Source organism: Nyctereutes procyonoides, unplaced genomic scaffold, assembly GCF_905146905.1.
Source record: "Nyctereutes procyonoides isolate TBG_1078 unplaced genomic scaffold, NYPRO_anot_genome, whole genome shotgun sequence".
NCBI lineage: Eukaryota > Metazoa > Chordata > Mammalia > Carnivora > Canidae > Nyctereutes > Nyctereutes procyonoides.
The window spans coordinates 17,080,850-17,152,938 of NW_026575136.1; positions in this window are offsets into that span (position 1 = coordinate 17,080,850).

Here is a 72,089-nt window from a genome sequence, read left to right on the forward strand (position 1 = left end):
CAAATTAGCACTAGAAATTCCAGCCATTAAAATAAGACAGGAAAAGGAAATACAACATATAAAAATTTTAAGGATAAATAAAACTATCCATAAAGGCAGATGACATGTTCTGTATAGAAAATCCTACAAAAAGAACAGAAACAACTTCTAGAACCAATAAATGGGTTCAGTAAGGTTACAGGATATAAGATAAATGTATAAAAGTTAATGTCTATATAATAGCAATGAACATGTAGATACTAAAATTAAAAATACAAATCTATAATTATTTAAAAAGTTAGGTAAACCAAACAAAAAACATACTTAAAACTATAAATTGCTAATGAAAGAAATCAAAGAAGAGCTAAATAAATGGCAATACATACAATATCGATAAATTAGAAAACTCAACAAAGATTATAGTTCTTCCCAAATTGATGTACAAGTTTAACACAATTCCCTTTAAAATCCCAAGATTTGGTGGTCGGTATAGAAACACAATGTTTTAAAATTTAAATGGAAAGTTACAGTTGAAGAATGGCCGAAACAGTTTTGAAAAAGAAGAATAAAGAAGTAGTCTACTTCATTAATAATAGCTTAGTAATCAAGACTACTTGAAAAAGGGATAAAGAAGTAAATTAATTAAGTGGAATAGAGAACTCCGAACCAGACTCAGACAAATATGCCCGACTGATTTTTGACAAAGTTGAAGAAGCAACTCAGTGGAGGAGGGATCGCCTTTCTAACAAATGGTACTATGATTGCACCTCCATAAACAAGAAAAAAAAAAAGCCCTCAACATCATCTCTTAGAAAAACTGAACCCAAAATGTATCATTAAATTAAATAAGAAATGTAAAACTATAAAAGTATGTTTTCATTGAAAATCTTTAGGATCTAAGACAAAGCAGTGAGTCCTATGACTTATCACCAAAGAAACCACTCAAAGAAAAAAAAATTGGTATATTGGACCTTATCACATTGATAACTTGCTCTGTGAAACATTCTGTCAAAAGGATGAAAATAATCTATAGGTTGGAAAAAAGGTTTGCAAACCATTATCCAACAATGGATGGAGAACTCTCGAAACCTCAGCAGTAACCCAGTAATTCAACTAGAAAATAAGCAATAGACTTGAGTGACATTTCCCCAGAAAGTATGTGCACATGATAAATAAACACAAGAAAATATATCTAAGATGACCATCCATAAGGATAATGCAAATTAAAACCATAAGTAGATATTACTATCAGAATGACCCTAATAAAAAGTAGTGTTAACACAAAATGCTAATGAGGACCTAGAGAAATTGTCACTCATACATTACAAGGAGAGGAGCATATAAAATGGGTAGACACTTTGGAGAACAATTTGACAGTTTCTTAAACTAAACTTGTGATTACCATATGACTTGGCAATTGTGTTGCTGGATGCTTCTTCCAGAGAAATGAAAAATTTACAAAGAAATCTGATAAATTCATACTTAACTTTTTTTGTAATAGCTGGAAACTGGAAGCAACCCAGTTGTCCTCTGGGGGATAAACTGTGCTATACCCATACCGTGAACATACTACTCAGCAGCAAAAAGGAATGCACTGTTGATATGCACAACAACTTGGATGAATCTCTAGAGAATCATGCTTGATCAAAAAATCTGGAAAGAGGAACACCTGGGTGGCTCAGTGGTTGAGCGTCTGCCTTCGGCTCAGGGCGCGACCTCAGGTCCTGGGATGGAGTTGCATCGGGCTCCCTGCGGGGAGCTTTCTTCTTCATCTGTACCTCTCTCTCTCTCTCTTTCTCTCTCCATATCTCATGAATAAATAAATAAAATCTTTTTTTAAAAATCCCAGAAGATTATATATAAGTATGATTCCATTGATATCACTTTAATAAAATGAAAGTATCGACACAGAAGACAGATCAGTGGTTGCTGGGGATGAAAGATGCGGTCAAGGTGAGTCTATGTAGAAGGCAACAGGGAAGTGGATGTGACTATAAGAGGAAAAGATGAATAATCTTTCTTGTGATGGGAATGTTCTTCTCATTCTTGAATCTGTTAATATCACTATCGTGGTTGTGACGCTCTACTATAGATATGGAAGATGTTGATGAGAGCATCTGGATGAAAGGGACATGGAATCTCTTTATACTATTTTTTTCCAACTGCACAGAAATAGATGATTATCTTCAAATTAAACATTCAGAGTAATTATGCATATCTGGCTGTAGCCTTCTAGTTTGACCTGTAATTTTTACAAAGCTACTGCGTGATTCCACAAAGAGATTTATAAAACTGCAGAAGAGTCTTCACTGTGTCCTATTAGTCTCCAGGTATAGAATCTCTTAATGATTCCAGTTTCTAGTTATCTTAGGTAAGTTTTTGAAATTCATGTTTCTTCTGGTTCCTTAAGGTCAGTGCTATTTTTCTCACAAATAGTATGTGTTTGATGCATATGACAGTGCTTTCATGGGACCCCCAATATTAGAGAAAATCCAGCCAAATTCTCACAGGTTGGGCAGCCTTTCACCTTCATGCCACTGGAATGGGTCTCAGTGGGAAGTAATGAGGTTCATCTGAAACTACAATTTAATAGTAATAATACAAAGAAAGCCCAGAGGAATGGAACTTACAGTCCATTCATCATATCAGTAAACCACATTCACGTTTAGAAGGGACCTCCTGTTTTTGCCCATTAAGTGCCCATAAGAGGTTCTGGTGGCTTTTGATTTATTGCCTCGCATTTTCAGCCTTCCCTTTCTTTAAATATATAGCAAGGTTCAAATCCCAAATCAATATGCGTAGTACTAAATTTGAGACGAGTGGCAAAAATTAAAAACAAAAATAGTCATGAGACACAACTTTATGATATTTTACTGGATGACAGTCTTACTGGAAGGCCATTAATAACAAGGTACACGTTCTCCTCTTTTCTTTCTCTTCCACAGTTTAGCAGCAAAAGTTTCAGAGTAAGTCCCACGGATAACACCAAAAACAATTGGCACAGGGAGTCCCAATTATCCTTTCTTACCTGGGTACTTCAAAGTTGTTATTTCAGATTAATTATCGCACATTGATTGTTCACCTTTTCCTCCAGGAAGTCTTCCTTGACTGCTCGAGGATGGAAAAGATGCCTTCTTTTTCTCCTGGTACCCCAGCTTGCATATTTTAGAGCATCCTACCATATTGTGTGCAAATTATCTCCACTAGGCTATGCACAGCATATCCATTTGTACTTCTACTGTTTTACATGGTGTGCTCAGTAGACGTTGGTAGAATCAAGGCAATATAAAACATTTAAATCGGATATTTACCAGGAAAGTGGAAATAGATCCCACGTGTAAACAAGTTTATTAGATTTTTAGTGCAGGGAATCTAGTTTGAATTCATTATACAGCAGCCGATGTAGTTTACTGGATGTTTTCCCTATCTGAGCCTTTCTAAATGAGGGGAGTGACTGCAAGAATGTAAGTGCCATGAGGACAAGGAGTCTGTTGCTTCTTTTTACAGAATTGGACCCAAATGATACCCAAAATAGATTACTACAAATAGATCAAGTCAAAGAACACGCATATTGTTTTTTTTTGTTTTTTTTTTAGGTACACACCATTTAAGATTTTAAGAATTTGACCATCTACTGGATTTCATTTCTTTCATAAATGCTGGTGATGCTAGTTCAAAAAAAATAATGGGTGAGAATCATAATATTTTCATTCATATTCTGATGATATGCTTAGAGTTTAGTATGTGTCTTAGGGTCAGACACACCTGGATTTGTAACCAAACACCATGATTTTATGTTGGGTGACCTCAGGAAGTTTATTTAATATCACTAACTCTCATCACAAAAGTACTAATATGTAGTATCAATTTGTAGCAAGTTAGGGAAAAATTCAAAAAACATGTATAAATTAGAAGCTTGATACCTGACACAGTTGTTCAGTAAGTATGAGCTTGTAGTTTTAGAGGTATTAATCTTTCCTTACCAGTGAGATTAAACATCTGACTATGTCAAAAACGTTATCTTTGCTTTTGAGTACTATCTTTGCATTATCTTTATTCACCACCTATTGGAGGTAAATTTCTCTCTATTACCGAACTATAAAAGTTTACGGTACATAAAGACCAAGTCTTTGTGACACATATTTTCAGCATCTTTACCGATTTTGCCCTGTTATTTAATGTCACTGACAGTTTATTTTACTTTCATACCGCTAGAGGAAATAGTCTAGCTTTGCAAACATTTTTAGTTCTCTGCACTTTTCTGCTTCCTTTGCAGTTATGAACGGAGTCCCATAACTTTCTTTGACCAATAACAAGTGGCCAGTAGTGATCACGTGAGCAATAGTGTTTATGTCACATCTGGACAAATGAGTGAACGGCCAGGGCACAGTTTGCTCTTCCATGCTGATCCTGGCAGCGGACGTAGAGCTGGGGACCACGTCAGCCTCCACTCCAAGGGACTAAAAAGAGTGGAGCCCTCCCTCCCTACAAATCATGCAAACAAGATAAACTTTTACTATGGTGAACTCCTGAGATTGGGGGCTGCTTATCACTACAGAATGATTCAGCCCTGTCCTCACCAATGCAAGGATATTTTTGTTTGGTGATTTCCCCTCCTCCCCCAGTTTCATTGAGATATAATTGACATATGTCACTGTGTAGGTTTCAGGTGTACAGCATGATGGTTTGACTTGATATATTGTGAAATGATTGCCACAGTGAATTTAGTTGGCGTCTGTCATCTCATAGATACAATGAAAAGGGAAAAAGGAAGAAATGTCCTTGCAGTGAGAAATCTTAAGATTTATTCTCTTGGGATGCCCGGGTGGCTCAGTGGTTAAGCGTCTGCCTTCAGCTCAGCTCGAGATCCTGAAGTCCCACGTGGGGCTCCCTGCATGGAGCCTGCGTCTCACTCTGCCTGTGTCACTGCCTCTCTCTCTCTCTGTTTCTCAGGAATAAATAAATAAAATCTTAAAAATATATATTTATTCTCTTAAAAGCCTGGTATCATACAGCAATGTTAACTATAGCACCATGCGAAACATTACATCCTTGGCACTTGCTTATCTTGTAACTAGAAGTTTGTTGCTTTCGACCACTTTTCTCCAGTTCCTCCTCCCTCCACCTCCACCTCTGGTAATCACAAATCTGATCTTTTTTTTTTTTTTTCCTATGGCTTTGGTTTTCATTTTTTCTTTTTCTTTTAGATTCCACATGTAAATGAGATTCATACAGTATTTGATTTCTCACACGTCACTTAGCACGATGCCCTCAAGATCCACTCATGTTGTCGTAAATGGCAGGATTTCCTCATTTTATATGGCTGAAGAGCATTCTATTGTGGTTGTGTGTATCAGTATTGTGTACATAGTTGACATTTGAACGCCACAGGTTTGAAATATGCAAGTCTAGAAATACGTGGATTTTTATAGGACAGTACTGCCAATGTATTTTCTCTTACGATTTTCTTAACCTCTTCTTTAGCTTACTTTATTGTAAGAATACAGTATACGATACATGAAACATACAAAGTATGTTGATTGTATTCTTGATAAGGTTTCTGACCAATAGTAGGATGTTAGTAGTTTTGGGTGAGTAAAGTCATACACAGATTTGCAACCACGTGGAGGGTTGACACCCCTAATCTCTGTGTTGTTCAAGAGTCCACTGTTTATACCATAACTTTTTATTCATTCATCCATCATTGGACATTTAATTAAGTTGTTTGCAGGTCTTAGGTATTGTAAATGATGCTGCTAGGAACATGGGGGTGCAGGTATCTTTTCAAATTAGTATTTTGTTTTCCTTGTGTATATTCCCAGAAGTGGAATTGCTGGCTCATATAATTCTATTTTTAACTTTTGGAGGCTCATCCATATCGTTTTCCATAGAAGTTGTACTAATTTACAATCCTACCAATAGTATTCACAAAGGTTCCTTTTTCTACTTCTATAAAAAGGTGCCTTAGAATTTTGAAAGCGATTGCATTTGGACCTGTAGATGGCTTTTGGTAGTATTGACATTTTGACAGCACTCTTCTAATTCTTGAACATAAGATACCTTTCTATGTATTTATGTCTTCTTATTTTTTTTTTAATCAGTGTCTTGTAGTGTTCATAGTAGAGCTCGTTCATTTCCTTGGTTAGGTTTATTCCTAAGCTTTTAAAAATTTTATTTCAGGGACGTCTGGATGGCTTAGCAGTTAAACTCTGCTTTTGGCCCAGGGTGTGATGTTGGAGTTCAGGGATCGAGTCCCACATCAGGCTCCTTGAGGGGAGCCTGCTTCTCCATCTCCCTCTGCCTATGTCTTTGTCTCTCTCTCTGTGTCTGGCATGAATAAATAAATTAAATCTTTAAAAAGATAAAATAAAAAAATTATTCCAAAGTTTTTCGTTTGATGCTGTTATGAGATCATTTACTATATAGAAACATTACTGACCTTAGTATGTTAATTTTGTGTCCTACAGTTTTACTTTAATGAATTTGTCGATCTAACAAGATTTTGGTGGAATCTTTAAGATTTTCTGTATAAAATCATGTCATCCACAAACAACTTTACTTCCTCCTTTTATTTCTCTCAGATTATTCTGACAAGGACTTCCAGGACTATGTTGAATAGGAGTAATGGAGAGGGGCACCCATGTCTTATTCCTAATCTTAGAGAAAGAGCTTTCAACCTTTCAATGTTGAGTATGATGTTAGCTGTGGGCTTATCATATTTGACCATTATGTTGAGGTACATTCCTTCTGTACCTCATTTCCTAAGAATTTTCATCATGAACAGATGACGGATTTGTGAAATGTCTTTTCTGTGTCTATTGAGAAAATCATACAATTTTTTCTCTCATTCTAGTAGCATGATGTATTACATTAATTGATTTGCATATTTTGAAAGATCTTTCCATCCTAGGTATAAATCCCACTTGATCATGGTGAACGATCCTTTGAATGCACTGCTGAATTCAGTTTGCTTGTATTTTATGAGAATTTTGGATGTATATTCATCAGTGATATTGGTCTTTAGTTTTTTGGTAGCATCTTTTTCTGGCTTTGGTATTGAGTAATGGTGGCTTCATAAAAGGAATTTACATATGTCTGTTCCTCTTTGACTTTTTGGAGAAGGTTGAGAAGGATTCTTTAAATATTTGGTAAAATTCACCAGTGAATCCATCTCATCTAGGCTTTTCTTTGTTGGAGGATTTTTGATTACTGGCTTAATCTTCTTGCTATTAATTGTTCTATACAGATTCTTTTTCATTCAGTCTTGGTAGTTTGTAGTTGCTAATTTTTTTTCCATTTCATCTAGGTTGTCCAGCTTTACGATTCTTTAGATTTCTGTAGTATCAGTTGTAATGTCTCTTTTATATATATATTTTGATTTAGCTTCTATTTCTTTTTTCCTTGTTTAGTCGAGCTAATGGTTTGACAATTTTGTCTATCTTTTTAAAGAACCAAGTTTTATTTTGGTTTATCTTCACCTGCTTTCTATTTCATTTATTTCTGCTCTGATCTTTACTATTTACTTTCTTCTGTTAATCTTTAGGCTTAGTTTGTTCTTTTTCTAGTTTCTAAATGCATAAAGTAAATTATTTAGGATATTCTTTTTTTTTTAGATTTTATTTATTTATTTATTTATTTATTTATTTATTTATTTATTTATTCATGAGAAAGAGAGAGAGAGAGAGAGGCAGAAACACAGGCAGAGGGATAATCAGTCTCCCTGCAGGGAGCCCGATGTGGGACTGGATCCCATGACCTGAGCCCAAGCCAGACAGTCAACCACTGAGCCATCAGGTGCCCCAGATCTATCTTTTTTCTTAGTGTAGGCATTTATTGCTCTGAACTTCCCTCTCAGAACTGATTTTCCTGCACCCCATAAGTTTTGGTATGTTGTGTTTCCATTTTTGTTTGTCTCAAGGTACTTTCTAATTTCCCTTGTAAATGATTCTTTGATCCATTGATTGTGATAGGAGAATGTTGTTCAATTTCCATGTATTTATGAATGTAGCATGAATGAATGAATTTTGAATGAATGAATTTATGAATTTTACTCTTGTTACTGTTTGTTTCAATCCATTTAGATACTTGGTATGATTGCAGGCTTCTTGAATTGGCTAAGATATGTTTTGTGGAATGATGTATGGTCTATCCTAGAAAATGTTCCATGTGCACTTGGGAAGAATATTTCCTCTACTATTGTTGGATAGAATGTTCTATATACGTCTGTTAGGTTCATTTGGTCTATAGTGTTCAAATCCCGTTTCCTTATTTTTTTTTTAGATTTATTTATTCATGAGAGACACAGAAGGAGAGAGAGAGAGAGAGAGACAGACAGAGACACAGGCAGAGGGAGAAGCAGGCTCCATGCAGGGAGCCCAATGTGGAACTCGATCTCGATCCCAGGTCTCCAGGATCAGGCCCTGGGCTGAAGGCAGGTGCTCAACCACTGAGCCACCCAGGGATTCCCTGTTTCCTTATTGACATTCTGTGTAGATGGCTTGTCATTGTTGAGTGGCAGATATTAAAGTACCCAACTCTATGGTATTGTTGTTTATTTCTCCTTTCAGCTGTGTCAGGTTTGTTTTATGTATTTAGCTGTTCCAATGTTGCATGCATAAATTTTTATAATGGTTATATCTTTTTGATGTAGTGATGTAGTGTTGTTGTTATATAATGACTTTCTTTGTCTCTTTTTACTATTTTTGAAGTCTATTTTGTCTGATATAAGTATAGCTATTCCTGCGTGTGTGTGTGTGTGTGTGTGTGTGTGTGTGTGGGTGGGTGGGTGTGTGTGTGAAGGGTTACTTTTGCTTGAAATCTTTTTCCATCCTGTTACTCTGATGTTTTCTTTAAGGCTAAAGTGAGTCTTTTGTAGGTAGAGTATCTTTGCATCTTTTTTCTTTTTAAATCTATTCAAACTTTCTGTGTCTTTTGATTGGAGGATTTAATCCATTTACGTTTAAAATAATTATTGGTAAATAAAGACTTAGTATTTCTATTTTGTTCATTTTTTTATCCTGTTCATTTGTAGATCCATTATTTCTTTTTTCTTATCCCACTGTCTTTTTATATGTGTGTTTTGATGTCTTTTGGAATCAATGTGTTTGGATTTGTTTACCATGCTCTTTGTATAATTTCTTTTGTGTAATTCCTTTTTTGTGTGTATGTGTGGTTACCATGAAGTTTACATAAATTATTTTAAAATTAGGGACGCCTGGGTGGCTCAGCAGTTAGGCATGTGCCTTCAGCTCAGGGTGTGATCCTGGAGTCCCGGGATCAAGTTCTGCATCAGGCTCCCTGCATGGAGCCTGCTTCTCCTTCTGTCCACATCTCTGCCTCTCTCTCTCTCTCTCTCTCTCTCTCTCTGTATGTGTGTGTGTGTGTGTCTCATGAATAAATAAATAAAATCTTTTTAAAAAGTATTTTAAAATTAAAACATATTTTAGATTAATGACCTGATTTCTTTACACCCTAGTCTTTACACTTTTACTCCTCTTCCCGTCACATTTTGGGTTATTGATATTACAATTTACCTATTTTTTAACACTGTGTAACTAAGATTGTTGTAGTTTTTTTTTTTACTACATTTGTTTTTTGAATTTTAATTATAACCAGTTATAATTAAATTATTCACCACCATTACCATATTACAGGATCCAACTTTGACTATATATTTATCATTACCAGGGACTTTTCCATTACCTTCTTATGTTTTTTATGGTGTTAGTGTCCTTTTATTTTCTTTCAGAGAGCTCCCTTTAGCATTTTTTGTAAGATCTTATAGTAATAAATTCTGTAAACTTTTGTTTTTTATGGACTCTTTATTTCCATTTCCATTTCCCAGTTTCACCTGGGATAGTATTCTTGCTTGATAGGTTTTTTTGTTTTCTTCTTCTTCTTCTTCTTCTTCTTCTTCTTCTTCTTCTTCTTCTGCTTCTGCTTCTGCTTCTTCTTCTTTCTTTCAGTATTTGAGTATTTCATTTCCTTCTCTTCTGGACTAAAAACTTTGTGTTGAGAAGTTTGCCAATAATCTTATGGGAGTTCACCTGTGTATAGCTTTTCTCTTTTCTCTCATTGCTTCTAAAATTCATTTTGTCTTTGAATTTGCCAATTTAATTGAAATCTGTTTGGTGTAGCTTTACTTGTGTTTAATCTACTTAGGGTCTTTTGGGCCTCCTGGTCTTGGATGTCTATTTCTTTTGCCTGGTTTGGGAAATATTCAGTCATCATTTGCTTTAAATATACTTTCTGTCCCTTTCTCTTTCTCTTCTGGAATACCCATAATGTGAATATGATTTCTTGTGTCCCATAATTCTCATAGGTTTTCTTCATTTTATTTTTTCTTCTTGCCCCTCTCACTGGATAAGTTCAATTGTTCTGTCTTCCAGGTCACTGATTCTTTCTTCTGCATCATAGAGTATCCTTTTGAACCTCTCTATTGAATTATTCAGTTAACTTATATTTTTCAGCTCTAGGATTTCTGGCTTTTTTTTTTAATGGTTTCTATTGTTGTTGGTGGTGGAGGTGAAATTCTTGTTCATGTATTATTTTCCTAATTTTGTTTAGTTGTCTATCCATGTGTTCTTCCAGTTAACTGAATTTATTTAAGAGCATTATTCTGAATTCTTTGATGGATGATAGACCAATTTTTTGGATCTATTAGTTTTAGAACTTTCCTAATTTCTTTTAGTGGTGTTATATTTACTTGTTGTTTTTTTCCCCTGATCCTTAATTCCTCATGTTGATGTATGCACATTTAAGAAAGTGGTTACTTCTTCCAGACTTTGCAGGTTCACTTTGACAGAGACACTTTGTTAATAGCTCAATTTCTATTTCTGATTGTATTTGCTGGTAACATCCTTGAGCAAGTGGGACCTGCTATTGGAGTTTATTTTTGGGCAAGGCAATTGCTTGACTTCTGAGGTTGGGGATAGTGTGCCACTGGCTGAGAACAGCTGGATAGGACTGCTGGCTTGGTGCCCTGCTCCAGTGAGGTAGTAGGATAGATGTCAAAGTTTTGTGGATTCTGTGGTCAGGCTTACTAGACATTGGGATTGGGTACTACACTCAGCAGTAGGTGTGTCTTGAATTAGCTTCCCTGCCTTGAGGGGGTGACAGGATGGGACTAGGGCCTATATCGCTGATTGTTTGGGAAGTCAAATTAGCCAAATATGTGCAGTGACTATACTAGTGAAGCGAGGTCTTTTTTTTTTTTTTTCTCAAAAGATAGGGAAACCACTCCACTCAAGTACTGCTGTAAACAGGGCTATTCAGTAGGCTCCACAGCTTCCCAACAGCTCTGGTTAGATTTTCTGGTTGGGTGGGCTGAAGGCTGTATTCAGCAATAAGTGGGGCTACAGATTAGTTTAATTGCCCAAGCACAGCAGGAGAAGCAGCTTTAACAATTCTTTGTTTGGGATACTGACTCAAGCTGATGTGGGCTCCAACTTTCCTGACTGAACAGGGCCACTGGTTTTAATCATGAGGCAATCAGCTTTGCCTTCCCTGCCTTTAGACTAGAGAGATGCTGGGTTATGCAGATTTCAGGTGTTCTCACCAGTTCTTTCTGTCAGGTGGAACTGACAGTATGACTCAGGGTCCTATGTGGATAAGACTAGGAGAGCCCACTTCAGGCAATTCCAAAATTTTCCTAAACTGGCTTTCTGGTCAGGAGGGGTTGGGAACTACCATCTGCAGTGGTAGTTTCTGCCTGGGCATGGCCAGATGAAGCTCCAAGGCCCGCAGAACTCCTCATTTGAGGGCCCACCTTAGGCGGACCTGAACCCCACTGAATTCTTAGGTCCTACTGTGTTACAATCTGACTCTGTAGATGAGCAAAATTGTTGGTTGGGAATACTAGGTCTCTGTAGGGAGGAATTTGGTTCTCCAAGACCCTAGTAGTGCTGGTTTTTGGAAGCCCCTTCTCCCTTTCCCTATCTCAGGCTCTCAGTGGTGGAGTCCCAATAGGGAAAAAAACAGTCAGGGATCCCATAAAGCACCCATATAATGCTGGGAGGCTGGAGGTTACCCTAGGCTGTTGGTTCCCATGGGAGGAACTATAGTCTCAAGGGAAAGCTCTTGCTATGGTGTTGCTTCAGCCTGGGGGAGAGGTAGTGCAGTCAAGATGAAGCTATTACTTTTACCCTTTAATGTAGTCTATCTTGGTCTCTGTGGTACAGGAAGGTGGCTCACCCTCACTCCCAGCTCTTGGATTTTTTCAGGGACATTCTATCTATGAATAATTGTTACATGTTCTTATGGGTGGGAACAAAGTGAGGAAAGACCCATGTCACCCTCTTGGTGGTCTCATTCCTTTGGTTATTATTTTTAAATATTACATTTAGACATATTTTCCTTAAAAGTACCTGTCTTTGATATTATGCTGTAAAAGCCCAGGAAGACCATTCTATTGGGGTGCCCAAACATTGACTGAATGGCGTTACCTGTACATGACTGTTTTAAAGCAAAAGTATTGGCTGAATGTCAGGAATTCTGTGTAGTTGTAAATTATAGGAGTAAGGAGCATAGTTGACCTTTAAGTTTCCTTCCAGCTGTTTGGATAATAAGTATAGTGCATAGTTACTACTCTCAAGAGACTTGCAATATACCTGCTATTTGCAAAGACAAGATAGAATCTGGGATAAAAAATCTTCCATTTTTTCCCCAAATAATAAGTGATAAATATGCAGGTAAAATAATCCTTAATTTGTAGAATAGGTGCGGATTTCCATGACTATATATTAAAGTTCTGTGCATGTCAGTATCTCATCAGTGACTCAATTTGGCCCAAACCGTACAAAATAAAAAGTAATACCTTTTTATACAAATTGAACAGATTTCTTATTGAGAACGTATTTTGGCGGTGGTGGTGTTTGAGTTGTTATATAGCTGAATTAATAAGACAGGTATTAGAGATGTAGAGCCCTACTGGATCCATGCAAGAGGATGAATTCAAAGCACCATTAAATAAAGAGAAGAGTATTTCTCACCTGCTCTGACCATGGCAGCCCTTGAAGAAGTTGACACGGGGGTCTGGCAGGCACTGAGCTGCTACAGTATCTCACATCAACAGCTTTCTTTATTTTCTGTGCCATCAAAGGACTCCTTGAGGGCAGGTGCTCCCATTCAAATGGGCTCCCAGAAGGTATTTTCCACATCTAATTGCCATCCTCTCCCTTTATTCCTCATGGTTCTTGAGTTTTGGGAGAAGACTCAAAAAGTTTAAGGTTAACTAAAGATAATTTGAAGAATTGTGTAAACATTTTCTTCCAAATGATGTATTTAGGTTCTTGGAAGAGAACCATCAAAGGATGAGCTATTAAGAAGAGTACATAACATTAAAATTTGATTAGTAAGATTTCTGCTTTTGTCCGTCTCATGTATACTTTTTTAAATGATTTTTTTCCCTTCATCATCAAAACTTTCTTGTTTCCATTCATCTCAGTGCTTTCACCTTTGGCAACCAAGTGTAGGTTGTCTGTTGCACAGAGAAGACATGTTGGAGAAAGCAGGAGGGAAGTGAAATTGAGTCCTTTGCTGCCATTATTGTTACAAATATCTGAACTCAAAGCTTTTATAAAATTATCCTCTAACTTCTACCTTTTAACAGTGACATTGGGTGGCTAATTTTATGCACCAGTTTCAAAATCCTGGAGGAAACATTCTGAAATATCTAACATTTTCTTCAAAATATACCTTGACTTCCATTCTACATGCATTTTTGAAATGTAGGCATGTACAAATTTGCATAATCCCTCCTGCCTTTCTTCTCTTCCATTTTCATTGCCTTTTCACTGAGCCTAGCATCCCTCTGTCTGGACTCTTTTTATCTTCTTGAGAAATTAAACATCTTGTGTTCTGTTGTGTTGAGAGGTATAATTCCCCAGTGGAGAGGGAACCTAAAGATGTAACTGCCCTGTAAACGCCCTGTAAGTCCATCTTATCTTCTAGAGGTAGCTGATGCCACCATTTCTGCACAAAGTAGATCAGGTTGGCTATTGACTGGCTTTTTCTGTTACTGGCTTAGATTTTAGGTTTCTAAGGTATGTGTTTTAACTATATATTTTTTCACTATAGTTCAGCAGTTTTTTATGAGGAAGAAAAATGATATATGTGGGTTTAAACAGTCTCCTTCTCACAGAAGTTCTCTAGATTCCTTTTTAACCACAGTGATAAATGGGTTTAACTTTAAGACAATGGTGCTTATTTCCCTATTTATTGTAGGAAATATGCTTACTTGTCATATTGTGTTATAGCAAATCAAATTTGAGTTTACATTAAACTTGTAATATTTAATCAAGTGATAGTAACTTCCCTTCCTATTAACTCAAACAAACATAAAAACAGATTTTTTTGAACTAAGGAAATAGCACCTTTTTTCTCCCTTTCTTCAAGTATAGTGAGTTACTCTGTTGATTTTAACAGTAAAACTTTAAAACACTATGAAGAATGTTGGCTTTCACCTCAATGGAGGAATTTACAATGATGTAATGTAAATTACAATTTACAAAAATTATACAATGATTTTTAAACTAAATTCCAATACTAATTGATTACATTTTGCACTTCTTTGGAAGATGAAAAGGGAAAGGAATATCTGATGTTTGTCCTTGTACATTTGCATTCTGATTAAAAAAAATTTAAAAAAATCAAGAATAAAATATAATTGGGAATAAATGGGATAACCCAAAAAGTGACCATAGTGGCTTTTCATTTATCTGTAATATCCCTGGAACCAAGATTGAGTATACATTCATTGTGTTTCTTTTTTTGAGAAATAATTGATATAAATCACTGTATAGGCTTAAGGAGTGTGGCATAAGATTTGATTTACATATACTGTGAAATGATTGCCAGAAATAGGTTCAACTGACATCTATCTTCCTTTATAGATACAATAAAAAAAAAGACAAAGAAAGAAAAGCAATTTCTCTTTTTGATGGGAATTATTTTTTTAAAAGATTTCATTTATATTTATTTATTTATTTATTTATCTATTTATCTATTTATTCATTTATTTATTTATTTATTTATTTATTTGAGAGAGAGAATGAGAGCACAAGCAAAAGGGAGGGGCAGAGAGAGGGAGAAAGCAGACTCTGCACTGAGCTGGGAATCCAATGCGGGGCTTGATCCCAGGACCCAGGATCATGACCTGAGCCAAAGGCAGTTGCTTAACTGTGTGAGTCACCCAGGCTCTCTCCCATGATGGGAATTCTTAAGATTTACTCTTTTAATAATTTTCCTATATGTCATATAGTAGTGTTAGCAATAGTCATCATGTTATATATTCTATCCCTAGTACTTATTTACCTTGTAAGTTTGTACCTTTCAACTGTCTTCCTCCAATACCCCTCCTCCAACCCTCTATCTCTGGTAATCACAGATCTGATCTCTCTTTCTATGGGTTTGGATTTGTTGGGGGGATTTACATAAAAACGAGACCATACAGTATATGTCTTTCTCTGTCTGACTTATTTCATATCCATCAGGATCCATCCATGTTGTTGCAAATTGTAGAAGTTCCTCATTTTTGTGGCTGAATAACATTCCATTATTATTACACATACATATATATTATTACACACATACATATCACACAATTATTTACATACATATATACCACATTATTATTGCACACACATGCATACATACCACAGTAACATATGCACGTTACTATGTACATATACATACATACAAACCGCAACTTCTTTATTCGCTCATCCATTAATGAACACTTTGCTTACATCTATGTCTCAGCTACTATATAAATAATGCTGCTATGTATATGGGGGTGTAGGCATCTTTTCAATTTAGCGTTTTTGTTTCCTTTGGATATATTCCTGGAAGTGGAATTGTAGGATCATATGGTAGTTCCATTCTTAATTTTATGAGAGAACTCCAGACTGTTTTCCATAATGTCTGTATTAATTTACAATCCCACTAACAGTGTATAAGGGTTCTCTTTTTCCAAATCCATGCCAGCATTTGTAATTTCTTGTCTTTTTGATGATGACCATTCTAATAGGTGTGAAGTGACTTCTCATTGTGTGTGAGTGTGTATGTGCGTTTTAAGATTTATTTATTTATTCATGAGAGACACAGACTGAGAGAGAGAGGCAGAGACACAGGCAGAGGGAGAAGCAGGCTCCTTGCGGGGAGCCTGATGCGGGACTCGATCCCAAATCCTGGGATCACAACCTGAGCGGAAGGCAGGCGCCCAACTGCTGAGCTACCCAGGCATCCCATCTCATTGTGGTTTTGATTTGCATTTCTCAAATGATAAACTATGTCCAGAATTTTTTAATGTACCTGTTTGCCTTTTATATATGTTCTTTGGAGAAATGTCTATTTGGGTCCATTTTTTGAATTGTGAGTTTTTTGGAGTTTTTTTGTTTTTGCTATTGAGTTGTGCTAGTTCTTTATATAGTTTGGATATTAACCCCTTATCAGACATATGATTTGTAGATTTATTTTCCCATTCCATATATTATCTTTTCACCTCATTGATGGTTTGCTATGCAGAAACTTTTTAGTTTCATGTAGTCCTATTTCTTTTTGATTTTGTTGCTTGCGCTTTAGGTGTCATATCAAAAAAAAATAATTACTAAGACTCATGTCAAAAAGCTTTTATTTTTTATTTTTATTTTTTTAAAGATTTTATTTATTTATTCATGAGAGATACAGAGAAACAGAGAGGCAGAGACACAGGCAGAGGAAGAAGCAGGCTCCATGCAGGGAGCCTGATGTGGGACTTGATCCCGGGTCTCCAGGATTGGGCCCTGGGCTGAAGGCAGTGCTAAACTGCTGAGCCACCTGGGCTGCCCTCAAAAAACTTTATTCCTGTGTTTTCATCTAGGAGTTTCACAGTTGCAAGTCTTATATTTAAGTCTTTAATTCATTTCAACTTGATTTTTATGACTGATGTAAGAAGTGAGCCCAGTTTCATTCTTTTACATGTAAATATCCAATTTTCCCAGCACCATTTATTGAAGAGACCATCTTTTCTCTATTGAATATTCTTAACTTCTTGTCAAATATTAGTTGACAATATCTGTTTAAGTTTATTTCTGGAAAAAAAAAAGTTTATTTCTGGGCTCCTGATTCTGTTCTCTTGGTCTATTTGTTTTTATGCCAGCACCATACTCTTTTGATTACTGTAGCCTTATAGTCTAACTTGAAATCAGGAATTGTGATGCTTTCTGCTTTGTTCTTCTTTCTCACATCACTTTGGCTATTTGGGATCTTTTGTAGTTTCATATGAGTTTTAGGATTGTTTTTCTACTTCTATAAAAAGTTCTATTGAAATTTTGTTAAAGATTGCATTGAATTTATAAATGGCTGTTGGTATTACTGACATTTTAACAGTATCAGTTCTTCCAATACATGAACATAAAATACTTTTCCATTTATTGTGTTGTCTTTGGTTTCTTTGATCAGTGTCTTATAGTTTTCAGAGTAGAGATCTTCATTTCCTTGGTTAAATTTATTCCTAAGTATTTTATTGTTTTTGATGCTATTGTATTTTTTGTCTCTGTTTCCATGGTTTCACTGAATATGTTTAGATGTATACAAGCTTTAGTTTTAAATTATCTCCTTTATATTCTAAATCCCTCAAAGATGGAGACATTATCTTTTGTGTTTTTAAACCACATCCTATGTCTGTCTTAGCACAATGCTAAGAGTGGTATCAATTTCTGTATATTTAATAAAATTATGGCTAAATTTGTATTACTTGGATCTACATAGAGGCTGGTTAAATATTTAATTATCCAAAAAGATGAACCACAATGAAGATAAATAGATAAAAATCAATAAAACAATTTTTCCTATGCTAATTCTTTTTTAAAAAAATAGTTAACATGCAATGTTACATTAGGTTCATGTAGGTGTACAATTTAGTGATTTGATGAATTTATAGATTATATTCACCACAAGTATAGCTACCATCTATCCCATTACAGCGCTATTATAATATTGTTGACTGTATTCCTTATGCTGTGCCTTATATTCCTATGACTTACTCATTCCATAACTAGAAGCCTGTATCTCTCTCCCCCTTTTAGCCATTTTCTCCAGCCCCCTATCTTCCTCCCCTCTGGCAACCATCAGTTTTTTTACTCTGTATTTATAGGTCTGACTCTGCTTTTTGTTTTACTCATTTTTTGTTTTTAGATAAAAACTTATGAGTGGAATCATAAGGTATTTGTCTTTCTCAGTCTGAATTATTTCACTTAGCATAATACCCTGCAGGCCTATCCATGTTGTCTCAAATGGCATGGTCTCAGTCTTTTTTATGGGTGCATGATACTCCTGGTGTGTGTGTATGTGTGCATGTGCACAAGTGCACACACATATGTTTTCCTTATTCATTTATGTATTGGTAGACATTTAGGTTGTGATGTTTACTTTAAAAAACAAAACTACCCACTTCATTTGGTTTCCTAGATGTTTTCATGGCCCAACAATCTCCTTCAAATACACCCAGTGTTCCTTTCTCTAAGGGATTTATTCTGAAGATGAAGGCCTTGAGGTACAGTCCCACATTTGAAATAAAGTTCTTATTTTGTTCTTGGGCTCTACTTAAACAAGAAATTATTTTTGAAAGATTATTTTAAAGTAATTCATGTTTATTTGCTGAGCTCTTATATACAAGTTATTGTAGTAGGTGCTTGCAGAATACAAAAATAAGATATAGTCTTATTCATTAAAGATTAGAATTTATTTATTTTTTTAAAAAACTATTTATTAAAAAAAAACTATTTATTTATTCATGAAAGACCCAAACTGAGAGAGAGGAGAGATATAGACAGAGGGAGAAGCAGGTTCCTCGCAGGGAGCCCAGCTCGATCCTGGATCCTGGGATCATGACCTGAGCTGAAGGCAGGTGCCCAAACCGCTGAGCCATCCAGGCGTCCCAAGGATTAGAATTTAACTAGGAAACAAAATAGTCACAAATAAAAATTTAACTAACAATTCAGGCGCCAAATGAGAATGCTATGTGAATTCAGGTAAAAATATCATCAATGATAAGGGTACTAATAAAGTTAATAAACATTTATATAGCATATATTATGTTCAGGGGACTACTCTGAATACTTTACATATGTTAACTCACTTTAATTTTCACAGTAAACCCATATTGTAAGTACCTATTATGTCCCTTCAAAAGAGTGATAGATGCACAGATAGGTTAAGTAACTGCATGAGATCACATAACTGGCAGCAAAACCTAGAACAGAACTCAGATCAGTAATAGTGTAAATATCATGGAGGGCCAGTAATATGAGTTGGACACAGAAGATGTTAATCACCAGGAAGGTAATTAGGAAGCTCCAGTTCGTGTAAATCAAAGTTTGAAAGTAGAATATGCAAAACTAATTCAGTCTTTAAGGATGTGAGATATTATCTAAGTATAAAATAAACCTGTAATTTATTTTTTATGGAGACATTTTTGAGAATGAAAGGGGTTGCTAACTGTATATGATGTATGGTCAACAGGCACAGACTGAGACCCATGGTCATCCTACTATTTCCCTTGCTCGTTCAGAACAAGGACCCCCATGTCCCTAAATTGTTTCTGGCTATGGTGATTGTGTGGTCAGCATTGCCAAGCCCATAGCAAGTTGTGCAAAATGTAGAAGAGAAATAAAAGCTTTAGCTCCGCTCTCAGAGTTTGGTTCAATGTCTGCATTTCAGTGCAATTATCTTTGACGGTATGAACTCCTAGACTTTGCCTTCTTAGAGCTATTTTTCTTCTTTCACTGTTTTTTGCATTAATGAACTTTATGGACACAAACTCTGACCTGCTTGAACTTATGCAATCCACTTGATCATTTGGGGTATGTCAACAACGGCAGAATCTGACCTACTCACTGTTTGACTTATGGAACTTGTCAGACTCTTCCTGCAGAGCCAAAATTATGTCGTTTGTGTAGTTCTAGCTACTCTTAGCTAGATCTGGCTCTTTACCACCTATCAAAATGATGACTTTTAAATATAGTGTAGTTATGGGACTGAAGTTGGAATGGATCCTACATGAAGTAAAGACATTTTCCTGTAGATGGGGAATAGGGGTTGGAGAGTCAGTTATTAATGGATTTGGGGCAGGCAGAAAAAATGACAAGATGAAAGTAAAATAGATCTGCTGGGATATGTAGGGTAGATCACAATGGGAAACTGAGGATAGCAAACCAGTCAGGTGGACATATAATTGTCCATAAGTAAAGTAAAAGATGTCCTATGGTGGCAGCAGTGTGAATCCGAGTAAAACAGGTTGAAGAAATATTACAAAAGGAGAATTTTCAGAACACAGTGACTTTTCCAAACCTGGAGTGTGGCATAGAGTTCCTTGGGGTCAGTGAATCAGTGAATATTCTTGCTGATTTATTTTGTGTTAAATGAGTAAGGGAGAAAGTGTTAGTGTTTCTTCTTTGTTTTCCCAAAGAATACAAGAATGCATCCTATTAGAACATATCTTTTTTTTTTTTTAATTTCTGTCAACTGCATTTCCCTTAGCATCATCTGCTTCAGAACCAATGGGACATTCAGCTTTCTATCTTCAAGATGAAGCTTATTGGCTGGAATTGGCTGGCACAAGAAAATGCTCTAAGTGGTTGCTTTATCAGGTTAGCTAAGAGGGAACTGTTTCCATAAATTTCCTTCTCTGTATGGTTCCAGGGAATGGGAGCAAGTTACATGATATTTGGAAGGTAGATGTAAAGCAGCAGCCATTTTTAATACTCCAAAGATCAATGCATGAACTGTGACAACTCGTACGTGATATTGCTGATCTACTAGTTCACCTTATTAGCACCAGGCAGCACAGTATCGGTACTTAAAGAAGCAAGACTTTGACTAAGAATATGGCATGGAATAACAAGTGAAAGTAAGGAATATAATGGGGTTACTTGGTTGCTTGTAAGTGTGGTAGAGAATTTAGGGAAAGAAGATTATGAGCTCAGGGCCTTAAATTCTCAGCTCAAAGTCTGGGAAGAAACCAGGAAGCTTCGAGTCTGCCTTGAAGGAAACCATTTTCTCTTATAGCCTCATGGCTGAGATTTCTGAATATTAAATCCAAAGTTTACACTTGACACATAGTTAAATTGCCAAAGTCACAGAGTCTGTTATGTTAATGTTAAGGCATTCATTTGGAAGTAGTGGTATCCTGAAAACTGGGTTCATATTTGCAGATTCCATTGAATCTGAGGATGTTGGACCTTTGAATTTTCCTTTTTGTGTGTGTGTGTCTTTACTATTTGAAGTAATTCTGTTTTCTATTCCTTTCTGAGGAGGATAGTATCCCTTGCCTGAAGAAAGTGAAACGGACCCCATTTACCTTCCAGAGGACTGTTGTTCTTTCTCAGATCCAATACATAAGTGTTCCATTGCTTCTACATCTATAGAATGACAAGATTTTGCCAATTTATACTGACAGTAACGTGGGGAAAATATAGGAATATATTCTAAGTGTGGTAAGGAGAGTGGAAGGAATAAAACGTTGGGCTTGTATGCATCTGTTGATATGGCTTACTAAACAGTAATTCTGGATTCAGTAAGCACCTTAAGTAACTGGTAGTCTCTCTAAAAGTCTGCTTGATTGTTTGAAATTTGTACCCCCCAAAGTCTCCCATGAAGTTGAAGTGCCAAACGAAAAACTAGTGAAGTAGAAATGCCAGAACTTCCTTGGCATATTGTAGAGGAAGAGATCTCAAGGCTTAGTGAGCCCTCTATCCTAGAATACATTTCTCAAATAAACTCTGTTGATCTGTCCCCTAACTGTTCCCCAAGAGGGTCCAGAAGACAATTTTTTCACCATCACTGTGGTAAAACATTTGTGAGGAGAATATCTTTTTTTAATTTTTATTTTTATTTTTTTTATTTTTTTAATTTTTATTTATTTATGATAGTCACAGAGAGAGAGAGAGAGAGAGAGGCAGAGACACAGGCAGAAGGAGAAGCAGGCTCCATGCAGGGAGCCCAATGTGGGACTCGATCCCGGGTCTCCAGGATTGCGCCCTGGGCCAAAGGCAGGTGCTAAACCGCTGCGCCACCCAGGGATCCCAGAGAATATCTTTTCAAGAGTTTTTTTAATAGCTGTTCTCTGAATTCCTGGCAGTAATTAGAATGAACTTGGAAGAGGAGCTTGAACCCAAAGTGAGAATACAGCTGGTTGACACCTTGATTCCAGTCTAAGCAGAGAAGCCAACCAACCACCTTGTGTCAGACTTCTTGCCTATGGAACATGAGCTAATAAATAGGTGTTGTCTTAAGCTAATAATTTTGTGATAATTTGTTATGCAGCAATAGAACATTAATATAGGTAGCAAAGGCCAAGCAGAGGCCATTAAAATTCCCTTTTTCTACCAAAATAGCTTGATAATACCACCACCCACCACATTTTGAAAGGAATTGCGGAATTATTGTCACTATAAAGGACTTGAAATATGTAGGAATGGGGATTCCCAACACATTTCCATTCAATTAACCTTTTTGGCCTATGAAGAAAACAGACAGATCTTGAAAAATGCCAGTAGATGATCATACATTTAATTGGATGATAACTCCCATTACACCTGTTGGTCCAGATGTGGTTTCATTGTTATGGCAAATTGGCATGTCACCGGGTATGCAGTTATTTATCCGGCAAATGATTTTTTCCCCTGTACCTATTAGCAAAGACCACCAGAGGTAATTTTCTTTCATCTGGAGGGTTTAGCATTATATACCTTTATTGTTTTAACTCAGGGCTATATCCACTCTCCAACCCAATGTTGGATCTAATCGACGAGACCTGTCTTCACCTCTCCAGTTCATGGGATAGCACACTCTTCCCTTACATTGATTACATCATGATAAGTAGATCTGATGAGCAGGAAGTAACACAATCTTTAGTTACTTGATTTAGACACTTGATAGAAGATAAATTTATTCCAAATTGATTATTACCTAATATTCATTTCCCATTGCTGTTACAACAAATTACCACAAACCTAGGGGCTAAAAACAAAGCAAACTTATTGTCCTACTGTTTTATAAGTCAGAAGTCCTCTAATCAAGATCTTGGTAGGACTGTGTTTCTTTTGAAGACTCCAGGGCAGAATTTGTTTCTTTGCCTTTTCTGCCTTCAAAAGATTGCCTATATTTATTGCCTTGTGGTCCTTTCCTGTATCCCCAGAGCTCATAGCATAGTATCCTTTAAGCTCTCTGCCTTTCTCTCTCTCTCTGACCTTTGCTTCCTTTATCACATCATCTCTCTGATTTGAACCCTCTAGCTCCCTCTTATAGGAACACTTGTGATTATATTGAGCACACCTGGATAATACAGTGTAATCTTCCTATCGTCAGTTAATCACATTTGCAAAGTCCTTCTGAACATATAAAACATGCACAGATTTGGGGAAATTAGGATGTAGACATCTTTGGGAGAACATTATTTTGTCTATCATATATCTCAATGAAATTTTTCAGGGTCCTTTGATGTGAGGCAGTCAAGATAATCTTTTCAAAGTGAAGGGAAAGTTGTTGCATCTGGCTCTTCCTACTACTAAGAACTATCCATAGTAATTGCAATTTGTATTTTGGAGGGAACATGTGCTTCGTTTGGACATGTTACAAACATTTACTGAGTAATCTGAAAAACCACGAGTTTTAAATTGGGTTCGGACAAGGAAGAGGAAGCTTTATAATAGGTCCAGTGGGCAATGTAAGCTGCTCTGCCTCCTGGGCTATATGACCCAGGGGATACATTAGTCCTTGAAGTATCCGACAGGGATGCCTTTGAAAGGCTCTTGTAAGCAAATCACGTTGCATGCCCTCAGGAATTTGGAACATCATTATGTTAATCTCTGAAGATAATGATTATCATTTTGAGAAACTGCTTCTGGCCTCGGAGAGACTGAATACTTGGCTTCGGGCTGCCTAATTTCTATGAGACCTAAAATGCCCATTTTTAGGTATGTACTATCTATAATGCTATGCATTAATCTGAGTATACACAGCAGCACTTTATCATAAAAGGGAAGAGATATCTATAATATAGGGTGTAGGCAGATCCTGAAGGCACAGGTATACACTCCTGAGTCTAATGGCCCAAATGTCCATGTATCATACTTATGCTATATTTCCTCTTCCCTCTCAACATGTACTTGCAGTCTTAAGGGAATTTCCCTGTGGAAAAAAGACAGTGGTGAAACAAAATTCATTCAGTGAGCATAACTTCAAGTGATATACTTGGCTTTTGGCCGAGAGGACACATGGCAAGAGGTATGGATCTCTACTGATTTGTTTCAAGTACCGAATGGTTTGGCCTGATGGTTGAAAGTTTAGAAGAAAAATTGGATATTGATGACAAAGAAGTCTGGATAAAAATTTGTATTGACACACTTTTGCAGATTAGCAGGATTTGTGAGATACTTGTGTCATGTAAATGCCCGTGAAAGAGTAACTTCACTAAGGAGGTTATTAATAATTGAGTGGGGAAGATAATGTATCCTATGGAATTAGTCAGTCTCTCTCCCTAGACCCCTCTGAGCTTACCTAATGGATTCATGAACAAAATGACCAGGCTGGAAGGAATGAAGATTATGCCTGAACTCAGCAACATGGACTTTCGTTCACCTGAGTTGATCTGGCTGCTGCCTTTGCTGAGTGCTTAACCTGCCAACGGCCGACATTGGTACCAAGTCCATGATAAGATCCTGTTTTCTCATGTCATCTGACAAAAGTCAATAAAAGATTACTACAACCCAATGTGGATAAGACTGTTAATGGCTCAAACCATTCTGGATTGAAGGTATAGATCATCCTAGCAAGCAAGGAACTACAGGTGACTGAGGTAGTTGCTAAGGGAATATGGAAGGAGTCTTGGAAGAAGGTGATTCTAAAAAAACATGTTTAACCATGTGAAAAATTATGGAAATAACTGTGATTATTATGAGTATATCTATCTTGTTTTGATATGAATATACTTTCTATATTAACCAACTCAATTCTTTTTTTCCTCCCTTCTCCCATTTTTTTTTTTTACCATCTAACATAATATATGTTAATAGTATTTAACTTTATGTTAAAGGTAAGTAAGGGGATATGTCATAGCCAGATGAAGAATGAACATTCTCAAAGATGAATAAACAGCCTTGTATCCTCTTTGGGGGCAAGAATTAACATGTGTTCAATTTTATGAGGGACAGTGTCAAAAAGTTAGGTAAGGCTCGTCTTTCTATTTTGTTTATTTGGAAGTTTTAAGTATGATTAAAAGAGGACTATGTGGATGCCAGGGTAATAAGGATGAATTCTAGTGGCTTTGTACTTACTCTTTCAAATTAGTTAGACTGAAATTACCTTTTCCACAAATCCATTCCCTGTGCACTACGTGATTAAGGTTGGTCACAGGAGAAATTTGTTCAATATTTTGAAAATGGAAATAAAGCAGCAACCATTTTTTTGTGCTTTGGAGATTATTGTAAGACACTAGGAACTATGGAGGCTCACATATTTTGTTGCTGATCTGCTGGCTGACCTTTTTAGTGTAGTGTTATCACTAAGGCCTGCAACTTGTCTAGTTCCTGGCATATATCCTTTCTAACCTCCCAGTATCCTGGCCCAGATTTGTGTGCAGATACATAGTGAAGGGCATCAAGCTCTCTTGAAGATCATACATATTACCAAGTAGGAGGCTATGAAATTTGGATGCATATTCTAGTTGGTCCTCATGGGATCCAGTTTGTTCTTATGAGTTCTAGTTTATGCTTGTTTTTCCCTATTTCTTTCCTGACTACTGAGCTGGTTCAGTAGTTCAACCAAAACCAAGCTCAGAGATGACAGCCTTGTACAGAAGTCCCCAACAGCTCCTATATTAGCATAAAATAGAATTTTTCTAAGTCCCTTATTCTATATCAGAGTTTTTACTTCTCTGATCAAACTCTCTCTGCTACACGCTATAATATTTGTTACAATGAATTAGTAAAATATGACTGAACTTTCAGCTTTAAAGATAACACCTGTTTTAATTATAGTCAAGAAATAAGAACATAGAGAATGTGCTGGAGGAAGTGAATAAAGTTGACACTCAGGAACACTGGTTACCCAGGTGGAGAGGTCAAATAGTACATAGATATATACATGGAATGGAGATTTAAGAATGTTTGGGTTAGGCATCCCTGGGTGGCGCAGCAGTTTGGTGCCTGCCTTTGGCCCAGGGTGCAATCCTGGAGACCCGGGATCGAATCCCACATCGGGCTCCTGGTGCATGGAGCCTGCTGTGTCTGTGTCTGTGTCTGCCTGTGTCTCTGCCTCTCTCTCTCTCTCTGTGACTATCATAAATAAATAAAAATTTAAAAAAAAAAGAATGTTTGGGTTATTGAGGGCTAGTTTCAGGTCTGAATAAAAAATATCTCATTCCACGTTGGGTCATAAGGACTCTGGAACCAATATGAAGAGAATACCACTCGCCAGATATGGGGTAACTCAAGAAATAAGTGACAATAACCTCAAATGATGAAAACATTTTAAGCATTTTTAAATCCACAAATAATAAAAAAAATCACTATTGGATGATGCTTGGAAATTAACTCATTACTTTGAAACCTGGTAAATGAGAAAAAAAAAGAAGTAAAACATCTAATACTGGTTTTGTAAACTGTACCAGTGGGTAACTAATTAATAGAAGAAGATTTTTTATGACAGTTTTTTCAGCTAATAAACAAAGTAGAAATGATAGATTTAAAGCATTACCATTTTGTAGCCCCTAATGAATTACTAGAGGTAGGCGTTCTTCACTAACAGCAGCTGACATTACAAAAGGATGCTTTCTAATGCAATGCACACCACAATCTATGAATGGTCTAGCTAAAGGTAATTCATATCAATCGATTATTCCAACTATCAATTTATAGTAAATAATAAGTTTATTTAAAAAGAATAAAATATTTTAATAAAATTTATAAAAACATAAAAATAAAAATAAAAAATATTGAAATCATAAAATATAAAAATTATAGTTAATTTATAAAAACTAAATAATAAAAAATAGAGAAACATGTAAAGGTGTATAGAGGAATGAATGAAGTAAAACTAAAAGTCTGAGAAACTGTAGATAGAACAAATGAACCAGTTTCTTCAACAAAGGGACAGAGCTGGAGAGGAAACCTATAGACTACAAGAGGCCATGTAAACTTCGTGAAATCATTGACTTGTAAACTTACCATAAATGCATACTATGGTGTGTCTATTACACTTCTATTAAGTTGGTTTAAAATACAAAAAGAAATTTAAAAATTAATCAGTGACTAGATCTTATTTGGATCTTGATTCCATTAAACATTAACCAATAATGGATATTTAACACACAATTAGAAATTTTAACATTTACAAGGTGTTTCATGACATTAAATTTTTTTTAATTTTATTCTGCATTACATCGATATTGTGGTCATCTGGTTTTAATGCTGAACATGCTTTGTCTCATGCCTGCTTGCTTTGGATGCTATGTGTTGAGCTTTAACAAGATGTCACTTTATTTATATAACAGCTACTTGCTTTAAATTAGTAGATTCTGGATATCTAAAATAAAAGTATTATATATAAAAAGAAAAGGAAACCATTGTTTTCAGATATATACTGAAAATGCAATAAAATGCAATAAAAATGCAATAAAAAGTTTGACTTCTAAAATTTAAAATGACACTATAAGTGTCTTTTGCAATTCCAGAATATCAGTGGAAAGTGGATGCAAAATGGTATTGATCTTTAAGAGATTTTGGTAGGAAGGTTCCTTTTTGGGGGCTAAAAGAAAGATTTCACAGGGCTCCTCAGATTTAGCCTACAGTTTCACTTTGATGCCAGTAGGTGCAATGCCGTTCTTGCCGTGCTGGCTCAGTTTTGTGTCCAGTAACCATGGCCTCATATACTATTCCCACTTGTTGCTGGAAAGATCCACTGTTAGTTCAGAAAAGTATTTTAAAAATAATATACACATATCACTCCAAATAGAGACAAAGATCAAATACACAGAGAAGATAAACTTATTCAAAGTTACCGTACTCTTCTCTGAAGCATTTTCCTAATTTGGGTAATTGCTAGGCTATTCAGAGTCACTTAAATGGCATGATTTTTTTTTAATTATCTTAAATAGAACGCACATATTGTTAAGCGACATTTATTTCCTAGAATCTTGAAAAAATATTTTAATGTACTTAGTCGATGCATGATTAGAAGTGCATAACTGTGACTGAATTTATATCAAAGAAGTAGGTAATTTTATGATCATTAATAATGGTTGTAGCTATGCAGGCCAAGACAATGATATGCGTAATTGAATCTCATGCTTCAGAGGACAAAGTGATTGCCATGACGAAGTCAGGGAAAAATGTCTTGCCTCGTGTAGAGCATTATGCATTTGAATACTTAGGTAGATGCAGACAAGTAAGATCCCCTTTTCCGGGGGCATGATGGATTTTATGCAGAAGAACACTCATTGGATAAAACAGCGACATTGGTTCTGCATTAAAATGAATCATAATTTCTTTTCAACTTACATGTTATATGGGACTGTGGGTATGATCCTGATTATGGCAGTGCCAGCTCCTGTCTGGCACATTGAGCAGGCAAGGAAAACAGTCTTGAGATACATGGAAGGAAGGAAGGAAGAAGCAGAGGGGATGACAGGAGTTCATTTATGAAGTTCCAGAACCGAAGACATCTGAGAAACAGACTCTGAGCCGAAAAGTGCTGGCACTGCTGAATAGAAGCAAGAGCAAGACCAGCTGGTCATTTGACAAAGGACCACTAGTAAGTAAAAATTCAGTGTTTTTGTTGTTTTTTGTTTTGTTTTTGTTTATTTCTTTGTTTTTGACCAGTGGCGATTCCTGTAGGAATTGTTCTGTAGAACAACATCTTGCCTCGGATTCCTCGCAGAGAAGATGACAGGAATGCATGTACCACCCGAGCAGCTTTTCACTAGAAAATATGGCCATCCTTCTCAGCTCAGTAGACAAAATGTTTACATACATTCTGTTCACTCAACAAATACTTGGAGCATGCCCTGTGCCTATATGATCCAGGAGAGGAAAATACGTAAGGATCACTCTCAGCTTCCCTCTATACCTTGATTCATTTCTTTTTACAAGGGAGTGAGTAGACCTTTAGTGGTAAGCCAACTTTGGCTACAAACACAAAGCCATATTGTTCAACCATCTTTATCAATCTTGATTATTGATGAAAATTATCTTTTGCTTTTTACCTGCATATCTCCTGTTTCTTGTTACTTCATTGATTGTAAATGTGGAAGGGGGGAAAAATGACTCAGGAAATTCCCAATACTGAGGACTGGAGAAAATAAAAATAGTAGCATCCATTCCCATCACTGTACACCTCACAGCTTAGTTTTCTAGATCATTTTTTTATTCCATAGTCCAGGTACCACCTTCTCATGAAGTGTTTCCTGGATCTCATCCCTCACCAGGCTTGGCTTAGGGCTTAAAACTTAGATTGACTTAAAAAGGCAAATTGGATCTGAGATTCTCTTTGCTTCTGGTCCTTTTCTTTACAGCAGCACTAAATACATTATATTAAAACCGACTGTTTGGTTTTCCTATTTATCACCACTGCTAGATAGTTGTCTCTGACCCAAAGGGACAAGTTTCCATATTTGTATTCTCAGCTTCTAATACACCGTTGTGGTACTTGGCCTTCAGAAATGATTTTCTGAGTTGAAATCAGTTGCCCTCTGGGACTTGCCTAAAGTCTTAGTGCCTCTTATATTTGACACAATATAAGATTTCATATGCCTGATATTCCATGCTGTTTACCGGGAAGGGCTGGTAAATATGCTGGTGTCCTTACCATAGTAGAGAATTACAGGGATTTCTCTTGTCTTTATCTTCTTAGAAGAAAAAGTTGAAGTGCACTTTATGACCCAGACATCTCTGTGAGAATCATAAGCTATTCTTCTTAACCAGAAAGTGACTTTGGCTGTTAGAGCTAATCATTGGCCCATTGGGGTTCTAGCTATAGCTCTGCTATTGGTCTTGGCCCCCTTATCCTTACCTCTTAGTCAAAGCACCGGCTTATCACAATATCTTCTTAACTGTATGTCCTGTCCTTGCTTTTTTTCTCCAAGTAGAGTATGATAAGAGGAATTCTGGATTAGAAGAGGCATGCCTAACTGAGGGATATTGGTTAAATTATTTAATTCTTGAGGATTTGATTATTCTTCTTTTTTATATAATTATTTAAGTATTTGTTTTTAATTTTTTAAAAAGATTTTTATCCATTTATGCTAGACACACACACACACACACAGAGAGAGAGAGAGAGAGAGAGAGAGAGAGGCAGAGACACAGGCAGAAGGAGAAGCAGGCTCCATGCCAGGAGCCCGATGCGGGACTCGATCCCAGGACTCCAGGATCGCGCCCTAGGCCAAAGGCAGGTGCCAAACCCCTGAGCCACCCAGGGATCCCGGATTTGATTCTTCTTGACAGAAATAGGATGAACTCTGGGTTGTTCATCTCTGAAATTGAATTGAAACTTGAGATTGTTTATGATTCCTGTAAGATTTTGAAAAAAAAGTGAATTTCTAGGATGCTTTTGTAAATTTATTCAGTTCACATGTTTTCCTTCTCTAAGGTCCTAAAGCAGTTAATATTCTGTACCACACGGTTCCTCAGTTGATTATATATTGTCTGGTAGTGTTCACTAATTGTTTCTTATATAAAAATCTTGTTTTGGTAAATAGATTGTATACTCCTTGGGTTTAGGAAACATGTCTTCTGCTTCTTCATATTCCCTACACATTGGCTCTTTCCAAATCTCTCTCTCTTTACACCCAGGTAACTCCCTGGTCTCTGTTCTCTCCTTTAGTTCTAACATGAAATGTTTTCAGCTCTTCAAGCTTGTAGCATTTTCTTAGTACAGTAGGACATTTGGCTCTCATCTTAATCATGGGAATGAGATATTACAATTATCCACATTTTTGTAAATGAGAAAGCTGAGTCTCAGAGTTGTGTTTTTTTCCCATTGTCTCATTACTCTGTTAAGTAGTGAAATTGGGAGTGGAATTAGATTTTTTTCCCCTAAAAATTGTTTTTTTTTTTTTTTACCATTTATCTTGCATTATGGAAAAATAAAATTTTAAAAAAAGACAAAAAAGAAAAAGATATAGGGCATCAAGGAATTTTCACTACTAAGTTGTGATTAAGTGGAAGTAGTACTGTAAAATACTTGCAGACAAGGGTTTTTTGTTGAAATGAAAGAATGTGAAATGAATATACGAAGCACATAAGAGTATGTAGTGAAGTTAAGGCAGCCTTCCTACCTTTGAGGTGACATCCATGGAAAGGACGGTTGCATTTCAATCTGTAATCAGTGCAGATGGGAATGTGCTTTTCCCCTATCTCATGACATCAACCATCAGGAACACAATGAGCACCACAGAAGTAGCAAAAGGGTTTCTGAATGACAAGAATAACATAAAAATTCAGACCCTTAAGATCATATACATTTTTATAAAGTGTTTTCAAAGTCCTCAGAGCCTACCTGCTTGCATGTAGCTTTACTAACTTTATCACAGTTTTGACTATCTGGAATTTCCCATCTCCCAGAAGAATAGAAATAAACAAGGTGGCAAAACTGTAGGAAGCACTGGTAGAAATGGTCATGGTGGTCAATGGCAAGAATTAATTGCGTGATAGTAAAAGATAAGAGGAAAAAGCAATACTGTGGGTCATTGCTCTTAGAGCCCCCAAAATCTTCTATTAGAGCTTAAGTTATTCACGCACTCATCTGTCCATCCATGAATTCACTAATTCAGAAAGTATTTGTGTGCCAGGCACTGTTGAGTGTCTTCCACATGAAGATGGATAACATGTAGCCCTTTTATCTATTTTGTGCAGAGTCTATTTGGGGCAAGAAGTAAACAAACCAATAATTACAATAATGTTAGGGTAAATAGTAAGAGAAAGAAAAGGAATGTAAATGTATCAGGTGTCTTGGGAACACAGAGAAGAGATACCTAACCCAGCTGGTGGAGAAGAGGAAGGGAAGGAGGTAAGGAAACCGGTAAGAGAGTGTGTTGTTAGGTAAGGGAACAAATCTTGACTCCATTAGAGCCCAGATAACAAAGAGGATACTCACACCAAGCCATGGTAGCAACAGCTTCTAATCAGTGTAAATAGCTAAAAAGGAACAAAAGTGGAGAGTGACATAGGAGATCCAGCTCTTCTCAGTGTGTATTTGAATAATGTTTTGTGGGATTTGTCTTTGCAGAGTCTTTCAGCCAGGAGGAAGTAACTATGTTAATAAGGCCATGTTCCTTCTTTAAGGGCTCTTTCTGAACAGAATTGGCCACCTGCGTGGTCTCTAATAGCAGTTCTGCCTCCATGTCTAAAATCCTAATGTTACTAATGCCTTAAAATACTGAAATCCTTTGTTCATATCATTATTATCTAGTAGGTTTAGCATATTAATTTCAGAGTGGTAGTTAACAGAACTGCTAATTTGATTTATCAGAACCCTGAGGTAATGAAATGGCTCACAGGTATGCTTTGGTAGGGGTGTATATGTAAGTAGGGTCGGGAGTATTGCAGAAAAGGTGATTCTTTATCAGGAATGCTACTAGCTTCTGGAAGAACTTCTGAGCAAATATAGGAACTCAAGGATGACTAGTAGGGAGTACTATGATAGAGAAGACCCAGAAAGAGAAAAAATGAAGGGTCAATATGAGCTGGGACACCACACATATATTATGTGTATGCTTCTCCTTTCCAGGCAGGAGTCCAGATTTAATTCAGTGCATAGGGGCTAAGAGCACAGTCTATACCTCTCTTAGCCTTTTATCATCAGCATCATCAAGAGTGAAGAGGGAGCAATAGAAACTCAGCTCTGCAACTCCCCGCCCCCCCTCCCCCGCAACATGCATGTTATCTCTTATTAGTTATCACAAGAAACTCTAGGCCTCCTGGTCATCCCTTGTCTCCCACTATAATTCCTATGCAGATGTGCACATGGCCTTATTCTCTGTCCTTTTTCCTGTCCCCCACCCCCTCGCTGCCGCCCCAACCACATCTTAAACATTTCCCACTGTGCCATTAGCAATTCACAATCAAGGGCTGGCAAAAATCCTCTATCTCTGCAATGCCTTCTCTGAGCTTCCATTCACCTTATTCTTCTAATGAAGGGTTTCTCAGCCTCAACAGTATTAACATTTTGGGCAAGATAATTCTTTGTTCTGGGAAGCTATCCTGTGCATTGTGGGATACGTAACTGTATGCTTGACCTTTATCTGCTAGGTAAAGGTAGCTTTCTGCCCCAACTTCCAGACGTTGCCAAATTGTCTCACATTGAGAACCACTAGCCAAACAAACTGGCTCACTCCAGAGACATCGCTTCTCTTGAAATACTCTCAAGGTGTGGTGTTTCCCCATACCTGCCCTTAATCCTCCTATAACTGGGACTTAGATGAGTAAGTAACCTCTTGGCTACTCTGACATCATACCTTCCTCCTTTCGTTGTTCCCCCACCTCCTAAACATTTTAGCATGGAATATCATGTCATTAGATTATATCTCCTTCTGACCCTCCCTGTGGTTTTACCTACTGACTTTGTATCATTTTCCCTTCATTTCTGATCACCTTAGCTGCTGGATCATTGTATTTGCAATTTCAGAACAAATAAATGTTTCTTCCAATACTCAGTTTTTCAATTTTTGGATTTTTTTTTTTCCAACAACGACCTTGTCATTTACCCTATTTGTCTTCTCACTCCATGGGCACATCATAGACATTGTAATTATCAATAACTGCAACTCCTTCATGAACTCAGTTCCTTTTCTTCAGTCTCCAGCTCCTGTCTTTTCAATCCATTCATTCTAATACCCTGAGTTACTTCTGGTTCTCAAAGAAGCATATAGCATAGCAAGTTGGGATTAAAAATACAGGAGGCTTATTGGGGGAAAATTCTAATGAAGAACAAGAGGGGAAGCTGGAGGATATTGGCAGATCCTTCAGATTGCAACACAGATCCCTGTGGAAGAGAGAGGGAAGGTAGGCAGAGTGCATAGGACAAGTCTTTGAACCCAGCGCAGCTCTAAGAATGTTTTGGCAGAGCCATCCGGGAGTCTTTGTAGTAGTTCAGTCACCAGTCATTGGGTGGAAGTTGGTCTTGGGAAGCTTGGTTTCAGTTCATTGGGCAGTGATACTCTTTGTACTTGTAGATCTAAGAGATGCCTTCTCGTTGCCACCAGAGATCCCTGTTCCAACAGTCCTCACTCTCCCCATCCCCAACCCTATCTGGAACTCAGCGATCTTGATTGAAACAGCTCTGACCTTCCCAGATACCAGAAAAATCATCCTTTTTTCTTCCCTTTCTTTCACTCCCTGTATCCAATCTATCAGGAAATTCTGTTGACTCTATCTTCAAAACATCCACAATCTAACCATTTCCAACTACCTTCACTGCACGCAGGTTTCCATACCTCCATTTAGACCTGGATTCCTGCCAGAACATCCTTGTTCCTGCACTTACTCGTAGTCTATTCTCAACATGGAAGTATTCTGTTTCTAAAACAAATTTATTTTATTTATTTTTTTAAAGATTTTATTTGTTCATGAGAGACACAGAGAGAGAAGCAGAGACTTAGAGGGAGAAGCAGGTTCCTTGCAGAAAGCCTGATGCTGGACTCGATCCCTAGACCTGAGATCACGCCCTGAGCCAAAGGCAGATGCTCAACCGCTGAGCCAGCCAGGTGTCCCTAAAACAAATTTAAATTATATCATCCTCTGTGCAAACCATTGCAGGGACTTCTTATTTCAGTGAGAAGAAAAGCCAATGTCTTTACAGGGGCCTCTAAGCACCACATGGTCTGCCTACCTCAATTCCCAACCCTGCATTAACACCTTAACCTCTATCTCCCCATTTTGCCCGACTGCAGTGACTTTGGCCTCTTACTATTACTTGATCATCCCAAGAACACTTCAACTTTTGGCCTTTCCACTGACTTTTCCCATTGTCTGAATCTCTCATATATTCCTTTTTTTTTTTTTTTAAGATTGTTTATTTGAGAGAGAAAACAAGTTGGGGGGAGGGGAAAAGGATGAGGGAGAGAAGCAGACTCCCTGCTGAGCATGAAGCTCTATCTCCAGACCCTGGCATCATGACTTGAGCCGAAACCAAGAGTTGGACACTCAACCGACTGAGCCACCCAGGTGTTCACCTTTCTATGCAAACTTAATTTTGCTGTTTGAGGTTCAGTTTAATTGTTCAAAGTACTTTACGTATAAAAATGCTCTATTTTAAAGATGCAAAAGTACTAGCGATTATATCTTCCCACTAAGATTTTGATTGAAACTGAAAAGCACACATAAAAGGTTTTTTTGTTTTTTGTTTTTTGTTTTTGCTTTGTTTTGCTTTTTGCCCCAAACAGAATCGGCCACTGTACCTTGGGCAGATCTACCCACACAGGTAAACAACCCTAGCTGATCTAAGAAAAAATTCTGGCTAGCATTGGTGCCCCACCAACTGGGCATCAAGCCTGTCAAACCTGGACATTTAACTGCTGCAAAGGAGCTTCCCTGTTTCTCTGGCCAACCCACCAGGGACTGTTTTCAGCTTTCAGGTTTGAATCTCAAATTCATGTGAGAGCAAGGTAGGACCGGCCAGAGTGCATTCCTGTCATGACTGATGATTTTCTGTGAACTATCTCTGGGCTGAGGACTAAAGAGAACCACACAAGATCTCCTGCGGGCAGAGCTCCTGTCTGAGCTCTGTCTTTCCAAAACTCTTCAAAAGGCTACACACTGGGCAAGGCAGCAACCAATGTGGTGATGTCTGTTGGATGTTGATGTTTATTCTTTGTTTGGGAAAATGCTACACATTTTTCTAAGACTATAATCCTGAAAAAGGGTAATGTGCGTGGTATGTTGAGGAAAGGATGATTACATTTGCAACTATGAGTGACATTATTGGAACTCCCTTTGTGGATATGCAGTGGGAGGTCAAGGGGTAATTATTAATCTCGTCTGAAGCCACAAAGAAGTCATTTCCCATAACTAGAGCTAGTCTACCCTTAAAGAAATAGAGAAAAGGAGAGAGGTACCTGAAGGTTTTTTGTTTCTTTTTTTTCTACCTCACTTATTTTATATCACAACAACCTGTTGTTGCTAATAACAGCTTGGAAGTGAACGATTTGAACTTTGCTTTGGCATTATCATGTTATCATCACTGCGACAAAAAACATTTGGTTGCCTGAATTTTTCGTGGGTATTTAGAATTAATTTCAGTTGTCGTAGTAACAGAAATGGAATGACCTGGTGGTCAGGAAGGCCTTTGGAGTTGGATAGCCATAATGGTTCATTCCTGGTTCTGTCGCATATGGTTGTGACCGAGTTCTTTGAGTCTCAATTCCGAGCCATAACATGGGTAGTATAATATCTGTTCCATAAAATACTGGGAGAATTACCTTTTCAAAAAGCATTAAAAACATGAGGAGCAGTGATTAGCCCTTAGTAAGCTTTCCATAAATGCAGTTTGTATTATGCTAAATATAGAGGCGGTGATACAAAGAATTCCAACAGTAAGTGATGTAAAATGATCGGTACTATTTTTATTTATCTTTTAATTCTGAATTTGACTTTTTCTGGATAGTCTAATGACATTTTAGGAGTGGATCATCTTTCCATACTTTTTCTTATGACACCCCCCGTTGGTGTAAAACATGCTGTCTAGAAAGCAAAAAAACAAAATAAAACAAAACAAAAAAAACAAAAACAAACAAAAAAAAACCCCTGATTTGTATAATTTGCTAATTTCTCTGATATAAATATTTTCAATGTGGCCAAGGTTCGGCTACCAGCATTTTAACAACCATCTCATAAAAGTTCCGAGTATTAACAATCAGCTCTTGTGAGCCTGTGGAACTCAGCAAGCTTCTGCCTTGGGAGCAACCTGAATTCAGTCATGTTTTTTTTTCTTGCCAATGATCAAGCAATTCCTAAGACGCAGAGTTAGAGTGGGAATTCAGACCTGCCCATCTAGTGCTCTTGCTCTTATTCCATCTGCCTAAAATTGTCTGAGATCACAAAGCTGGATTGATGATAGAGAGTAAAGGACTTGTTTCCACACAGGTTAGTAGTTTTACACAGAGAGTAAAAGTCCTCCTTTCCCCATGTACTTAACAGTACTTGACAACATCAGATTTAAGTTTTGTTGTTAATCTTCATGAGTAAAATTATAGCATATTGCTGCAGTTCACATACCTTTGGCAACTAATGTGAAAAGAAATTAGAATAAGCCCCATTTCTATTCAAGCATTAAGTAAGAAAAAAATATGTCTCTACGCAGGGAATCAGCTTTAAATCAAAGTGAACTCTGAAGTAAGTTATTTAGACCTAAAACTACTTTTTTGGTAAAGGCTCTGCGCTGTAAATTGCTTCTCTTTGTTGATAAGAAAAGCCAAGGTTACAGAATATTTATGACTCAGAGAGCTAAACAAAGAGCATATCTGATAAATAATCAGATTGAGACAAAGTAAGATGGAAAACTTGGCTCTACACAATTCCAGTTGGTAGAAATCTTGTATGAGGATTTTTCTTTTCGACCAATGTAAAGAGGAAAAAAGATTCTCTTTTTGCTCAGTTCTTTGTATGCTGTGAATTTTTTCTGAATTATGAAGCATACTTAAAATTATAAAAAGTCATAAAGCATAACTGGTGTAAGAAATAATCTTTCGTGAATACAATGTGTTTATAAAATTCATAAACAACTAATTACAAACCTCAACTATGTTGTTTTCTAAAACTATAAAACATCAAACCTCAGTGATGCTTGGATTTTGGGATAACTTCCCTTATACACTCTCTTTTACAAAAAATTTAGTTTTATAGAAGCTTTCAACAATATCAAAATTTAATATAAAACTTCCCTTAATTCTGAAACTAATAAGATTAGGAATATTTTCAACTGTTAGTGAATTTCTTTCATGTGAATTTTTCTCCACACATTGGCCTATTCCACTAGAATTGCAGGATTTCTTTGTATATTCCAGAATTAATTTTTTGTTATGTACATTTTAAATATCTTATTCTTGCTTGTGCCTTACATTTATTTCTGTTTATCAACTTTCTTCACAAATATCCAGAAAAGAGCATTTACAGCTGATATCATACTTAATGGTAAAAGACTGAGTGCTTTCCTCTTAAGGGTGGTAGCAAGGCAAAGCCACTTGCCCTCACCACTATTATTAAGCATCATATTTGAAATCCTAGTCAATGCAGTAAATCAAGAAAAAGAAAAAAAATGCATATAGAATGGAATGAAAACTGAAACTGTATTTACAGATATGATTGCCTGTATAAAAAATACTATGGAATCCACAAAATACTATGGGATAGTGATTTTAGAAATGTTTTAGGACACAAGATCAATATATAAAAAATTAACTGTATTTCTATACTTTAGTAATAAGGAACTGGAAACTGAAATTAAAACAACTGTACCATTTATAATATCTTCAAAAATGAACTGTTTAGTATTAATTTGGCAAAATCTGTGTGATACTTACACACTGACAATAGCTAAATGCTGATACGAGAAACAAAGATGGCCTGAATAAAATGAAAGATTTTTTTGTTTTTATGAATTTATAATCTCACTATAGTAAAGTTGTCAATGTTTCTCAACTTGACCTATAATTATAATTCAAATCAAAATCCCAGCAGAATTTTTTTAACGCATGGAAAACTTATTCTAAAATTTATATGGAAAGTCGGACAAACTAGAATAGCCAAAAGAATGTTTAAAACTAATAAGTTGGAAGACACACATTCCCAGATTTTAAGATTTATTGGAACCTTTCAGGGATCAAGACAGTGCAGCAGTGGTAAAAGTAATGAAACAAATCCATGGAACAGGTTTGAAAATACACAGATAAACTTACGCATACATAATCAATTGATTTTAGACGAAGATACAAAATTCGATGGAGAAATGCCAGCTTTCAGAAAATACTCATGGAACTATTGGCATTGGACATCTATTTCAATAAAGTAAACATTGTTCTCACATCTTTACAAAAATTAAATTGGATCAAATACTAAAGTATAGAATTCAAATCTGTGAAACTCTAAGAAAAGTACAGAGATATTTCTGACCTTGAGCTAAGCTAAGTTCTTAGAAAAACCTTTAAAAGCATAGTACATAAAATAAAAAAAATCATATTTGGATTTATCAAAATTTTAAAAATTTCCTCTGCCAAAGACTCTCTTAAGAGAGTGAAAAGACAAACTACAGAGAGGGAGAAGTATTTTTAAACACATCTGACAAAGGATTTTTATCCATAATATATAAAGAACTCTCAAAACTCAACAATAAGAAATCAAACAAGTAGGAACAACTGGGTGGCTCAGTCAGTAAAGCATCTGATTTTTGATCTCAGGATCATGAGATTGAGTCCTGCATCTGGCTCCATGCTGAGCCTGGAGTCAGCTAAGATTCTCTCACTCTTCATTCTTCCTCTGCCCCTCTCCCATCCCTCTTATGTGCACATTCTCTATAAAAAAAAAAAAAAGAGAGAGAGAGAGAGAGAGAAAAGAAATCAGACAACTAAAAAAATTGTGGGCAGAATATATAAACAGATATTTCACAGAGAAGATATTCAGATGGCAAAGAAGCACAAGAATCATTAGTCATCAGAGAAAGCACAGTGAAACCACAGCACAAAGAACATAATATAAACCTTTGAGGATGGTCCAATAACAAAAGACAGTATAAGTGCTTGCAGGGGTGTGGACTAACTGAAACCTTCATACATTGCTGCTTGTGGAAATGCAAAGTTGTACAGCTATTCTTGAAAATGACTTGGCAATTTCTTATAAAGCTAAACGCATACCTGTGATGTTTCAACTCTATCCTTTTTTTTTTTAAGATTTTATTTATTTATTCATGAGAGACACAGAGGAGAGAGAAAGAGAGGCAGAGACACAGGCAGAGGGAGAAGCAGGCTCCATGCAGGGAGCCCAGTGTGGGACTCGATCCCGGGTCTCCAGGATCACACCGTGGCCCAAAGGCAGCACTAAACCACTGAGCCACCCAGAGATCCCCTCAACCCTACTCTTGAGTATATACACTATAAAAAATGAGAATCTATGTTTAAGTTCAAAAGGTTTGGGCCAGCGTTATTTATAATCATCCCAAACTGGAAATGGCCTAAATGTCCTTCAGAGAGTGAAGGGATAACAAACAGTGGCTCAGGTTTAAGATGGAATCCTTCCGTGCAATAAAAAGAAATGGACTATTGATATAAAAACATGGATAATTTCTAAGGCATCATGCTAAGTGAAACAAGGTAGTCTCAAAAGGTTGTGTGTTATTCTATTTATATGGCATTCGTGAAAGGACAAAGTTATAGGGACAGAAAGCAGGTTAGTGGATGCCAGAGGTTGGGGTGGGGAAGTGTTTGACTAAAAGAGACTAATAGCAAAAAAAAAAAAAAAAAAAAAAAATTTAAAAAAGAGACTAACAGCACAAGGGAGATTTTGGGGGTGATGGAACAGTTCTGTATCCTTACTGTAATAGTAGTTACATGAATATATCCACATGGTAACGCATAGAACTGTACATCCAGAGGAGTGAATTTTATTGTTTGAAAATTCAAAAATGTGTTTTATTAAGCATTTCTACGTGAGCAGGGATCAGAACAGTCCATTGTGTGGCAATAAGCCGTGTTTCTCTTGCTCTCCTAATAAGAGAATACAACACAATAAAAGTTACTGTATAAAGAAAAGGCAATTTCAATGGTAATGCTCCAAGGTAAGACGTCCTGTATGAAAATGTGTTTTTACTGAAGAATAAAATCCACTGTATTCTGTACTTCAGATAGGAACAGACTCTGCCTGTTTTGCCAACTAGCATGGAGCCTGGTGGCTAACGAGTTCTTAATAAATACTTTTACTCACATCCCTCAGTAAATGATGGTATGAACACAGACCTGCCAACAGTGGGAGAGGTGGGCCAGAGACGATACAGAGCCCGCGGAACTGGCTTAGACACTCTGTAGCTAATACAACAGGAAAAAAGCCAAACACCAAATCTCCTGACTTTTATTTTTTTATTCTGTACTTCATTCTCTTCTCTAACTCCTCTTCCTCATTGCTTAAGATTCAGATCAAATTTTGTCTCAAAGAGTTTTCCATGAGCTCTCCACCTCACTTTTTAAGAAAAATTGTATTTGCCTATTCTTTCTGGAAATATAGGAATGTTGGGGTATTGGGTGATATCAGCACAGATGCCAGATCTAAAATACCTGGGGTTTGGTTGGGTTTTGTCTTTAGTTAAGATATAACTGATCTATAACATCACATTAGTTTCAGGTATACGAAATAATGATTAAATATTTGCATACATTGTGAAATGACCACCATAGTAAGTCTAATTAGCATGCATCATGACAGATAGTTTTTTTCTTTGTAATTAGAACTTTGAAGATCTTCAATCTTAGCAACCTACAATAATTGTTCAAGAGTCAAAAGTGACAAAACTATAATCACTATGTTTTATATCACATCCCCATGACTTATTTATCTTATGACTGAAAGTTTGTACCTTTTGACTCCCTTTGCCCGCCCCCAAACCTTGCCTGTGGCAACCACCAATCTGTTCTTTGTAAGTTTGAGTGTTTTACTTATTTTTGATTCCACATTTAATGAGATCATATAGCATTTGTCTTTCAATTTCACTTACCACAGCGCCCTCAAGGTTCATCAAGTTGTGGCAAATGGCGAGGTGTCCTTTTTATGGCTGAATAATACTCCAGTGTGTGTGTGCCTACACACCTTTTATTTATCCGTTCATTCAGTGATGAGCACAGATGCTGTTTCTCTGTCTTAGCTATTGTAAATACTACTGCAGTGAACGTGGGGGTGTGTATGTCTTTTTGAATTGGTGTTTTGTTTCCTATGATAGAACCCAGAAGTGAGATCGGGTTGCTCAATCAAATGGATTTTCAATTTTTTGAGGAATCTCCAGACTGTTTTCCATAGTGTCTGTGCCGATTCACATTCCGACCAAACAGGGCACAGAGGTTCTCTTTTCCCTGCCTCTTTGCACTTGTTATATTTCTTGTCTTTTTCATCACCACCACTCTGGCAGGTGTAAGATGACATCTCATTGTGGTTTTGACTTTGCTTTTCCCTGATGATTAGTGATGTTGAGCGCCTTTTTATGTACCTGGTAGCCATCTGGATGTCTTCTTTGGAAAAATGTCTATGCAGATCTTCTGCCCAATTTTTTAATTCAGGTGTTTTATTTTCTTTTGAATTGTGTGAGTTATTTGTATATTTTGGATATTAGTCCCTTATCAGACAAGATTTGTACCCATCTTCTCCCATTTGGTACGTTACCTTTTCATTTTGTTCAGAAGAAACCAGAAGAGCTTTCCTGTTTCATTTCACTTTGATATTTTTTCTTATTTGGATGCTGACAACTTGCATTCTGACAGTGAAAGGAACTGTATAGGCTATTGTATGATATACTCTGTCATGTAGATATAACTTATCCCTGTAGATCCATTGAACACGTATGAATGATAAGGACATCATTAAACATGTTGTCCTGTTCTTTTATTAATTCTCCTCAGCACCTACATTTTGCTTAATGCACCTGGAGGGCAGTGTTGATGTCACATCAGAGCTGCTGTTCTGTGATGTTCCTCATGACCTCAATTCCAAGTTGGCAGGGAGCTTGGTTTTGCTAAAGTTAAGGGATTGGGTGTATAAAAGGAAAAGTTGAGGTGGCCTCATGTTGGCCCAGACTCTGATAGGATGCTATCAGAAACTTCCTGGGCAGCATCCAGGCCTCTGAAGTTACATCATCAACACAGCCGAGGCATCTGGCAGGAACTCGTGTGATGAAGAACAAACCCTTATTTTTCCACCCAGTCTTTGTATAGGAATCTCAGTCCATCCATAGACAAACTCATTATTACTCCAAGTCTAAAAAAAAAAAAAAAAAGTTTTAGTCTTAAAGAAAAAAAGGTTAGATTGTAGTAGATCCCTTGCAAAGAAACATATTATCATTAATGGAATTAAAATTATTATTATTTTTTGAAGATTTTATTTATTTATTCATGAAAGACACTGAGAGAGACACAGGCAGAGGGAGAAGCAGGCTCCATGCCAGGAGCCTGATGTGGGACTCGATCCCGGGACTCCAGGATCACACCCTGGGCCAAAGGCAGGCGCTAAACCACTGAGCCACCCAGGGATCCCCGGAATTAGAATTAATAAATTTCATTTCTTGTGAGGGAAGAGTGAAAGTATAGTTTTCCTCTAAATCTTGCTTTTACCTTCAGACAGTTTCTAATAAAAAAAGGCTTATCATCAAATTGATTTAATCACTGGATTTAAATGGTGCTTGACATTGAACTTAGTGATTATGACTTTGCTGTATTTATGTATTTAGCACATTTGCACGTGGCACGCTTATTAAGCACAGCAAATACTTTGCAACAAAGTCTTCTGAGTCTTCGCAAGCTGAAGGAGGTCTAGAGCGGTGTGTTCCTTCTGCCCTCTTGAAAACTCTGGAACACAGGTTTACACATGTGTATGAGCTGGAGTTGCCATTTACTTGAAGCAACATTTCCTGACCCCTTCCCTCATCGAAAGAGGAGTTTGGGGGAATTTTAAAGGATTCTGACTGTAAGAGAAGAAAAACAAATTTGTGTCCTGTTTCATAAGTAGCATACATAGCTCTGAGTCTGCTAAGGTTCCCACTAGGTAAGGAGAAAGAAGAATGGTGACAAGAAGTGTCAGGAGCACAGAGCGCTTCTAGCCATGGTCTCTCACCAGCCTTTTCGGGTGACACTGGCTTATAATGGAATTACATAGTGGTAATAATGATCAGTACTCTGATTTAGCACTGACTTCCATAGATTGCTTGCTTGCTTGCTTGCTTTATTTATTTATTTATTTAGATTTTTTTGAAATTTAAATGCAGTTTGCCACCATATAGTATAATACCCAGTGCTCATCCCATCAAGTGACTTCTCTCATTTTAAAGTGGCCCTTTAGGGATCCCTGGGTGGCGCAGCGGTTTGGCGCCTGCCTTTGGCCCGGGGCGCGATCCTGGAGACCCGGGATCGAATCCCACGTCGGGCTCCCGGTGCATGGAGCTTGCTTCTCTCTCTGCCTGTGTCTCCGCCTCTCTCTCTCTCTCTGTGACTATCATAAATAAAAAAATAAATAAATAAATAAAGTGGCCCTTTAAAAAAATTTTTTTGCCTCTTTTGCTGAATTTATTTTTTTAATAATAAATTTATTTTTTATTGGTGTTCAATTTGCCAACATACAGAATAACACCCAGTGCTCATCCCATCAAGTGCCCCCCTCAGTCCCCGTCCTTAAAATTGTTTTTAATGACTTGTCTCTCTTGGGGATGAAGGCATGCTACTCACTTTTTGCTGTGTCTCCTATAGCCCATGTTATCGTGTAAGCCCTCAGTGGGTGCCCGGTTTTCAAGTGCATTGCTTGCTCTCTGAAGAAAAAAGATCATTGCCCAACGTTGGCGTATGTACAGATAGTACTAAATCCTCAACATGTTAATTTCTTGCCATTTAGAAAAGAAATATACTTTCTCTAGCTTGACCGAGGTTCTGTCCTTTTGACCTACAGCATTTTCACAGTTCTTTTAAATAGAGCGTAACTGTCACTTTTGACTCCATGAAATATTGTACTTCCACTGACCTTATTGGTTCTGCCTGGTTTTAATGGGAATATAAGCAACTGTGAAAGAGCCAGTCATTCCAGCTCTTCCATAGAATCAATATATCCAACAGCTGCTTTCCTCAGCTGACCAGCATTCACTCCCCCCAGCAGGATGAGGAGAGGGAAGGTGAGTCTGAGAGCATCGTTAATGAGTAACCACTGCATTGGGCCTTTAACGGACCTCTGACAAGGCCAGCACTTTCTGTACAGCCTACCTCCTCTCTCGTGCTACCTCCTTGCCCAGGAGCCATGCAGTTGAGGCTTCTGCAAGTCCATTCTAATCATCAGCCCATTTATGGCACTTTTTTCTCACCATCCTTCCTGGTGGCAGTCTCCTGAGGTTAGACAGCCCTGTAAGCAGCTTGCTTTCCCTCCTACACCCAAGGGGGATCTCATTCTTTCCTAATGAGGTGCTACTTTTGAGTTCCCTGAAGTCTTATGTTATCAACATAGAAGGTAACAGACAGATTTAGTTTTATTTGGGAATTCTAATGATGTCTAGTGTCCTGCTTTGGGCAGTGCTATGGATTGAATGTTTGCATCCTGTACAAATTCATATGTTGAAGCCCTTGTCCCATTGTGATGGTGTTTGGAAGTGAGGCCTTTGGGAAATAATTGAGTTTGGATAAGGTCATGGATTTGGAGTCCCCCTCCATGGTCCATGGGGGCATTGGTGCCCTTTAAGAGAGGATGTGACCAGAGCTCTTTCTCTCAGCCATATACTAACAGGACATCTCTCTACAAACCAATCAGAGAGCCCTTACCTTGCAAATCAAGAAGTCAGTCTAGGAACTGAATGGGCCATTGCCTTATGGTGGACTCTCCAGCCTCCATGACTGTAGGAAATACATTTCTATTAAGCTACTCAGTCTGTGATGTTTTTGTTATAGCAGCCTGAACTTAAGAAGCTGCCTTCCTTTCTGGGACACTGTGAGGTAGAGCTGAATAATTTAAGATATGGCTATCAGTGATTTCCTACATACTGATAAAGAAGCCTCTGATACTTTCTGCTCATCTTTGCCCTTCTATCTGGATAATTGTCTCCTAAACTGAATTGTCTAGATCTGATACCTGAAACTGGGGCAGCCATTGTGTGACCTTGATTGGAGTCAGCCCAGTGGCAAAGCTGACTTACAGAGCATGACCACGTGAGTGATGTTCCAAAGAAAGAGTCCTTGATGATATCCTTGTTCTGTAGAGTCCATCAACCCTTAAGCTTAATGTTCATTTGAATTGCTTCATATTTGGGAAAAAGTAGTTTTTGTATTACTGACTGTTTCAAATTGAGATTTTCTATGACTTGAAGCTGAAATTATCACTGATGTAGTTGGTCAAGTGAAGATTGGTTATTAGAGCTTCTACTTTACCTACATCAAAGGGTTCTTTTGTAACATATTCTTCAAATAATTATCGACTGGGCACTCAATATCTAAGGAATAGTATTAGGCAGTGGTGATATGATGGCATATAAGAAATTTCCCTGCCCTCATAAAGCTTATCTTAGGAAAGAGACAATATTTTAAAAAATAGGCACATAATTATTTTTTTTTCAATAATAAGTGCTGTGAAGGGAGAGTGGAAGGGGCAATCAAGGGTATAAGTAGTAAAACAAATTTGATTTATTTGTCTGGGAAGAATTCCCTGAAGGTGTGATCTCAAAATCTAAGTTCGAAAAAGAGGAAAATGTGGACTCTCAAAGCCTTAGTGTGTTCTGGGTAGAGACAATGTGGATGCATAGAGTCCCCAAAGACTGAAGGAGGAGGAGAGTCAGCTTTAGTGGAATAAAGTGAGTGGGGAGGAGTGTGAATCATAGATGTATGCCAAGTATCTATTAAGTAATTGGCACTTGGTGTCAGCTCAATAATAGTAACTCATACTGTTAATACAATATTATAGGAATTGGGGGTTTTGCTTCACTAAGAATTACAGCATAAAAGTATAAATCATTTCCAAGATGTTTGGGTGATTAATGAATGTAACACTTATTGTTGATTAAGAAAGAGGAGACTGTCTGGGGGAGCATTGCTACTCATTGAAACACAGGTCATCCGAAACCAGGCGGTTTTAGGGCCAGTGCTGCAGCGTAGTCCTGTGCTAAATGGACAATGGGTTACACAGACTTATGGACCCACTGCCACCTCCTTGTCCTGTTTTTCCAGCCTTGTTCTGTAGCATTGGCTCCAATTGCACATCCCAGGTCTATGGAAGGATGTGATTGCACATCAGGACAGAGCGATCTCATTGTTTTGTAAACTTACAATATAGACTATTTGTGATGTTGACATCAATACTTTCCTGTCTCAAAAATACATCCTGCTTTCTCAAAGCTTGTGAGTCCCAGATGTGATATAAAAAAATGTTCTGGTGATAAGCAGAGAGCAGTAGGAAACCCAGAAGGAGGGATTAAAGGAGATTTAACAGTGGAGAGAGGGAGGGTCATGTTTATCTTGGACATCTTTACATATTCAGAGCATTTAAAATTTTTGTGTGTGTGTGCCAGTATCTATCATGCTATGTTTTTAGGTACTGGCAGACACCAGAATTGTAAAGTGATGGAGTGTTAATTTTTAATAAATCCTCAGGAATAAATGCAATAGCTCATCCATGAAGGATGACTGTTTTTTTTTCACTTATGAAGAGACCTTGATAATATATTAATGAGCAGCATAATGCTTACCCTTCAAGGGTGACATGCTCCATATATATGCAAAAGCCACATCACCCACACTGAACTTTGGATAGTGTCCAAATGTCCTCCCTCTATCCTGGTTGTGTACCTCTCATATCTGTTTGCTAGGTGCTTACTCTGGCACAGCATAGGCATAAATAATAGTGTCTGGAGGTTAAGGAATCTACCCATGTTCTGCTGATTGATCAATTAGTCAATTTCCATTGATTACCATAATGTTCTATTAATTTCATTATGATGTCTAAAGGGTAATCCGTAGCAATTAAACAAAAAGACACTTGATAGTTTTTTGTGGTAATTGAATTCGTAAATTTATTAGCTTTCAGTTGTTTACTTTTAATATAAGTAATTAATATTTCATGTTACTCTTTTAAATGGGAAAATGCTTATGAGATCTTTTTAATTAAGGAGCAGATATTGATTTGAAATGAAATCCCTAAAAGCCCTGAGTTTGTAATTGGATAATACCTCTGTTATCAAAGAGGATGCATTCTGATTATATTTGTATTTCTCAGAAATCTTATTCCCTGGCACAGAAGGCATATGGATCTGTGCTTAGATGTCATCCAAAGAATAAAGCTCTATGGTGTGAAGAGATCATTAAGTACCAGCTGAAATAATGCCAACTGTAGCAGGAAACATCGAATAAAGGTGGTCTTGGGACAGAATGGGATTTATAAGATAAAAGCAGAGAAGATAAGAGAAGTGCTGGTCCTCAGGTTGAAGATGGAGGAAAGCGATGTTGAGGAGGCATTAGGGAAGGTACAGTGGGAGCCCTGTGCTGGAAAGCTTAGTTCATAACAGTGGGCAGAGGCTTTTCTGACCCAATGGAAGGAGGGGGGTTGGGCCTAGATTTTAGAAATCTTCTAATGTGGAACATGGAAGAAGTCTCTTATTTTGCTATAATTCATGAGTACCAAGGACCCTTAAGAGGTCACAGGATAGTGAAGGTCCTATGGCCCAGGCTGGTCAGAATCTCTTCATTTGGGAGGAATAAATGCAAGACAGAGAGAGTTGGATCAATCAGTTGAGGAATGATCATCATATGCATGAAGCCAAAACAAGGAAAGAAAGAAGCTTAGAGGACTGTTGTTTCAGAAAGTAAGGAAGTCAGGTGCAGCCATAGAAGGTTAGTTCCCACGGAGACAGACTGTTCCTGACGCATTTGGCTTAGTATCCCTGTGACTACAACAGTGCTCAGCTTGCTGCAAGCCCTCAAAAATACATATTAATGCAGAATGAATGTGGGCCTGTTGAAGACATAGGGCAGGGCTAGTTGTTTGGGAGAAGGTCTGGCTTAGTACATTTGAGCTGATGTTTTAAATACAACAGACTGGATTGGGGTGGGGTGGGGTGGGAGCTTATAAACAACATGAGCTTATTTTCCACAGTTCTGGAGGCTGGAAGTCCAACATCAGGATGATAGCCAGACTAGTTGGGTTCTAGTGACGGCCCTCTTTCCAGTTGCAGATGGCTGCCTTTTTACCGTACCCTCACATGGTGCAAGGGGGCGAGGGAGCTCTCTCAGGCCTCATCTGTAAGGCACTAATCCAGACCCCTCATGACAAATCACTTCCCAAAGACTCCACCTCCTAATACCTTCACCTTGGGGGTTAGGCTTCAACATATGAGTTATGAGGAAACTTGGACTGTAGGTCCAAGGGAGCTTATAGACACAGTAAGTAACGTAATGTGGCTTGCATTTCTTTGACTTCTGCAGTTGTCTTCAGCTTTTCCACTACTCAGTGTCTGCCTTAGGGCAAGATTGCTTGATTTCTATCTACCTGGATCATTCCATGAAATTCCACAACTAAAAAACATTTCAGGGCATGTGTGCTGCTATTCATATTATATGAATGAGCCAGTAAGTGTGAGGGACTAATGGTAGATAATTTTTGTTGTTGTTGTTTTTGTAGTCTTTAAGGATGTGGGAGAGGTATAGAGAGAGTAAGAGAGCTTTGCGGTTTGAAGTGGTCATTATTACCGGGGGGGGGGGGGGGGAGCATATAAGTTAAAGACAAATGCTCTTAGACTTTACCAGATTTTGTATGTTTCTGTGTGGGATCAGCACTCTTTACCTTTACTATGAGGCCACATATATAAAAGTGATTCTAGCACATAGTTCAAGTGCTGCCTGTGACATTTTTATAATTTGCTATAAAACAGTTTTATTCACAGTAAAATGATAGCTATTATATGTGCATTTAAAAAATTGTCTATCACTGATATTTCTTCCATTTTGTCAGGACAAAGTGGAATTCTTATCAGACAATGACATGGGACAATTGCCTCCATCTTTAGAGATCCTTCCAAGCTATAGATTTTTTTTTGGAATTTTATTATAACATTAATAATATGAGATACTAAGTGCTAGAGAAATAGTGTGTAAATTGGAACATACTAGGCTGTCATGACTTGAGTTCTAGTCCTGTTTCATTAAATATCTGGGTGACCATAGGCAGGCACTTCAAACCCCAGGCTTCACTTTTCTCATCAGCTAAATTATAGAACTAAACTGGATCATCATTTAGGTCACTTCCAGCTCTGAAACCTGAGGGTAGAGTCTATGACAACACTGTCTAATAGGAATGAGCCACAGATAGAATTTTAAATTTTTAGTAGCCATGCAAAAAAAAATAAGAGACAGGTGACATTAATTTTAATATATATTAACATCAGTATACCACAATGTTATCCTTTCAGCAATCTAAAGTTATTAAGGTTATTTCATATTCTTTTTATCACACTCTTAGAAACCCAATGTATATTTTACACTTCCAGTGTTTCTCAGTAGCCATTTTATTAGATAACACAAGTCTGTTATTCAGCTTAACAAAAAGGAAGAGAAGATATTCCTACAACATGTGCAACACATAAAGGGTTTTTTTCTTTTCATGGAGTGATTAGGGAAGAAGCTCAACTACTCAAACATGAGTCTGGCTGAGTTGTCCACATGCTAGCGGGAGCTAGAATTTACTCTCTTTTGATGCTCTCTTTTACTTAGCTGATGTCACTTGATCCTCAGTTGTGACTTGAGCTCTGCCTTAGAGTTCTCATTGCCTTTCTGTCCGTCTCTTCCTTCGGCACAGTCACTATTAGCGTCAAAGAGTCTTGGCTTCAACAGAGGTGGGTGAATCAGGCTCTGCCCTTCTTTCTCTGTCTCATCCCAAGGGTCTTCCTTGCCCTCCTTTAATCCTTAATGTGTCCTCAGCAACAGCAACAAACAACTGTTGTGTGAATTACACACCACCAGTATCGTGGGCACATCTTGAGGAACTTAAACATGGTGGTAGGAGATTGAAGATGGGTGATATGTAATACTGTTTTCAGAATCAAAGAGGAAAAGAAAAATAAGAGTTTCTTGGGGCCCTGGGTGGCTCTGAGGTTGAACGTCTGCCTTTGGCTCAGGGCATGATCCCGGGATCCAGGATCGAGTCCCACGTCGGGCTCCCTACCTGCAGCCTGCCTCTCCCTCTGCCTGTGTCTCTGCTTCTCTCGCTTTGTCTCTCATGAATAAATAAATAAAATATTTTTAAAAAATAGGTTTCTTCATGTTAAGATTGACTGATAAAACACAGAAACTCAATTTGAATTTCAGATAAATGACAATTTTTAGTATAATTATATCCCAAATATTACATGGGATATACTTATACTAAAATAAATCACTATTGATCTGAAATTTAATTTTGATGAGGCATCTTGTATTTTTTTCTAAATCTTGCAATCCTTTCTCATGGAAACCTTCAATATCTGGTGTCATTTCTGCTAAAAAATGTGAGCTCCTTCTTCAGTCTTTCCAGTGTTAATCTCATACATTTCTAGAGAGTTTTTTTTTTTTTTTTTTTGCTTTGGTCCTCTGTGCAACCATTTCTTACACTAGTCTATGAATATAGCAATCTACTTCAGATGATTTTCTGAAGTCTAATATAATCACACAGTTGGGAGACCCACAGTGACACTTTTAGTGGGCTTTTTTTTTAAGATTTTATTTATTTATGAGAGACAGAGAGAGAGCAGAGAGAGAGAGAGAGGCAGAGACACAGGCAGAGGGAGAGCAGGCCCCATGCCAGGAGCCTCATGTGGGACTCGATCCTGGGACTCCAGGATCACGCCCTAGGCCGTAGGTAGACGCTCAACCACTGAGCTACCCAGGGATCCTCTTTTAGTGGTCTTTTTGAGTTTGCAGTCCAGTTTCCTTGGGTAAATTTTTCTCTTAGTGTGAGTTCAGCTTATGGCTTCTTTTTTCTGCCATCCCCCAGCCTCAAGTCCTAGTCCTCTGAGAGAAGTCTTTGAAATACACACAGAAACACACACATATGCACACCAAGAACCTCTCTGAAACAGTAATTCTGGAGGACTATGTAGTCTATATCTGTAATAAGGAAGGGGAAAATGACTTCCTAAATTCAACACATTCTTTAAAAAATATCACTTTTGAAAAGAAGAGAGAGAACTTTCCTATTATTTTGTGGAATGGTTTAGATTTTACTTTCTGGGTCTCTAGCTCTCATTTGCTCAGCAGTCAACCTGAAGCTGAAAACAAAGTTTGCCTAGTGGTCTCCCTGGACCAGGCTCATAATGGTGTCTTCTCTCTGAAAATAGTAGTTGTCCCTCACAGCCATAGCTCCGTCTCCCCACTTATCTCACATACACACACAAATATGGAGTAAGTGGAAACAGCTATTATTTTAAAGGAGCATCTTTTTCTTCCTTTTTGTCATGGTACACAAGGAACTGTTAGTAATTTTATTCTCAAGTAGAAGGCCAAAGTCAGGTTAGATTGCCTCTGTATAGGACCCAGGACTAATTCCAGGCAAAGTTGAGGAACAAAGCAGGCACTTTTATCATCTCCCTTAAGCTCTTTTCATTCTTCCATGTAGTTTCTACAACCTGCTGTTATGATCTCAGCCTCCGAACACCCTCCTCTGTCCCCTTATGATTAATCCCTGACATATTACTTGCATATAGTCAGTTAGTAGATCAAGGTTTGTGACAGTTTGCAAAGTTTTATATCATGGTTATATCCCTCTGTTAGTGCTTCTGATCATCATGATTGGAAAACCTCCTGCGACCTGTTAAACCTCCTGAAAGCCTAAGTTGTGAGCGAGCGAGAGTTGTAACTCCTGAAACCCCAGTGGTGGCTGCCTTCCCACCATGCTGTGGCTGCTTCTATCTCTAGATGACACTATTTGGCTTTCCTGCGCCTTTATCCAAATGCTTGATAGTATGATTCTGACCCAGCTTCCTGGGCTTCTATTTAGGTGTAGATATTCTTGAAATGCAGAGCTGCCCCTTCCCCCTCTGAGTATTTTTTTTTCGTTCAACTGGGATATGTTCACCTTCAACATCATTTGCCAATAATTCTCCCAAGTTGCAATGACATTCATGAACTTGTAAGAATTCCTTTGGGTTAAATGTCTCAAGTGTATCTTGTTTATTACCCATAAATCTTTCATTGCTATAGACACTTAGAAGTTGCTAGATTTACCTTTTGATTCTCTTCCCTGTTATTTCCTTTTATGAGTTACTTGGCATCTCTTCCATTGTTTCTTGCTTTCTCTTTCTTTTTTCCTACTTCATACCTAATAACCTCCAGGTCAGCACTTTATGGTATAAGCTGGGCATTTCCCCATTTTTCCCTCAGGTCTCAGCTGAAATCTTTCTCTATCATGTTAGCACTTCTCGAAAACATATTCTTCTCAGGCCCCGTGAGATGAACTCTGTTCCTTGCCAGGAGCTTTTCATTTTGGTGTCATGAGTCATGATTTTAAGAAATACACAAAAATATCCTTTTCTCTGACACCCTCTCTATAGCCAACTGTTCACATCTCACAACTTCCAGCTGAATCTTAAGTCATGACTTTTAACTGGAAAAAGAGATAGAAAACTCAGCTCTAGCCTCAAGCCCTTTTCTAGCCTAATAATTTGTTGAAATGACAGACACTCTTCCCATTTTTAATAGGATAATTTTATCTCATATCATTCATGTATGGTATAAATCTGTTATAATAATTCAGAGAAGTTAAACATGAATATATTAAATGCACTGTACATAACAAAGTGGTTATGGGGTGTAGGTGCTAGATGCGCAGGACCTAAAGTAGGGTATGCTGATATGTAGAATAATTCAAATTCAGTCTTTGGTCAAATTTGGTCTGGTTCACTTATTTATAAAGTTATAGAAGTGTCCTTGAACAATAACTTAGACTTATTGATAATTGAGCTTAGACATTAACAAAAAAACATGCAATGGGTATGAGGAGGTAGTGGGCATGAGAGCTAGATTACAGGTGGTGGGATGGTCAGATGAATCTCCATGGAGGAAAAGGCAGTTGAATGAAGAAAGTCTTTGGGCTTTGTTGGGTCAGTATAAGCAACTAGGCTTGAATGTGGGACGGGAACAGGGAGTTGTCATAAAGCATTAGGCAGAACAGAAAGTATTAGCTCATCTCTCTTGAAGGCAGCTATGTACCCAGAGAAGATGGGGACTCTATAATAATACTAAAATAACCCTGCCGTCAGGGGAGACAGGATTTCTGTGGGAGTTTAGGAAGGGATACTTTTTACCTCTTGGAGGAATGTGTCAGCACCTGAAATCCAGGGTTAGCAGTAATGGAGAACAGAAAAAAGTCTATGTTAATGACTTCATGAGAACATATAGTTTCACATTAAAAGCTGTAGGCAAAACAGTGATGGACAGTTGATGATGGATGAAAGGGGACCTCCCAGAGCACAAGGAAAGCAGAGATTATAATGTCTTAAAATGTACTTGAGGTTTATTTCAGTCAGATAAGTCAGATAAGATGATAACAAAGACAACTGGCTTCGAAAGAAAAGTTCATTACACATTTCCCAAGAGGAGCAGCATACCACACCACAGAGAATCACACAGGGAAGCACCATGGTTGGTTAGGAGCTAAAAGTAGCAAGCGGAAAGCATGGGCACAACCTTTATTACCATGATGGTGGGAAGTTGTTAGTTATGGACATCCCCTCTTGAAAAGCAAGTGAAGCACAGATGTTGGAGTTTGTGTTGGGAGGGTTTGTAGTAAGATTTTTATACACCTGTAAAAACCCAGGGGGCAATGACAAGGAGACATCTTGTTCTGTTAACAAGACTCTAGGACACTGGATGCCAAATCCTCAATCACCGAGTCTCAAGAATGACTGTTAACATGCAACAATGGTACAAAATTAAGTGTCTGGCAAATCCTACTTCGGTGTCTTTGGAGAGAAACCAAGAAAGGAAGGGGCTGGAAGGATATTGGTAAAGTGACCTTCAGGAAAACCTCCCACTGTTGAGAGAGAACATTTTGGTCACACTTGCAAACGTGTGACTTAACAGAGCCTTGTTGAGGTCTTCAATTTGATAAAGACATTTTAAAAATCTGGAATTCCTGATGGATCAGTATCTACATTTCGAAATTAGGAGCATCCTGACACTAACTCAGTAACATGAAAATGAAAGCATTTCTCCCTTGAAGTCAAGGACAGAGAATGAAAGAAAAATGACTTGTCTTTACTTGGTGAGCCTTCCAGAATATGTCAAAGGAGAAAGTAAATGTTTTTCTTCATTACAGGGCTAAGTATTCTTTGTAGGTAGTAGTATTATCTAAATATTCATAAACATTTGAATCAGTATGAATTAGTATACAGTGAGGAACAAAATGTGAATAAAAATGTTCTCAGGGTAGAAGAATAAACATCATAGTAATGTTGATTATCTGTAAGGTAATGGGAAATGTTAATACCATCCTATTAAAAATGTCATCAATTTTTATGGGTATAAATAAGTTACTTATAAAATTAGAGTAGCAAACAGCCCAGAATAGCTGGTAAGGAAAACCAATATGGGAGTGCTATCAACTAACTATATCCTCCCAAATTGATATGTTAGAATCCTAACTTCCAATGTGATGGTCTTTGGACGTGGGGCCTTCGGAGGTGATTAGATCATGGGGGTGGAGCACTCATGAGTGCAATTAGTGCCCTTATAACAAGAGACCTGAGAGTAGTTCCTCACCCCTTCTGCCTTGTGAGGACAGTGAGAAGACAGCCATCTATGAATAAGGAAGTGAGTTCACCCTAGTCACTGAATTAGGACCTTGATTTCAGACTATCCAACCTTGAGAACTGTGGTAAATAAATTGCTGCTGCTTGTTAGCCACCCAATCTATGGTAATTTGGTATAGCAGCCTGAACAGATTAATAGAGTGCTAGCTATATCAAATATTAAAACATTATAAAACCTGTATAATTAAAATGTGTGGTTTTGGTTCATGGGCAGATAAAAAGTGTATAGAATAAAAAATTCTAGAATGAGAAAAAATGCATTTGAAATTTTTATGTATAATAATGTAGCATTGGAAATCAATTGAGAAATGGTAGACATTGTAATACAAGGTGTTGGGACAATTAGGTAGCCATTTGAAAGAGATAAATCTGTTTCTCACATTATACATTAAGTTTCTTTTTTTTTAATTTATTTATTTATGATAGTCACAGAGAGAGAGAGAGAGAGAGAGAGAGCAGAGAGAGAAGCAGGCTCCATGCACCGGGAGCCCGATGTGGGATTCGATCCCGGGTCTCCAGGATCGCTCCCTGGGCCAAAGGCAGGTGCTAAACTGCTGCGCCACCCAGGGATCCCCCTACATTAAGTTTCAAGTGATACCACTATATACATGTAAAAACAACAAAAAACCCATGTTATCAAAAGAAAACATAAGAAGTTGCCTTTAAAATTTGGGAGTGGGGAGATTTGGAAAAGCCTTTCTCCGTATGATGAGTAGAGTTGCATTCTTTCCGGAGGATCTAGTGGGGATTCTGTTCCTTGTACTATTGTCTAGCTTTTAGAAGGTAGCCATATTTCTTGGCTCATTGCTCTCTCCTTTGACTTCCACTTCCAAGTTCACATCTTTTCCTCTGACTTGACTTTCCTTTTTCTCGTATAAAGACTCTTGTGATTAAATTGGATTACCTTCCCATCCCAAGATCATTAGCTTAATCATACCTGCAAGGTCTTTTTGCCACGCAAAGTAACATATTCATAAGTTCTGAGAATTAGGACATGGACATCTTTGGAAGGCTGTTTTTCTGCTTAACAACAGTATTCCCTCTGGTCCCCAAAGATTCACATCTATCCCATATGCCAAATACATTCATCCCTTTCCAAGGTCACAGAAAGTCTCAACTCATTGTAGTGTCAACTCAAAGTCCTCACTTTCTTCTAAACCTTATATCAAAGTCCTGAATCTCATCACCTAAATCCTCTAAATCAGGAAATGGTGAGACTCTGAGTATATTCCATATTGGGGAAAAATTTGTCTCTATCTGTGTATTGAAAAACTAGAAAACAGGTGATTTGCTTCCAAATTATGATGATGCTGCAGGCATAGTATAGCCATTTTAGACTTTATCTATAAAAAGGTAGAAATGAAAGGCAAAAGGGAGCCATCAGTCCCAAGCAATTTTGAAATCCAACTGGGCAAAAACCCCATTAGGTTTGAAGGTCTAGGAATAATACTCTGTGTCTTATGGTTCTGGTCTCTAGGCACAAAGTCCCACTCTTAGAATCATCTTCCTCTCGTATGAAGGGTAGAACTTATCTGCAGCTGGTGGTTTTATCCACCTGTTTCCTGCATTTAGGAATTCCAACAATAACAGCTTCATTTTGTTCTTTCTTCCTTTTGATTCAAGGCGATAGTAGTGTTTCTCTTGGTTTAAAATTCTCCAGAACCTCGGAGGCCTCCTGTGTATGTCATATTCAGTCCTTAATATGAGAGGCTCCTTCTATAGTATGTTCTGGACAATCTTACCTATTTCTTGACTTCTTCTGAGCTGACTAAGGGGATCTGTCGGTGACAGACTTGGCTCTACACATGCATCTAATAATATGGATTGATGTCAAATGCATTATGGTAAGCGAAAGAAGCCAGATTCATTCATATAACATTTTGAAAAAGGCACAGCTTTTTGGGTGAAGAACAGAGCAGTGGTTGCTCAAGAGTGTTGGACAGGAGAAGGTTTGATTTCAAAAGGTAGCACAAGGGAATTTGGGGGAGGTGTTGATGAATGTTTCTGTATCTGATTATTTTGGTATTTGAACAACTCTCTGAATTTGTCAGACTCATAGAATTAAATATCAGAGTGAAATTTGCTGTACATAAGTGAAAAATAAGTAAAAATAAAACAGAAGGAGGAAAATTCATAGTAGATGACTCCACTCTCTTGTGAAAGTTCTAGAAAGAGAGGAGAGTGACTGTAAGAGGAAAATAAGCTTTTTGTCCCAGGAGAACATAATTTGTAATAATCTCTACTCTCTCTGCCTTGTTTATGCTTTCCAAGGTAGGCTGATCCTGCAGAGAGCATTCGACGCTCCTGTTTGAAGTTTCCTGCAATGAGCTCAGCAACAAAGCCCAACCTTCATCTCTGTTCAGCTTTAAGATAGAATGCATTTTTTCACTGCTATTGAAATTTCAACGTTTTGGTGTCTTTTGTTTGTTTGTTTCAGATTTCTATTTAAATTCCAGTCAATAGTGTAGTATTACTTTCAGGAGTAGAATTTAGAGTCATCATTTACGTATAACACCTAGTGCTTATCACAAGTGCCCTCAATACCCATCGCCCATTTATAAAAAAATAATAAAGTAGGATTCAAAACATCTTAGGTTTAAACTCTCCATCTGAAGTGTGTAGAGCATTTGTTGACCTTTAATTCATTAATAATAGAATAATTTGGATATGATACTCTTAGGTTACTAGAGAATAAGATCTGGTTCTACCTTACTTTGATTTTTTTCAAAATTCTCATCGTAATCCCCTGCTAATACCACAGACCTTCAATATATCTGCCCTGACTGAATGTATCTGTCAACAAACACTCTCTCTCAGAAATGCAAATATCCTGCAGGCTTTGAAAATTTTTGTTTTTTTTTTCTTCATCCTGTTTTATATTTTGTATGTTCTCCACAATAAGCATGAATTACTTTTATAATTAGAAAAAAGCAATAAAGGTTCTTTTGCAAATGCAAAACTCTGGGAGGGTTTGTTTCAACCTTATTGCCATTCTTGAAACAATTGAGTTCCCTTGCACAGAAAAGGGAGTTTTGATTTGGGGAGAGTTTAATAAGTCATTTAAGAACAAGGGTTACTTTTGAGGTGGGGTTTATGGCAGTTGGAGAACACCAGAGGTTTGATGAGAGTTAGAAAAGAGATGCAGAAAGGGTGTGGAAGGAAATAGTCTAAAATATACTTTGATATGTTCAAATCATTTTTTTCTGGCACCACTACATTATTAATAATAGGGAGAAGTAATTCTGCTTTTTTCTTGTCCCTCCAGACTGACCTGATACTGTACATTGGAAGTAGGGATTCAAGAAACCTTACATTTCTTAGAACAGTGTTCCCCAAGTCCAGAAGCTAAGGTCGGTTGGTGACAAAATTATTGAGGTTAGCATGAAAATGAGACAATAAGAACACTGTAGATATTTTTTTATAGACCTGCTTACTCATTTAAAAAAAATTGGTAATACCTTTTCTTGAATTCGGATGTGAACGTGTTCTATAGAATAGAATGATATTGATAGTTCTCAGTTAATCTTTAAAGATTTTTTCTAGGGCACCTGGGTGGCTCAGAGGTTTAGCGCTGCCTTCAGCCCAGGGCCTGATCCTGGAGACCCGGGATCGAGTCCCACATTGGGCTCCTGTGTGGAGCCTACTTCTCCCTCTGCCTGTGTCTCTGCCTCTCTCTCTCTCTCTCTCTCTCTGTCTGTGTCTCTCATGAATAAATAAATAGTTCTTGAAATTTGAAATCTGGCTTTGCTGCATTAGACTATAAGCTCCGTGATGGTAGGGGCTATGTCTGTCTTCATCTCCCTCCAGCCCTGCAACCCTGTACCTAGCACTGTGTCCAGGGCCTACCAGGTCGCACATAGAGATCTCTTGACCTTCTGTGGCAATCCAACTATGGTATGGGTTTGCATCTGTGAACTAGATTAGGATCCAGTTCCTTTGAATAACTCTGCAGGTAGTGCACACCAACTTGACAGAAATGTCCTTAACAATGTTCACATGTGGGATCCCTGGGTGGCGCAGCGGTTTGGCGCCTGCCTTTGGCCCAGGGCGCGATCCTGGAGACCCAGGATCGAATCCCACATCGGGCTCCCGGTGCATGGAGCCTGCTTCTCCCTCTGCCTGTGTCTCTGCCTCTCTCTCTCTCTCTCTCTCTCTCTGTGTGTGTGTGTGTAACTATCATGAATAAATAAAAAAAATTAAAAAAAAAACAATGTTCACATGTTGCAGATAAAAATATAAATTTCATATCCATTTGGTATGATTCTGACACTGTGTTTTTCAATATGTGTGTTTCAAATATGTATTTCTTAGTTTGTTAACTTATGTATAGTCTGACATTTTCCAACAAGATGTAAGTTTCCTTGTGTCTAGTACAGCACCTGGCAAGTGTCTGAACTTTTTTTTTTTTTGAATAAATGAATGTTCCACTTCTGTGCCATCTGCCCAGTGGCAATGTCTTGGTTATATTACATCCTGTGGTGGCAGACATATCTGGTGTTCAGTAATCACATTTCTAGCCTTCTTGGTGACCACTGCACCCAACCCTATACCATCTGCTGCGACGCAAAACTCTCAGGGATGATGTCTGGGCTGGGTGTGAAAATAGAAGTCAAAATTTTCCAGGTGTTAAGTATTGACGGGTTGGAAGATAGAGGAAAGGGAAGATTCCAAACAGGGGAACAGTGTATCAAATGGAATGACAAATAGTTTCAGTTTCTCTTTGTCAAATTGTTCTCTCCATCTGGAAATATTTTCACTTTTCTAGGAGTGGGACACCTCTAGGCAAAATAATAATAATAATAATAATAATAATAATGTTTTTGCTTTCTTTTGGTCTCTTCTGTGGACTAAACCCTTTCAAAGGCTAAGACCACCACTCATTTAGTTTTGGCTTTGTAGGATTTTGCTCAAGAAGCATTCAATGTGGGATGCTGGGTGGCTCAGTTGGTTAATTCTTGGTTTCAGCTTGGGTCATGATTTCATGGGTCATAAAATAGAGCCCTGCCTCAGGCTCACAGTTCTGTGAGTGTCTGCTTGAAGATTCTCTCCTTCCCCACCCCTGGTATTGGTGCATGCACCCAAGCTTTCTCTCTCTACCTCCCCCCCCTCTCAAAACTTAAAAAGCACTAGTATTAATTGAATGAAAGGTCATATGCAAGTTTCTCTAATAACAAAAAACAATACTTCAGTTGTTCTTTATAGTTTTAAAAACCTGTTGTCAGATTCATATTAAGTATGAGAGAAGTAGAGGAGGGATTTATCTTCATTTTATCAGTAAAAGAAAAAATCTGAGTATTATGGACTGAATATTTGTGTCTCCTCAAAATTTGTATTTTGAAACACTAAGCTTCAGTGAGATGGTATTAGGGGGTGGGATCTTTGGGAGGTAGTTAGGTTTAGATGATGTCAGAAGGGTACAGCGAACAGAAGGGAATTGGGTCCCTTAGAAGAAGAAGTGACAGAGTTTCCTTTTTTCCCATGTTTGGACACAGTGAAAAGGCAGCCATCTGCAAATCAGGAACAAAATCTGTCAGGGCTTTGATCTAGGACATCTCAGCCTCCGGAACTGTGGGGAATAAGCGTTTGTTATTTTAAACACCTGGTCAATGGTATTTTGATACGGTAGCCTGGATGGACTAACACTGAAGATTAAAGAATTAAGTCTAGTTCAAGATGATATATCCAGAGTGTAGTCAATCCAGGGCTTGAACCAGGCCTCCTAATCTCAACCCAGTGCTCTTGGTATCCATTCATTCATTCATTCACTCTTTTGTTCATTCCTTCAACAACGATCATATCCCTCTGACTTATTAAATTTGCCAACAGGGTGCCTCTGGAAAGATTAAGGAATGTGGTTCTCGGAAGGACCCATGAGGAGGAGAGCAACAATGTGGTTTGGGGATATCTGGAACTGGATATGGGGAAGAACATTCTAGAAATAGAACATAATTAATAGCATAATGAAAGTTCATGGGTAGTGATAGTTTAGTTCCAGGGAAGGAATGAGATAAAAACAGATGAATCCAGTGTAGAGTCTGGGAACAATTTCCAAGGTGACTGCTGAGTTAGAGGCTAGGCTCCACATGAGGAAGAGAAGTGATCCCGAGCTATGAAAGTGAGCACAAATACTTTCTCAGAAGAGATCTTTCAGGTATCGTTGCAGATGGAGTTCTGATAAAGCTTTCCCATGGACATATTTAGATGTGCCATTGATCTGGGATACCTCTGTTTATTCTTACCCTAAGGCTGAGAGATAAATCAGTTTAGTTTTGAAGTCTCTTACGGCCCAGCTTTCCCAGAATCAAATACCAACAGTGACTGACACAAGATTTAGATTCAGTGAGTCAGACCAATGGATCTAAATGCAGATGACTTGACAGCTTGAATTTTTGGAAATTCAACACGGATTCAGTGTACCCCACCCTGATGATCTGGAGCTAAAACAATTACTGTCTCTTAGGACAATTATTCTCCTCATTTATAACATATTCTACTTTAGAACCTGGCTGTGAAATTTGCTTTTTAGAACATATTAAGTAAAAACTCTACTCTTAGAAACATCGGGGTGCAGGTGCCCCGGCGTTTCATTGCATCTGAATCTTCGGGGTAAATCCCTAACAGTGCAATTGCTGGGTCGTAGGGCAGGTCTATTTTTAATTCTTTGAGGAACCTCCACACAGTTTTCCAGAGTGGCTGCACCAGTTCACATTCCCACCAACAGTGTAAGAGGGTTCCCTTTTCTCCGCATCCTCTCCAACATTTGTTGTTTTTGTTTGAGTTTGAAGGAAGAAACTAATAACAATGAGATAAATGCCAGCATTGTGAAACCAAATTAAGTTATATCACCAAAGAGAAATCTCCTTTCTCTCTTTTCCTTTTTTTCTTATAGGTAAAATCTTTGCAAATTTGATTTTGTAGCTTCTGTTATATTTGGTGTCTGTTATTCTGCTATAAACCATTCATCTGTTCCCAAACCCTACAATCCATTTTTCTTTACTTGGGAGTGGGGGCTCTCTCTCTCTCTCTCTCTCTCTCTCAGTCTGTCTCTCTCTCTAACTTTTTTAAAAAGATTTATTTGTTTATTCATGAGAGACACACAGAGAGAGGCAGAGACACAAGCAGAGGGAGAAGCAGGCTCCATGCAGGGAACCCGATGCGGGACTTGATCCTGGGACTCCAGGATCATGCCCTGGGCCGAAGGCAGATGCTCAACCATTGAGCCACCCAGCTGCCCCAGGGAGTGGGATCCTCTAATGGTAGAGGATTCTCTAATGGTAGAATGGCTAACTGGGAGCCCCAGACAATGTGTAATCAACATGCATGCTTGGACTTACACAATTTTTAATGCTCTGTAAAGTCAACGTCATGATTCACTAATTGAAGCACAAGGGCAGGATGTAATTAATGTACACCAGACCACTGTGTCAAGCGTGGACAGAAAACATTGTTTCATGCTCTAAAAATCCCACAACACATCAGAGTGATGAGAAAGGACCAATTCCCATTAAAAACTCTTGTCTCCTCAGAACTACTCAAACTGCTATGATTAGAGATGTTTTCCTTGCAAAGACTCTATGATGGAAAATGAACATTTTTTAGAAGTACCTCACCTTCTGGGTAGACAAAGTTTGCCAAGTTTCTCTATAATAGCTTTGCCATTTCCAGCCTCTTCCTATTCCTCTTCAAATGCATTTCCTTACTGGTAGAAAATCTTCTACCCTTGACTCTTAGTATTTGGTTCATGTGGGATTCAGGTTTCCAGGATAGTTATCTGATCCTAGATAGATCCTTCACCGTAGTATAGGAGAAGCTTTTAAAGTAGCAACTGTTCGGGTTTGTTCAGACTTTTACTAACCCTGAGAATCCATCCTAGTGAATATTAGCACTGAGAATATGTCATAATTTTTAGTTTTGTTGAGGTGGGAAGAAGCAGTGAGAACTACACTTCATATATAAAATAGGAAGCGCAGTTGTGACGGGAAAATTCAGAGAATGGCTTGGTATCACGGAAAAAAAGGAAAGTGAGAAAAATGAATGGAAGTGTTCCGGTCTTTCTGAAAGCCTGTTGAAAGGCACTTTGAAGGCACTGTAAATCACCAGTTCTCAAGGAGTTGAGCAGACTGCTGGAGAATGACTCTAGATCCAGATCTAGGTCTTTTTGTCTTTTTTAGTAATCATGCAGCTGTTGGAATGACGAGAGTAGAGAAGGCTCTCAGGTCATAACTAGCTGTGTGGCTTGGCCATGTAGCCTCACTCCTATACTTCTTAGTTTCTTCCTCTGCAGAGTGCAGTAGATGATATCTAAGGAAACTTCCCTGTGGCATTTATTATATATTGTTCTGTGAGCCTGCTGACTCTTCATTATATGCAATTTTCTTTTTTTTTTTTCCTGCTCCATTTGCTAAGGAAAATGGAAGTTAACCTCCAGGGAAAACTGAAATGACAGTCTTAGATCTTATGGAACCATATGTTCAACTTGATTCAAAGGAATAAGCATTTATTGAGTGTCTAGTATGCATTTAGCTAGTAATATATCAAGGACTCCAATAGGATTTAGTAGGAAAATAAGGCCCAATCTTTTTATATCTTCATATATATATATATATATATATATATATATATATATACCAACAATCTAATTGTGGTAAAACAAAATATCAAAAAGGAGTGAGAGGCTCTAGTAAGATTCTGAACTAAATATACTCAAGCTATAAATTACATCATCTAATAGAATATTTTTTTAGAGAATTACTGGGCATTGCTTAGGTTTGTAGTAAAGGTGTTTCTGGGCCTTATTTACTCGTGTGTCCCAGAGTGTAGGTCAAAAATGGCAGAGATTCTGAGGAGGATAAGAATGGATTTGCCATTTTTCCTTGGGATGCTTGTGAGTATGGCAACTGAGCTTATGTTATTGGTAAAATCTACTTTAACTTTCATTTGATTCATTCTCAACTCTGTATCTGCCTCCCCCACATCAGCTCCCAGTGAGGATATCTGTTGGAAATTTTGCACGGAAGACATACAGTAGCAACTTGATAACATAAATTCCATCACTGGGCCTCAAATGTATATATATAATTACAGATTCAAAAAGCTCATACTATTGCTTACATGCTATTTATAGGATTGACATTCTTTGCAATATGGAGAGAAGAATGATGAGGTTGAATATTCAGAGGTTGACTATTTTTCTTAGAATCACTATTAGGCTTTTAAGAAATTTCAGATATGCCCGTGCATTTCCATGTAGAAAAAAGATAAGTGGGAGTCTCTTTCCAAATGTAGTTAAGGAAATCCTCATGTTGGATGCTTAGATTAGAGCCAGGTTCTTCAAAAATGTACCAAGAGAGGGGCACCTGGGTGGCTCAGTTGGTTAAACACCTGACTCTTGGTTTTTGACTCAGGTTATCATATTAGGGTTGTGGGATGGAAACCAAGTTGGGCTCCCTGCAGAATCAGCTTGAGATTCTTACCCATTCTGTCCCTCTCTGCTCCTCCCCCTTGCTCGTGTTCTCTCTCTCTCTCTCTAACAAATAAATAAATCTTTAAAAAATAAAAAGAAAAACGAACTAAGAGAGTATAAAATTTTATTTCTTCCTAAATTACAAAGAAGGTATCGGATTATGTTGGTAGTGTGTTTGTTGGAGGTATGAGGTGGGTGCTAGTGCACATGATCACCTACTTCTGGCAATATCCCGTAAAATAAGATTGTCTATGTCATGCACTAAAATACCAGTGGGTGCAGAAAACCCAAGAATTGGAAAAGTATTTGGGTCCTAGCTATTCATGCATCCATTGAAAAGTAGACTATTCTTTGTTGAACTAGAAGGAGCCACAGAGATTTTATTGATGAGTATTGTAGATAAGAAAGGCAATGACGTAATAAAGAGCAAGTATAACAGACACTGAGACTTACAATAAGCACAAGGCTTAAAAATCCCCCAAGCAGACAACACTATGTAAGTTGTAAAAGCAAAAGTAAATCTAACTTAATTCATGAACACAAGTGAAACTTAACATGGATTTTTCTCATAAACACTACTGATAATCGTAAAAGAAACTTATGTCATCTTACTAAAATGGTAAAGATAATTACTTTTAACCAATTCCACCATCTGGAAACCCTTTTGTAATAATAAGTCATGGTAAAGGTTAAACAACCTCATTTTCACTTTATAAGCTATCCTGTAATGTTATGCCTCTGAGCTTCATATCAGTTTTTTAAGATTCAAATATAATAGATATATTCTATTTTTGGTGTATATCATATTATTTGATATTTTTTGTACATTAGAAAAGGATCCCTATGACAAAACTAGTTACCATCTGTCACTGTACAAAGTTATTGCAATATTATTGACCATATTCTTCATGCTGTACATTATATCCTCATGATTTATTTATTTTATAACTGGAAGTTTATACTTCTTAATCCCCTTTACCTATTTTTGCTTATACTTCAAGACCTCTTCCCTCTGATAACCAACTATTCTTTTCCTGTATCTGTAAGTCTGTTCTGTTTTGTTTTATTTGATTTTTTCGTTTTTTAATTTCACACGTAAGTGAAATCACATGGTGGTACTTGTCTTTCCGTGTCAGACTTTTCACTTTCAAAATACCCTGTAGGTCCATACATACTATTGCAAATGGCAAGATTTCATTCCTTTTTTTTATGGCTGAGTAATATTCACGTGTGTGTACACACATCTTTTTTATCCATGTATCAATGGGTAGCTCACTTCCATATTTTAGTTGGTGTAAATAATGCTGCGGTGAACATAGGGGAGCATATATCTCTTTGAACTGGTGTTTTTCACTTTCTTTAGATAAATATCCAGAAGTGGAATTGCTGCCTCAAAAATAGTTTTAATATTTTGATGCATACTGTTTACCACCGTGACTGCAGCAGTTATTCCCATTAATAGTGTACAAATGTTCTCTTTTCTCCATTTCATTAACACTGTTATTATTTATCTTTTTGATAATAGCTAATCTGATTAACATGAGGTTATATTTCACTGTGGTTTTTATTTACACTGTGGTTTAATTCTTTTGAGTGTAACTGCTTAGTTTTCCCAGAGCCATTTATCAAAGAGACTGTCTTTCCCTCATTGTACATTATCCCCTTGTCACAGACTAATTGACCATAGATGAGTGGGTTTATTTCTGAGCTCTCTGTTCTAGTCCATTGATCTGTGTGTCTTATTTTCTGTTCATATCATACTTTTTTGATTATTACAGCTTAGTGATACAGTTTGAAATCAGGGAGTATGATATATCCATGGTGTCATTTGAAACTCTTTTGTTTCTAATTTTATTTATTTGGGTCGTCCCCCTATTTTTCTTGATGATTCTGACCAAAGGTTTGTTAATTTCATCTTTAATGAACCAGCTTCCCAGTTTCTTTCATCTTTTTTTCTCCTATTTATTTCCATACTGATCTTTATTATTTCCTTCTAACTTGGACTCTGTCCTTCTTCTAATTCCTTTGGATGTAATATTAGATTGTTTGGGATTTTTCTTGCATTTTGAGCTAGGCCTATATCACAATGAACTTCCCTCTTAAAACTGGTTTTGCCACATAGATTTTGTAAAGTTGTGTGTCCATTCCCATTTGCTTCCTCTTTTATTTCTATTTGACCTATTAGTGGTCCTATAGCAGGTGTTTTATTCTCAACATATTTATGTGTTTTCTTATTGTAATTGATTTCTAGTTTAAAACTTTTGTGGTTGGAAAAGATGCATGATACTATTTCCTTGCTCTTGAATTTACTGAGAGTTGTTTTGTGGCCTAACATGTGATCTGTTTTGCAGAATATTCATGTATGTACACTTGAAGAGAATATGGATTCTGCAGTTTTTGGATGGAATGTCCTATATCTGATCTAATGCATCATTTAAAGGCAGTGTTTTCTTACTGATTTTTTTGTCTGGGTGATCTGTTCATTGATGTCAGTGGGGTATGAAAGTACTCTACTATTATTGCATTGTTGCCAGTTTCTCCCATTATGTGTCCTAAGATATGTTTTATATATATATATATATATATATATATATATATATATATATAGTGCTTCTCTGTTGAGTGTACAAATATTTATGAATGTTATGTCCTTTTCTTGGATTGATCCTTTTATCATTATGTAATGCCCTTCTTTGCTTTTGTTAAAGTTATGGTTTAAAAAAAATTTCTTATATGAGTATCACTACCTCAACTTTCTTTTCATTTTTATATGCATGGAATATCTTTTTTCCTTTCTTCACATTCAATCTGTGTCTTTAGATCTGAAGTGAATGCTTATAGGCATCGTACGGATGGGTCTGGTTTGTTTTTAATCCATTCAGCCACCCTATACCTTTTGATTGCAGCACTTAGTTCATTTTCATTAAAGTAGTTATTGATAGGTATGTACCTATTGCCATTTTAATTGTTTTCTGATTGCTTTTGTAGTTGTTCTGTTCCTTCTTCTCTTGGTCTCTTCCCTTGTGGTTTGATGGTTTTCGGTAGTGTTATGTTTGGGTGCATTTCTCATGGTTTATGTATCTATTGGTTTTTGATGTGTGGTTACCATAAGACTTATATACATTTACATATATATTTGTGTATTGATATGTAGACACATATGTATATATTAATCTACTTAAATTTCTGAACAAATTTCAAAAACATTACAATTTTACTCCCCCTTACACATTTTATGTTTCTGATATCATATTTGACGTCTTTTTATCTTGTGTATTCCTTAAATACTTATTGTAGTTATAGTTATAGTTATAGATTTTTCTACTTTTGTCTTTTAAGTTTCATACTAGCATTTTTAAGAGGCTGATCCATTGTTTTTCTTATATATATTTGCCTGTAACTGTTAGATATTTTCCTTTCATGTATTTTCTTACTTCTAGTTATAATTTTTTCATTTAAAGAAGACCTTTAGCACTTTTTTGTAAGGCTGGCTTAGAGGTGATGAACTCATTTAGTGTTTGCTTGTCTGAGAAAATCTTTATCTCTTGAATTTTGAATGATAATCTTACTGGGTAAGTATTCTTGGTTGTAAGTTTTTCTCTTTTAGCACTTTACATATTATCTTACCACTATTTTCTGGCCTGTAAAGTTTCTGCTGAAAAATCAGCTTATAGTCTAATGGGATAGATAAATGGAAATGGGATTTCCATTTATGTCACTTTTTTTTTCTTGCTGTCTTTGTGATTCTTTCTCTGTCTTTAACTTTAGCCTTTTTAATTATTATTATGTCTTGGTGTAGATCTCATTGTGTTCATTTTTTTTTTTTGAGACATTGTGCTTCCTAGACCTGGATGTCTGCTCCCTATCCCAGGTTAGGGAATTTTTCAGCCATTATTTCTTTAATATCTTTCTGCCCTTTCTCTCTTCTTCTTCTTCTGGGACCCTAGAATGTGAATGCTAGTAACTTCATTTTGTTGTAGAGGTCCCTTATATTATCCTTCTTTTCAAATATTTTTTTTCTCTTTGCTCTTCTTGAGTGATTTCTCTCTTCTGTCTTCCAGGTTGCTGGTCCATTTATTTCTATATCATCGAATCTGCTATTGATTCTCTCTGGTGTATTTTTTATTTCAGTTATTGTATTCCTCCACAGTGGTTGGTACTTTGATACTTTGTTATGTATTTTTAATTCTTTGTTGGGCTTCTCACTGTGTTGCTCTGTCCTTCTCCCGAGTTCAGTGAGCATCTTTATTACCATTGTTTTGAATTCTTTATCAGGTAAATTACTTATCTGCTTTTAATAAGACTTTTACATGGGTTTTATCTTGTTCTTTCATTTAGAACATAATCCTCTATCTTCTCTTTTTGTTTGACTTTGTTTGTTTGTTTTTATAAATTAGCAGAGCAACTACCTCTCCTAGTCTTGAAGGAATGGTTTTGTGTAGGACTGTTTCCTGTATAGACCACATGTGCCTGGTGGCATTGGCAGACTGACTGGAGAGGGTACAGACTAGGATGGCAGGGTCCTGGGTGTGCTATGTTGGGGCTGCCATGACAAAGCAACTGGAGCTCGGGTAGGCATGAGCCAGAAGTATGCCATGGGTACACCATGCTGGGACCTCCCAGGCAGTTTCCTGGAGAGGATGCAGGCTGAGAAGGTCCTGGGATGCACCATGCTGGGACTTCTATAGCAGATGGCTGGAACTGGAATGGGCACAGGCCCACCTTGTCAGGAGAGCTCAATCTGGAGTAGGCATGGGACAATCGAGTACCTGGGTATGCCACACTGAGGCTGCCTTGAAGGAATGGCTAGAACTAGAACAAGTGCTGGGCAAGGGGTCTGGGTGTGCCTCACTGGGGCTTTCTTTGTGGAGAAGATGGATGGAGTATGGCCAGGTAAATGCCAGGATGCATTGCACTAGGGCTCTCTTGGGATGGCTTGATTTGGTTGCATGTAGGCTGGGCATATCAGTTTTGGATTTGAAGACTTCCAGTTTATTATCTGTTCTTTTGTGTATAATAAACTTTTACTTAATATTATTTCACTATTGTGGTTTTAATTTTTACTATTTCTGAATCTTTGACAACACACACCTGTATCCTCTTCAGATTTAGCTGCCTATACTTGCTACTTCTGGCAGGACTGTCTTAGATTAATTTCTTTTTTACAGGTGATGACTCCAAATTATAGATATTTAGAGGAGTAAGTCTGTAAGTTAGACCAAGCCATTGCAATTTTTTCTCTAAAATTTTAACTAGAGGGAAAAGAAAAGGTGACCAATAAATTTATTGAAAAAAAAATAAATTTCTTGAGCTGAAAGAACAATTACGGTCAAGACAATTCTGTGTGAGATATCTGCAATCCTGAACTATGAGATGGCAGGAAACATGGAAATTGATTACTTCTGAGTGCATAGAGGGAGCCTAGCAAATCCTGAGGTGGGGCAAGAGCTGGTCAGTAACAAAGAGTAAGAGTTGAAAGATAATACCCATGATTCGGTCCCTAACTTTCTGATTCCCAACTTCAGGTTCCACGAAGCCTCACTATGCTTACCTTCAGGATAATACTGTCAATCTTTCTAGCAACCACATCCCATGACTTTGCTTTTGAGAGTTTGTGTGTCCCTAAGACTCTGATCACATGCCTAGAAAAGGGCACAGCAAGTTAGGGGAACAGACTTAGAACCTAAAACCATTTACCAAAGGCATGCTACCTTCCAGGTCAGTGTTTTACCCCCTGACCCTCATTACCAGCTGCTCAACCACACTGCTTAGAGGCTAATTTCCTTTTATCTAAGATTTTTTGGTGGTTTAATAACACAGTGAGTTCATTTTTTCAACGAGAATTAAAAATCTTAAAAAAGCATCAACAAAAAAGTCTCATAAGGGGCATGAATTATTTATAAAGATTTAGAGTTCAGACATCTATTTTCCCAAACAATAAGCTCATTTTTAGTATTTTCAGGTTGGTTGGTAGTTTGCATTTTTGTTTTTGTTTTTTTCGTATCGCTACATTCCCTTACTCTATGGACTGCTTAGTGCATTATCCACAAGTAATTTATTTAAACCTTTTATATTATCATCTTCTTAAAGTTTGTAAATCCACACTACTAAGTGAACAAAGCAAGTTATAAACCAGTATGTATTGTATGTTCCTGAATGTCTTTATAATTTCATAAATTGCTTCTACTGGTGCTCTTTTTTTGTGTGTATGCTCAAATTACTACAGGCACCTCTTTTGAGCCTGGAAAACTTCCTTCAGCATTTCTTATAATGCAGATCTGCTAGCAAAATCTCTCAGGTCTTGTATATCTGTGTGACTTTATTTCATTCTTCTTTTTGGAAATAGTTTTGCTGGATGTGGGATTTTTGGAGGAGAGTTTTGTTTGTTTTGTTTTGTTTTTGTTTTTGTTTTTGTTTTTACCATTCAGCACTTAAATTCTCATCCCCCTATCTCTGGCCTGCCTTGTTGCCAATGAGAATTCAGTTCCTAATCTTACTGCGGATCCTTTATATATGATGAATTTTCTTTTCTCTTGCTACTTTCACAGTATTTTCTTTGCCTTCAGCATTTTAACTATGATTTGTACTATGGATCACTTTACATTTTATGTAAATTTACTTAGAATTTGTTGAACTTTTGGGTATGTAGGTGAATGTTTTTCATATGAGAAGTTTTTGGCCATTATTTCTTTGAGTATTATTTTCTGATCTTTTCTATCCTCTTTTGGAACTCCCTGTACTTGTATGTTGGTGCACAGAGTGTTATCTCACATTTCTCTAGGACTCTATTTCTTCATTTTTCTTCTTTTTTTCCTCTGTATTTTTCTGGTGGTGTAACTCTATCAATCTGTATTCAAGTTTCGTGATTCTTATAATTCAGATCTACTATTTTCCCCTTTGGTAACTGTTTTCATTCTGTTGTTGTACTTTCCAACTGCAGAATTCCCACTTAGTTGTTATTGTTGTTTTTGTTGTTGTTTTTCTTCTTCTTCTTCTTCTTCTTCTTCTTCTTCTTCTTCTCTTTCTTCTTCTTCTTCCTTCTTCTTTTGTAATTTTTATCTCTGGTGATTTTTCCTAATCAGTGAGAAATTGTCATCGTACCTCCCTTTTTAAAAAACATTTTTTGTTAAACATA